Source organism: Cetorhinus maximus, unplaced genomic scaffold, assembly GCF_964194155.1.
Source record: "Cetorhinus maximus unplaced genomic scaffold, sCetMax3.hap1.1 HAP1_SCAFFOLD_1075, whole genome shotgun sequence".
Taxonomy (NCBI): Eukaryota; Metazoa; Chordata; class Chondrichthyes; order Lamniformes; family Cetorhinidae; genus Cetorhinus; species Cetorhinus maximus.
The window spans coordinates 33,822-105,910 of record NW_027597017.1 but is presented as its reverse complement, the minus strand read 5'-3'; the positions used below and the strand labels follow the sequence as shown (position 1 = coordinate 105,910).

The 72,089-nt window shown below is 44.4% G+C and overlaps 2 protein-coding genes across 2 annotated transcripts; both read left to right on the top strand.

The window, feature by feature from the left end:
- Positions 1-35,676: 35,676 nt before the first annotated feature.
- On the top strand, positions 35,677-48,816 carry LOC144675651 (uncharacterized). Its single transcript, XM_078536293.1, has 4 exons — positions 35,677-35,788; positions 43,853-44,194; positions 46,719-46,988; positions 48,812-48,816. Exons 1-4 carry the CDS (start codon positions 35,701-35,703, stop codon positions 48,814-48,816), a joined length of 705 nt encoding a protein of 234 aa, XP_078392419.1. The 5' UTR covers positions 35,677-35,700.
- Positions 48,817-49,176: 360 nt separating this feature from the next.
- Positions 49,177-63,465, top strand: LOC144675649 (uncharacterized). The gene is made up of 4 exons (XM_078536292.1): positions 49,177-49,290; positions 49,369-49,638; positions 60,579-60,688; positions 63,269-63,465. Exons 1-4 carry the CDS (start codon positions 49,260-49,262, stop codon positions 63,368-63,370), a joined length of 513 nt encoding a protein of 170 aa, XP_078392418.1. The 5' UTR covers positions 49,177-49,259; the 3' UTR covers positions 63,371-63,465.
- The last annotated feature ends 8,624 nt before the right edge of the window (positions 63,466-72,089 follow it).

Sequence of the window (72,089 nt, the reverse complement as noted above, 5' to 3'; positions counted from 1 at the left end):
GTGAGTTTTCCATCACACTCCTGGCTTGTGCCTTGCAGATGGTGGACAGGCTCTGGGGAGTTAGGAGGTGAGTTACTTGTCACAGGATTCCTAGCCCCCAACCTACTCTTGTAGCCACAGTATTTATATAACTAGTCCAGTTCAGTTTCTGGCCATTGGTAACACCCAGGATGTTGATCGTTTGGGTAAAGTCATTGAACATCAGAGGGTGAAGGTTGGATTCTCACTTGTTGGAGATGGTCATTGCCTGACACTTGTGTGGTGCGAATGTTAATTGCCATTTGTCAGCCCAAGCCTGGATATTGTCCAGAACTTGTTGAATTTGGACATGGACTGCTTCAGTATCTGAGGAGTCACGAATGGTGTTGAACAATGTGCAAACATCAGCGAACATCCCCACAGGTCACTATCCTGAGGAACTCCTGCAGTGATGCCCCGGAGCTGAGATGACTGACCTCCAACAACCACAACCACCTTCCTTTGTGCTAGGTATGAATCCAGCCCGCGGCCAGTTTCCCCTCTGATTCCCATTGACTCCAATTTTGCTAGGGCTCCTTGATGCCACGTCAAATGCGGCTTTGATGCCAAGGACAGTCACTCTCACCTCATCTCAGGAGTTCAGCTCTTTTGTCCATGTTTAAACAAAAGCTGTAATGAGGTCAGGAGCTGAGTGGCCCTGGCGGAACCCAAACTGAGCGTCAGTGAACTGGCTATTGCTAAGGAAGCCCTGGAAGAGTAAAGAAAGTGTAGCGGAGGTGGGAGAATCTTAAAAAAGTAGTTAGGGGAATGAAGATGGGGCATGAAAAAACACTGGTGGGCAAGATGAAGGAAAATCCCAAGACATTTTATAAATGTATTAAGAGAAAGAAGATAACCAGGGAAAAAATAGGGACCATTAGGGACCCAAGTGGCAATCTGTGTGTGGAGCCGGAGGACCTATATGAAGTTTTGAATTATTACTTTTCATCTGTGTTCAATATGGACAAGGACAATGTCAGTGTAGAAATCAGGAAGGGGGATTGTGATATACTTGAAGAAATTAGCATTGAAAGGGAGGAGGTAATAACGATGTTAGCGGGCTTAAAAGTGGATAAATTCTCAGGCCCAGATTAGATGTATCCCAGGCTGCCATGTGAGGCAAGGGAGAAGATTTCAGGGGCTCTGACATTAATTTTCAAATCCTCTCTGGCCACAGGAGATGTGCCAGAGGACTGGAGGACAGTGAATGTGCTACCATTATTCAAGAAGGGTAGTAGGGATAAACCAGGTAATTACAGGCCAGTGAGTCTAACATCAGTGGTAGGAAAATTATTGGAAAAAATTCTGAGGGACAGGATTAATTTCCACTTGGAGAGGCAGATATTAATCAGGGATAGTCAACATGGCTTTATCAGGGGGAGATCATGTCTAACAAATTTGATTGAATTTTTCGAGGAAGTGACCAGTTGTGTCGATGAGGGTCGTGCAGCTAATGTGGTCTACATGGACTTCAGTAAGGCTTTTGAAAAGGTCCCGCATGGGAGAATGGTCAAGAAGGTAGGAGCCCATGGGATCCAGGGCAATTTGGCAAATTGGACCCAAAATTGGCTTAGTGGCAGGAGGCAGAGGGTGATGGTCAAAGGTTTGTTTTTGTGATTAGAAGCCTGTCATGAGTGGTATACCACAGGGATCAGTGCTGGGACCCTTGCTGTTTGTAGTTTATATTAATGCTTTAGATGTGAATAGAGGAAGCATGGTCAGTAAATTCGCAGATGACGCGAAAATTGGTGGTGTGGTAAATAGTGAGGAGGAAAGCCTTAGATGACAGGATGATATAGATGGGCTGGTAAGATGGGCAGAGCAGTGGCAAATGGAATTTAATCCTGAGAAATGTGAGTTGATGCATTTTGAGAGGATTAACACGGTAAGGGAGTACACAATGAATGGTAGGATCCTGTGAAGCACAGAGGAGCAGAGGGACCTTGGTGTACATGATCCCTGAAGGCAACAGCACAAGTAGATAAGATGGTTAAGAAAGCATATGGGATACTTGCCTTTATTAGCTGAGGCATAAAATATAAGATCAGGGAAGTTAAGTTGAAGCTGTATAAAATGCTAGTTAGGCCACAGCTGGAGTACTGTGTGCAGTTCTGGTTGTCACACTATAGAAAGGGTGTGAGTGCACTGGAGAGTTCACAGAGGAGATTTACCACGCCTGGGCTAGAGAGTTTCAGCTATGAAGAGAGACTGGATAGGCTAGGGTTGTTTCCCTTGGAGCAGAGAAGGCAGAGGGGTGACCTGATGGAGCTATACAAAATTATGAGGAGCATAGATACGTTGGATAGAAATAAACTTTTCCCCTTAGTTGAGGTGCCAATAACCAGGGGGCATAGATTTAAGGTAAGGGACAGAAAGTTTAGTGGGGATTTTTTTCACCCAGAGGGTGGTTGGAATCTGGAACACACTGCCTAAGGGGGTGGTAGAAGCAGGAACCCTCACAACATTTAAGAAGTATTTAGATGATCACTTGAAATGCCAAAGAATACAGGGTTATGGGTCAAGTGCTGGAGAATGGGATCAGAATAGATAAGGTGCTTGATGGCTGGCACAGACACGATGGGCCGAAGGGCCTGTTGCTGTGCTGTATAACTATGTCTCTCTGACTCAAGTGCCACTTGATAGCACTGTTGATGGCCCCTTCCATTACTTTACTGATGAACGAGAGTAGATTGATGGGGTGGTAATTGGCCGGGTTCGATTTGTCCTGCTTTTTGTGTACGGGACGTACCTGGGCAATTTCCCACATAGCCAGGTAGATGCCAGTGTTGTAGCTGTACTGGAACAGTTTGGATAGGGGTTTGGAAAATTCTGGAGCACATGACTTCATTACTATTGCCAGAATATTACTCGTAGCTTTTGCAGTATCCAGTGCTTTCAGCCGTTTCTTGATATCACGCGGAGTGAATCGATTTGGCTGAAGACTGGCATCTGTGATGCTGGGGACCTTCGCAGGAGGCCAAGATGGATCATCCACTTAAGCTCTCCTGGCTAAAGATTGTAGCAAATACTTCAGCCTTATCTTTTGCACTGATGTGCTGGGCTCCCCCATCATTGAGGATGGGAATATTTGTGGAGCCTCCTCCTCCAGTGAGTTGTTTAATTCTCCACCACCATTCACGACTGGATGTGATAGGACTGCAGAGCTTAGACCTGATCCGGTGGTTGTGGGATCTCTTAGCTCTGTTTATCACTTGCTGCTTATGCTGATTGGCATGCAAGTAGTCCTGTATTGTAGCTTCACCAGGTTGACGCCTCATTTTTAGGTATGTCTGTTGCTACTCCTTGTATGCCCCCCTGCACTCTTCATTGAACCAGGATTGATCCGCTGACTTGCTGGTAGTGGTAGAGTGGGGGATATGCAGGGCCATGAGGTTACTGCTGGCGTCAATGGAGTTTTGAACAGCTTGCCGCATTTTTCAGTCTCACGACTGTCACGATGGGGCCATTAAATTCCTATCCCCCACTATTACAGGATAAAGGGAGTGAAGACCCAACCTATCTGTATCCTGCACCAATTTCTCTCCCACCAGCCCCTGTTCACATTGATAATCCTCCTCACAAGGAGATTGGGAGCCTTTATTTTCAGTAACATGGAATTAACCATGTTCTCACTTCTTATTTTGACTATTTATTTTGTAGTAATGATACATATTCAGATAACCCTCCTAACAGATACACTGAATGTATAATGGAATTGTTCTGTTTTCCTGAGCAATAGTGAGTGAAATGACAGCAACATGATCAGCTGAATATAAAAAGATGACTGTAATAAAACAGCAATGTTAATAATTGTAAACATTGAATGAAGGAACTGTGATTTGTCATTTATTCCTCTTTCTAACAGAAAATCCAAATCATGTTTATTTATTTGGATGAGGGAGATGATATTTCATTAAAAGAATCAGACAATCCTGGAGATGGAAACAAAAAACTACTGCGGATGCTGGAAATCCAACACAAAAACAGAATTACCTGGAAAAACTCAGCAGGTCTGGCAGCATCGGCGGAGAAGAAAAGAGTTGACGTTTCGAGTCCTCATGACCGTTCAGCAGAACTGAGTGAAGTTAGGAGAGGGCTGAAATATAAGCTGGATTAAGGTGGGGGTGGGGTAGGGGGGGAGAGAATTTGAGGGGGGGTGGTTGTAGGGACAAGCAAGCAGTGATAAGAGCAGATAATCAAAAGATGTTACAGACAAAGGAACAGAGAGGTGTTAAAGGTGGTGATATTATCTTAGAGAATGTGCTAATTAAGAATGGATGGCAGGACACTCAAAGTACAGCTCAAGTTGGGGTGGGGTGGATAGATTTAAAAATAATGGAAATAGGTGGGAAAAGAAAAATCTATATAAATTATTGGAAAAAAACAAAAGGGAGGGGGAAGAAACGGAAATGGGGGTGGGGATGGGGGAGGGAGTTTAAGATCTAAAGTTGTTGAATTCAATATTCAGCCCGGAAGGCTGTAAAGTGCCTAGTCGGAAGATGAGGTGCTGTTCCTCCAGTTTGCGTTGGGCTTCACTGGAACAATGCAGCAAACCAAGGACGGACATGTGGGCAAGAGAGCAGGGTGGAGTGTTAAAATGGCAAGCGACAGGGAGGTTTGGGTCATTCTTGCGGACAGACCGCAGGTGTTCTGCAAAGCGGTCGCCCAGTTTGCGTTTGGTCTCTCCATTGTAGAGGAGACCGCATTGGGAGCAATGAATTCAGTAGACTAAGTTAGGGGAAATGCAAGTGAAATGCTGCTTCACTTGAAAGGAGTGTTTGGGCCCTTGGACGGTGAGGAGAGAGGAAGTGAAGGGGCAGGTGTTGCATCTTCTGCATGGGCATGGGGAGGTGCCATAGGTGGGGGTTGAAGAGTAGGGGGTGATGGAGGACTGGACCAGGGTGTCCCGGAGGGAATGATCCCTACGGAATGCCGCCTGGGGGAGTGAAGGGAAGATGTGTTTGGTGGTGGCATCATGCTGGAGTTGGCGGAAATGGCGGAGGATGATCCTTTCAATGCGGAGGCTGGTGGGGTTGATAAGTGAGGACAAGGGGGACCCTATCATGTTTCTGGGAGGGAGGAGAAGGCGTGAGGGCAGATGCGCGGGAGATGGGCCGGACACGGTTGAGGGCCCTGTCAACGACCGTGGGTGGAAAACCTCGGTTAAGGAAGAAGGAGGACATGTCAGATGAACTGTTTTTGAAGGTAGCGTCATCAGAACAGATGTGACAGAGGCGAAGGAACTGAGAGAATGGGATGGAGTCCTTACAGGAAGCGGGGTGTGAGGAGCTGTAGTCGAGGTAGCTGTGGGGGTTGGTAGGCTTGTAATGGATATTGGTGGACAGCCTATCACCCGAAATTGAGACAGGTCAAGGAAGGGAAGGGAAGTGTCAGAGATGGACCATGTGAAAATGATGGAGGGGTGGAGATTGGAAGCAAAATTAATAAATTTTTCCAGGTCCCGACGAGAGCATGAAGCCGCACCGAAGTAATCATCGATGTACCGGAGAAAGAGTTGTGGGAGGGGGCCGGAGTAGGACTGGAACAAGGAATGTTCCACATACCCCATAAAGAGACAGGCATAGCTGGGGCCCATGCGGGCACCCATAGCCACACCTTTTATTTGGAGGAAGTGAGATGAGTTTAAGGAGAAATTGTTCAGTGTGAGAACAAGTTCAGCCAGACGGAGGAGAGTAGTGGTGGATGGGGATTGTTCGGGCCTCTGTTCAAGGAAGAAGCTAAGGGCCCTCAGATCATCCTGGTGGGGGATGGAGGTGTAGAGGGATTGGACGTCCATGGTGAAGAGGAAGCGGTTGGGGCCAGGGAACTGGAAATTGTTGATGTGACGTAAGGTGTCAGAGGAATCATGGATGTAGGTGGGAAGGGACTGGACAAGGGGAGAGAGAAAGGAGTCAACATAACCGAGAAATGAGTTCCGTGGGGCAGGAACAGGCTGACACAATCGGTCTGCCGGGACAGTTCTGTTTGTGGATTTTGGGGAGGAGGTAGAAGCGGGCCGTCCGAGGTTGGACGACTATCAGGTTGGAAGCCTTGGCAGGAAGATCTCCAGAGGAGATGAGGTCAGTGATAGTCCTGGAAACAATGGCTTGATGTTCAGTGGTGGGGTCATGGTCCAGGGAGAGGTAGGAGGAAGTGTCTGTGAGTTGACGCTCAGCTTCCACGAGGTAGAGGTCAGTGCGCCAGACAACAACAGCACCACCCTTGTCAGTGGGTTTGATGACAATGTTGGGATTGGACCTGAGAGAACGGAGTGCAGCAAGTTCAGAGAGAGACAGATTAGAGTGGGTGAGAGGAGCAGAGAAATTGAGACGACTAATGTCACGCCGACAGTTCTCAATGAAAAGATCAAGAGAAGGTAAGAATCCAGAGGGAGGGGTCCAGGTGGAGGGAGAATATTGGAGGTGGGTAAAAGGATCTGTTGAACGGGGAGAGGACTCCTGCCCAAAGAAGTGAGCACGGAGACGAAGACGGCGGAAGAAGAGGTCAGCATCGTGCCGAGCCCGAAATTCATTGAGATAAGGGCGCAAGGGTATGAAACTAAGTCCTTTGCTGAGCACTGAACGTTCAGCATCAGAGAGGGGAACGTCAGGGAGTATAGTGAATACGCGGCTGGGGTTGGGTTTGGAAGATGGGGTGGGGACGGAGGGGTGGAGGGTCCCAGATGGGTGTTGGTGTCAATGAGTTGTTGGAGCTTGCGTTCCTTAGCACTTGAGAGAAAGAGAAAAAGTTTCTTGTTGAGGCGTCGGATGAGACGAAGTATCCCTGTTGCCTGGAAATGGAAATCACACTCAGGGCAAGAAATCCAACAGCTGGTTTCTTTATATAAAACGAGACTGGGCCAGTGGGATGCAGAATGGAGCGAATACTTTAGAGACAGTAATTTGTATAATAAGATAAAAGAGGATTATGGTACCAATCTGAAAATTAGAAAACCCACATTTAAACTGGCAGGATTATTCATCTTGATTCAAACCCAGCCAAGCAATAAAATCCTCAAATGGTACGAAATATTTGGGATCAAAGGTGAGTGGAAACAACGTCCAGCAATAAAATGGTTCTCCGTAAAAAATGTAATTGTAATCAGGAGACTGTGAGGAGCAAGTGAAAATTATATCTCCTAGTGCAGAGTACATCGCTTATTAAAACAATCAGAGGTAAGAGGGTGTGTTGGAAACATGTTTCCATAGAATAAGTCCTTAAAAGTGGTCCAGTTTTAATCTGTTCTCAATGTGCACGCTACATTTCAATTAGATCACCCTAAACATGCACAGGAAGCCAACTGAGGATAAGAGTATTTGAGATCCCAAACCTGAGACTAAGATCGTTGTTTACCAGGCAGCAGTGATCCCCTTGTTTCTACATGCTTCAAAGTCTTGGACAACCTATAGCAGATACCTCAAAGTACGGGAGAAGCACCACCATTAACGCCTTGTCAAGATCCTCCAAATCCATTGGCAAGAAAGGTGGCCCAACAGCTGTGTCCTCTCCCAAGCCAGCAATAAAATGGTTTTCTGTAAATTTAATTGTAATAATGAGACTGAGAGGATCAAGTGAAGTTTATATCACCCAGTGTTCACTATTTCTCCTGAAATGTTCAACACGAGTAAATGCATATCGATAATTTTACCAGATTCTAGTAAACTGAGTGTTATTTTGTTATTTGTTTGTAAATAAATAGGAAGTATTTGTTGTGGGAATGTACACCTGAGGTGACACATTTTACTGCAGCACTGCAGTCATGTGCTGCGCAATAATGCATCAGTCCACCAGCCACATGGAGAGCTGAAAGAAATACACCAGAGGAAGCTCCAGTGTTTTGAGTCTAAAATGTGATGATTTTTACTTATGGGAATTAGGAGATATAACATGGTGGAAGCAGGTTTTCTGTGAGTAAAAATCCAAACGTTTTAAATGAATTTAATTCACTGAAAAATCAACGTGAATTACTGCCAGGGAGAGAAGGGGAGGATTTTCTCCCCGTCGGGCAGGCTCGGCGGGAGCGGGTGCACAGTCGATTGCTGCCCACAATCGGCTGCGTGCCGCCATTTTATGTGGGCATGCCAATTAAGGCGTTACGCATGCCTGGAAGCGCTCAGCGATACCTGTGCGGGCGGGTGAAGGAGGGAGAGTCGGGGCCTGCGCTCTTTCGTGTATGTGTTGATAAATGACCTTAATAGACCTTTGACAGTTTGGCGGGTGCGCATCCGACTCAGGCACACGCCCTCCGAATTGAGGATCAGAACGACGCGTGGTGGCTTCGGGACGCACGCCCAACGTCACCGCGCGTCATTTTACACGTTGGTGAGCGGGGCCCACCCCTGAATGCCGACCAGAAGATTCAGACCACAGGAAAACAAAATTGACGCAGCTGCAGCAATGTACATAAAGCTCCAACCCAGGGTGAATTGAAAGGCTGATGATGTTGTACCAGCATTTGAGAAGATTAAACAAAAGTGTGAATTGACATTCAGCAACGTTCTAAAAAGATAGTGAAGAGGAAAGGGTCATGATCAGCCACATCCTTTTGTGGAGAGGAGGAAAAGGGTTAAATTTATTTAAAAGCTGTGGGCTGAGTGAAGACAACAGCAGAAACCCAGACAAACTTTTTGCCAGACCTGCTGAGTTTTTCCAGGTAATTCTGTTTTTGTTTTGGATTTCCAGCATCCGCAGTAGCTTTTAGCTTTTTGTTTTTAAACTTTTTGCAAAGTTCAGTCCACATCTCTAGCCAGCCAAAGTCAAATCATCTGAACTACCGATGTGAATTTCAAGGACTGAGGCAGGAATCAGGTGAACCTGTTGATGAGGCTGTAATGAGGTCTAGAACCCAGTGTTCCTGGTGGAAACCATACCAAGCATCAGGCAGCAGGTTATAGCTGAGTAAGTGTGGCTTGATAGCACTGTTGACAACCCCCTATATTACTTTGCTGATGATCTCCAAACTCTCAGATACAGTCTGTCTTCACTGGAAACAGAGAGACTCATCTCAGCAGAACAAGAGGAAAATTGATCGGGTCCAACTAAATGACACAGTCTATCTGATAGTCAAACATGTTGCAGTAGAGGATGGGAAATTTTATGTGTGAGAAGTGAGGGAAAATGGATCCATCATTCTCACAGGAAAGGCACATTTTTCAGTGGATAAAAGTAAGCACAGTTTTCACACAGTTGATATTAAACATTTACTAATATATATTTTTATTCTTTCAAGGGATGTGGGTGTCACTGGCTAGGCCAGTATTTATTGCCCACCCCTAATTGCTCTTGAGAAGGTGGTGGTGAGCTGCCAATATCAAACGATTATTTATAATCCCATGAAAGCATAAGAATTTTCATAATATTTTTCTGGTTAATTATAAGGTAGGTTTATGGGGTTAAGTATAGTTGGGTGTGTGTGATTTAATTACATTTGGAGTCAAATAGACTAAGTTTGAAATCATCAAAAGAAGCTGGATTCAGCAGCAGAGGAACTGAGGCAGGGCTGAAGTCGGGTAATGTTACAGTGGTAGAAATTGGCAGTCTTAGTCGTTGCACAACCACATGGTCGGAGCTCACCTAGTGGTCAAATATGACACCAAACAGGGAACAATCTGCCTCAGCCTCACACAAGTTGCTCGGGAGAGGGATCGAGTTGGTAACTACGGAATGGAGTTTTAGTGGGGGAAAAAGTAGCTTTGGTTTCCTCAATGCTTAATGGGAACAACTTTATGCTCATCCAGACTGGATGTCATTTAAGCAGGATATGTACACTGGTTGTGCTGCTGCTTACACTGGTTTTAATAATATCAAAGAGAGAGTTGAGAGTTCAGTTGATCAAATCAGTTGCTGAAGAAAGATTGTGGTAAACAGAGGGCCAAAGGTTAGAAGGTTAGGATTTTGAAAGGGCCATATTGGACGTGAAAGGAATGCCTGAAGGAAACCATCCTTCGATCAGTGTCAAATTCCGCAGTGTTTTGCTTTTATAAAATTCAACATGTCCTGCAGCTGCCACCAGCAGGACTCAACATTGCTGACCAAAATTCAGAATATTGGGCCTGTGATGGCTTCATAATAAAAATCAAAAAGATTTCATTTTTAGAATTTCCTGTTGTCTTATGGGTATTATATTCACCCAAGTTTATAATGTTTAAACAATTCATATCTTTGACAAAATCATGATCAAATGACATTATGATAATCTGAACTTTGATGATCATCTAATTGTGGCAGCAAATTATTTTTAATTTTCTCTGTACCTCAGCAACAGTAAAATTCTAACACATTGTTCTCTGTCTCTCTTTTGCAGGTTTCTATGGTGAGAGTTACACTCTTCATCGATCAGGCACAGATCACAGTGAACTCTACCTGATTTGCAATAGTTATTACAATAGGAATTATCACATTTACTCCACTGCTGCTTGGAGCTGGAGGCCACATCATCCTTCAAATCAGGAGAAAGAAATAGCATCTGCATCGGAATATCAGCCCATCAATGTAAACAGGACTGACTTTGGGAATTGACTGGTCCCCACAGAGACAAATTTTAATCAGTGTGAGGATTGTCCCCGTGCTGTTTGAAGATGATGGAGTTTACACATGTTCCCTGGCTGGAAAAGCATGGGTGACGATTACACGAATCACAGTTAAAGGTAGGAGACAGAATGTTGCTGCTGTTATCAATGATCAAGCCATTGTTTAAAATGTAAATGATTTTCTTGTTTACACAGTGACAGCCGAACCATCTGATGCAGTGACTGAGGGAGACACCGTTACCCTGACCTGCTCTGTCTCTGATGCCACTGAATCAATGAGACTTGTTTGGATCAATAGTGATGGCAAAACTGTTGTAGAGAAAACATTGAAGGAAGAGAAACAGGAACAGGGTTTGTTACAGCTGTTTATTCAGAATGTCGACCGAGACAGAAGGAACTGGACATGTGTTTTGTTTCATCAAAACACACCCAAAATTTTACTTCCATATTAACTGAATGTTAACAGTATATGTCTCAGATTATAATCTTTGTAATCCCCATCCCAAGTTTTTAACTGCATATTGAAGGTTAACAGTAAGTCTTTCAGATTTGTTCTTTGTAACCTCCATCGCAAGTTCTTGTCACTGACCGGTCTGTCATAACTTTTCACTTTTCATGTATTTTTGCACTCCATGTTGTTAAGAGTCTCATAGGTGTTGCATTGAAGGATCAGCTGGTTGACCAGAGTACTTTCCTTCATCCCTTGTCTGTATTTATTCCGATAATAACAAGGTTGAGTCCATGAGGGTTCTGCCAGAACATAGAAAGTGAAGGTATATCTCCAATTTCCCCCTTGAGGTGAGAATTGGGACTTGGGCCATTTCCTGACATCGCGATCCTGCCTCCTGGGTGGCCGTGTCCTCTCACTGTACATTCCCCTGTCAGAGTCAGGGGCAGGTTGGAGTCGGGACCATGACCTCCCAAAGCAGGTGATTGCCGAAGCAGCCAAGCAGCCTCTGTTCACTGGGACATTGGCCCAGCTCTGTAAATGAGTTTGGGGCTTCCTAATCTTCACCCCACCCCTACCTCCGTAACCACCCCTCATTCCCCATGCCCCATATTGCCATCATATCCCCTCATCCTCACTATACCCCTCCATATACCCATCCATATGCCCAATGCCGACCCTCACCTCATGCACGCTCAGCCACCCACCTCACACCTTCATCCCCACATTCCAAATTACTCGCACCCTCATCCTTTCACCACATCATGCACACTCACCCACCTCCCTCATCCATTCACCCCCATGCTCCTCATCCACCCTTTACCTCCACATGCCCACCCACCCAGTATCCACTATGTGCTGAACTCTTGAGCTCTTTCATAATATTGGGAAGTCTTTGCAACGCTCCTGAAAGTGGCATGATAAACATTTAAGAAACTACTTTAAAAAATCCTCTGAAGTGGTCATAAAACTGTTAACAAAAGTAAACTCACAGGCCTGGATTTTCATCTTTCAGATGGTGATCGCTCATTGGGCCATTTCTCAATATTGCGATCCCACCACCTGCTGGGCAGTGCCCACCAAGCCCCCCGCCCCCCACATGCTATTTTCATTGTGTGGTGTTAGGGGCCACCGCCTCCCAAAGCAGGTTGGAAGTGGGAGTGGAGGTAGGCGAATGCCAATTTAGAAGGCCTGCCTCTGTTCCCTTGACATGGCCCAGTTTGGTAAATGAGTATAAGACCCCAGAATCCTCATGTCCTTCCTCTCTCACCCCCATGCCATTGATGACCCCTATGCCATCTATGACCACCACCCCATGCCACTCATGCCCCCCATATCTCCTTCATATCCCCCATGCTCCCGTATATCCCTACAACGCCCTATGCCCACTTGCCCACCTCCATGTCTGCTCACACCATACAGATCCGACTCCGGTGCTCGCCCACCGAACTGAAGATCACAATGACGCACGGTGACATCAGAACGCCTGCCCGACGGCACCGCGCATCATTTTATGCGTCGGCGAGCGGGGCTCACCCCCCACGCTGACCAGAAGATTCAGGCCATGGTCACAGACAGTAGTGAACATATGAAGTAGAGATTACAGGCAACAGTGAGCATCTAACATGGAGGCTGTACCTTTAACTCTGCAGTCTTACACATGGTGATGTCATAGCGATGTCACTATGCAGCTTCTTAAAGGTACATGTCATTGTCCGCATTGGCATGCATACAATGCCACAACATCCCCCTTTTCCTGTTCGATAAAAAAGAATAACTTAGTGAGAACATACATGACAGAGAATATAAGACATGGCAAGACTGAGTCATGGTGTAGAGTCTTTCATGCTGGCTGGCCAATTAAAGGCCTGTCAGCATGTGATGGGCCCCCACATTGGGGAAGGGATGCCAGAAGTGGCGGGAGCATGGCAGGTGCCAGGTCCAAAGGGAACCCATCAGGGGGTTTTACATCAGCTGAGGCAGCACACTGAAGGCTGCCTGGAGTTCCACAGGAGGCACAGGGAGCTGTCCAAGCTGAAGGTATGGCATCAACGTCTGCTTGACATGCCAGGTAGGAGTGCAATGCAGGCGGGCATTCTGCCCCCTAGCATCTCGGACCAGTGCCTGTGCAATCTTGTGGAGGCAGTGAGTGTCAGGCGGGACATCCTGATGCCGCGAGATGGCAAGAGGAGACCACTCCACCAAACGAAGAAGACCTGGGCAGAGGTGCAGCCCAGGTCACTGGGCATGAGGTGGTGTACCGCATCTGGATACAGTGCCAAAAAAGGTTAAATGATCTTCTGCACTCAGCAAGGGTGAGGACTGATTTGGCATGATATTGTGTGCAGAAGCCATGAAGGGTGGTTGTCCTTTGTGGCACTCAGAGGTGTAAGATTCAGGGTGACAGGAGACACATCTACCTGTGCCTGCTAAGGGTGGTAGATCAGACGAGTAGCCATTGGTGCCTATTAGGGTCAGGTATGCCAATATGACAGGCACTTCAACCTGCTTCCCTGGGGGTAGTGTGGGGGGGAGCGAGCTTGGTATAGTGTTCCAAGTAGGAGGTGGACTAATGAATGGACCTATCTATGGAATTCATTGCCACAGATGACCGTGGAGGCCAGGTCATTGAGCGTATTTAAGACCGAGATAGATAGGTTCTTGATTGGTAAGGGGATCAAAGTTTATGGAGAGAAGACGGGAGAAGGGGTTGAGAAAGTTATCAGCCATGATTGAATGGCGGAGCAGACTCGATGGGCCGAATGGCCTAATTTCTGCTCTTATGTCTTATGGTCTTATGGATCTTTGCCTGTCCAGGAGCAGAGAAGCTGTAATGCCACTGAGTGCACAGGAATGGGTGGTAAGGTGGTCAACATTCTTCATCCTGAGCAAATGTGAGATGGACTCCCTAGCGCTTGAGTGTGAGTGGGCACCAAGGTCATCAGGTCACAGAGAGGCAGGCATCTCAGAGGAAGGTAAGAGTCCAGTGGACAGATGCGGGACAGGCAGAGACTGCAACAATGTAGGATCCTCTCATCTCAAAAGATAACTTCTAAGCAAGAGTCCCCAGTGATCCAGCAATGACGATGCCACCATGATGCTGTTGTCCATAATCTCACCAGGCCGCCTAGCATGCATATTCAATATGTGATGATCGATACCACTGGCATATTGCCTTCCTCCCTCAGATGCATCATCCTCCAGGGGCACCCAGGACCCTGAGGACCTTCAACTGACACCGGAGGAGGACCCCCACACGCAGATCCACCCACATCACACCCTCGCTACCAGGCATCAGCTCAGGTAGAAGGAAGTTGGTGGGCTGTAGTTCGTCAGCTCAGATGGTTATGCGCAGTGGAGAGGTAACAGCACATACGCATGAGGAGCTGGTGGAGGGAGAGAGTGCCCAGGGCACCAGTTATCAGAGGACTGGTGGAGACCAGGATGATGCTGAGTCTGAGGCAGATGATGAGCCTCTGGAGTCATCAGTAGGTGGCAGATGCTGGATGTCCATTGGGATGTACAGGAAGATCTGATGGGCAACGCTGAGGGTCTACATGCCATGTTCTCTGTCATTGGTACTGTGTTGACCTGAGTACTTAGAGCACAGCCTCCTCCATTGACAGTGTGATGACTCTCAAAGAGAGGCAGCTCCAGGAATGGAATCAAGGGTCCCTGGGGTCGCGGTCGGACATGCACGCCCACACAGCGGCAGTGACCTCAGGAGGTCACTACCAGTTTGAGAGTTGGATGAGGCACCAAGTCTGTCTGCTAAATAATAAAGTTTTTACATAGCGTACAAACATATCCCCACATGCGACTCAGTCACATGAAGAGGGACATGTAAAAAAGGATGTTAAAAATGTTTTATTGTTTTTATTAGTTATCATTGGAAACCTCACCCCATCTATGGATGAGGCTGTATGGCCTATTCCCCTGCCCGCCAGCCAATACCCACAACTTAATTAATTACTTCAGGGCATTAATAGGCTTCTTAATTGTTGGCGGGTGCACTGCCGCCTCCCACGCGTACCCATCGATTGAAAGATCGCAAGAGTGCACGATGACATCTGGATGTTTGTCCGATGTCATTGCGCCCCAGTCCACTCCTGTGTGGGTCAGGCGTGTGCTCACCGGTGGGATGAAAAATTCTGCCCACGGTGTCCCTAGAGAGGCACAGCCTCCTGCAGCACTGAACCTCAGACATGTTGAGGTAGCTGGATCGCTGCCTGGCAGCTGGATAGTGGCGTCTCCTGTGGTCCTTTCCACCTTGCTCTCCCTGCTGGCCCTGCACCCCCTATGCCTGTGCCCCTCCTCCCACAGGTCTCTCCCTGCAACACTGCCTGCTGACACCTGGCCTCCTCTCCCTTCTACCCCTCTCTTCTTCCTCAGAGGAGGTCCCCCCAGCGGAGTACACAATCCCAATCTGCTGAAATGCAGATGGCTCTGTCCCGTGTACTGAAGGCTGCACTCGGCACAAATGCTCCAAGAGAGTTGACAAAACAAAAGAGTCCTCAAAACAAAGCCAACAAAGCAAAAACTTCAGAAGAAACCACAATAAAAGGTCTGAAATCTCAGCAATAAAGCAGCAGCAAACTCTTAGCTGGACTCCTGACAACTCACACAGGCAATGCTCTGCTCGCATTTTATCCCACACTTGGATGAGAAAAGTGAAAAAACGAGTTGCTGCCTGCCCTTGTTGCCTGTGCAATGAACACAAAATTGAATGGACAACGTAAAATTCACTTCAAATGCACTTTTAATTGTCTTATGTGGCCCATTAATTGTCGGTGGGCGTGCTTCTGTGTCCCGTGTGTGCCTGCCGACTGAAATATTGCACGAGTGTGCAATGATGTCGGGACGTGTGCCCGATGTCTTCTTGCGAGATTTAATGCTGTTCCAGTCGGGCATGCTCCCGGTACTGGCGCATAAAATTCGGGCCTCTGTGCCTGAATCATCAACAGTCTGACCTGTTTGTGGTTCAGCATGCGCGATGAGAATGTGCCAACAGTTCCTTCTGAGGATCTGTCTGTTTGACATCTCAACCACGAATGACTGTGGCTGTGTACAGTTTCGCAGTCCCTTTCCTTGTACCATCTTTGTGCGGTGATCTGGTATGCACACACTTTAACCTACGTTCAACTGTGTCTCTCCGTTGCAATAGAATATCATGAGCTTCCATCTGGATTGCGAATAGAAAGGACAGGAGAGAGGTATGGACTGCCTCAGAAACATCACAATTGATGAGTGAGGGTAGACCATCTCCTTGTGGTGTGGCACGAGGATTGAGCATGGCGATTTGAAAATCTTACTTGGTTGCATTGCACTTTATAAGTGATGCTTTGACTGCCTTGATGGTCTGTTCTGCAAACCCGCTGGACTGAGGGTAGTGCGGAAATGATGTGACGTTTTTCACACCGTGTTTTGTGCACACGACCTGGAAGGGATGTCCTGTGTTATGACCACAGCCGGTGCTAATTGCTGCACAAACCAAATCCCAGAGGGAAACTTGACTTATGGGCCATACCCTTTTTTGGTATTCTGAAAATGAGAAGACATTCTGATCTCAGCAGTAAAAAGTCCGTCACACTTTTGGGATTTTAAAGATTAAAAGTAAAAGTTTTATTAACAAGAATAAAAGAAAATTAAGCACACAATATTACAGTTGCACAATTAAGGTTAGTCTTACAAAACATTCCCCAAAAAGACTCTCCACTTGGTCAGACCCCCAAGTAAACACCTTCCAGGCAATACTCCCTAATAGATGTTTAACTATAAAAAAAGTCCAGCAATATTACCCATGGCAAATTGCTGTAGCTTTAATAGAGGCAAACCACATTCCCTTTCAACTTTCTCCCACTTTGCTGTGGAATCCAAACTTCAGAATAAAACTGCTTGTTGCAGCCAAAAGCTTTTCTGGCTTGACTAGATGGCTGGTTCAAACACCACCTCCTCCCAGCCCAGAGCTGACAGCTCCCAACTCAGCTTCAGCTGCTACCAACAGTTCAAACAGCTACATCTCCAACTGCAGCTCAACAGCTATCCTAAGCTCCCTGCAGTAACTCTAAAATACATTTTTCCCCTTTCATCTCAGGTTCCATTATGTTCACAACTCTTTGAAACTCAAATCCTTCCAAATATAAGATCTTTCATGTTTCCATCTTATCTTTGCTTTCGGGTCCATATAATATAATATCCCCCCCCTTATATTTATCTATGGAACTCCCGAAAGATGCAAACATGTTTATTTCTAACCTCTGAGTCCCCTTTGATATTCAAACAAACTCTCAACTTATCTAAAAATGCAAATACTAGATCTAATGTAACACCTCTATCCTGTTCATGTTTTATGCCCCCTTGACAACCTGTCTCATATTAATCCCTGCCCAGCTGAATTAAATCACAACACATACACACACAGTCACACAGAGCCTTTTCCACAGAATAACACAATATTCCCCAAAAATATTGCTTAAAAAATCCATATCTCACACCTCCCTCCTTGACAAAAAATGAACCATCATAATTCCAAAAAGATGGTTTCATTTTTCAACCCATTTCTTATTCCTTACCACATTTAAGTATGCAAACAAAACTATTATGCTATAGGGTACATCTGTTAAACATTAAAATATATACAAATCTTTTGTAAAAATAGAGTTCATTCCAGACCATTCTCTATGTGCCAATATCCAAGTTCGATTGAATTTTAAATTCTTGACAATGCACCTGCTGCAATCAAACTTTCCCATCCAGCCACATGTATAATTTGTACTTTGAATGATTGCAATAATAAACTCCACTGAAGCAGTCTTGCGTTCTTGGCCTGAAACTTTTCCAGAAAACTCAAAGGATAGTACATATAGTATAGTCTCTGAAGAATAGTTTGCAACATATACTTCAAAATGCTGCAAAGCTAACACCAACGTTCAAGTCTCTTTCTCTATAGTTGCATATTTCTTCTGGTGTACATTCAACTTTCATGGGAAATGTCCTACCGGCTTCTCATTTCCCGTTCACCTTCTTGTAGCAACACAGCATCAACACCCACATCACTGGTAAAATCAGGTGCTGATAGAACAGGTGTACTTGTACAACTTCCAAGCTGTCAAATGCATCCGGACACTCCAGTGTCCATTGGAATTTTCTGTTCTATATTAAGAATCCAGTCAGTGGAGCAACTGCACCGCTGAGGCTTGGCACTAATTTCCAATAAAATCCTAGAAATCTCAAAACTTCCTGTTTTGCTGTAGACACTGAGAATTCTACAATAACTTTTACTTTTGCATCTCATGGGGCCACTTGACCATGTCCAACAGTGTGGCCGAAATATGTGGCTTGCGGTTTTGCAAATTCACTTTTAGCCAAATGTACAACCAAATTGGCTTCCTGCAGTCGATCAAACAGTTCCTTTAAATGTTGTAAATGTTCCTCCCACATTTGACTGAATACTATTAAGTCATCAATATACACAGCACAATTGCTCCACCCCTCAGCCACTTTGTTAGTCCCTGAAATGTTGCTGTTGCAATATTCATACCAAACGGCATTACTTTGCTTTGATATAGACTATCCAGTGTCACAAAAGCTGATGTCTCTTATGCCCTTTCCGATAAGGGTGCTTGCCAATATCCACACACCAATTCAACCTTTGGTGATAAACGTTTACTGTCCCAATTTCTCAATACAATCCTGCAATCATGGAACGGAATATGAATCTGCTTTTGTTTCTGCATTCACTTTTCAGCAATCAATACATAGTCTTTGTGGTCCACCCAGTTTCGACACCATTACAATGGGCGAACTCCATTTACTGTGACTGGGCCCTATGATGTCATTTTGTAGCCTGAATTGAACATATTTCACACTTGAGCTAATTTTCCTGGATTTAATTTGTATGGGTATTGCCTTATTAAATCTGACTCCCCCACATCAACATCATGTCTAGCATATATATATATATATATAAATATATACAGTATATCATGGCAGCAATACTAACACTTTATCCCCAGCCACAGAATGATGAGCCTTTGCTCTCTACTCTGCCTTTACCTTCATTACTTGTTGGGGTATCTTTAAATATTTCCTAGCAAGCTCACACCTATTACTTAATCTCTCTCTGAATTTCATCACAAAATCCAGGAGAGTTCTTTCAGAGCTTTGACCCACTAATTTCTCCTGAATCTGTTTGAGAGGTCCCCTTAATTCATGACAATAAATTAACTCAAAAGGACTGAAATAAAAGCAAAATACTGCGGATGCTGGAAATCTGAAACAAATCGGACTGAACGCTGCTGACTCATTAGGGGCGTCTCTAATAGTAAACAACAAGAATGGAATCCCTCGATCCCAATTATGTGGATAGTCTTGATTATGTGCTCTAATGATAGTCTTTAAAGTCTGATGCCACCTTCCTAAGGCACCTTGTGATTCAGGGTGATAGGCTGACAACCTACATTGCTTTATTCCTGCGCTGTTCATTACTTCTTTAAAAAGCTGTGACATGAAATTCAAACCCTGATCCGACTGTCTTCCTTTTGGTAATCTATAATCTAGTAAAGAATTGGGCTAACTCCTCCACAATCACCTTTGTTGTAATTTTCTATAAAGGAATTGCTTTCAGTATTTTTAATACATTTAAAAGTCGAAGCGATCTCCCTGAAGCTGCACTTAGCCTCAGGGAGATGTGCGCTCTTTCGTGAGCATGCGCAAAAGAGCACACTCTCGCTTTTGGGGATTCCCCCGCCCACATAGGGAGCGCATAGCGCTTCCCAGTGGATGTCACGCTGGGCGGGCTTTAATTGGCCCACCCACGTAAAATGGCGGCGGGGCCCGCTTCGCTGGTGGGGATCAGCTCCGCACCCGCTGGAGATTGGGTTGGTCCCGCCCACCTGACAGGCAGAAAATCCTGTCCTGGGAGTTTGCCTGAGCAGGAAATTGTCAATTTACATCATGCAGTGTGACAATATTTTAGTATCTAAGATTTTGAAATAAAATAATAAATTAAATGTGCCATAGTTAAGTGTTATTTTTAAAATGGAACTTTCTAAAGCATGTATGGTAGCACAGTTGGATATGAATAATTTCAATAAAATGGCATTTATCAAAATAGGTGCTTTTTTGAAATAATTACCTGTTTCAGGCCTGTGGCTGTTTTGCACCTTGATAGTTAATGTCTTCCTGGGCAGCACAGCCACGATTGGGAATTTGCCACCTGGGGAATCTCAGGTGTGAATCTGTTCTTTACCAGTCTGGTCAAGACAAAACCTTTACATCCGGTTTATTCTAACGTAGATAATGAATATCTCCCTTTTCATTCAGTCAGAGCTGCTCACTTTAGTTCAAAACCATTCCACCCACAACAATCTGTGAAAATATGTGCAGATATATAAACTGTGATTAAAAAAAGAAACTCCAGTATAATTTTTCACAAAGATCCGGTGCTCTGGCTCTCATGTTTAAAGCAGAATATTTTCACTTTCCACATCTTTCCTAGAATAAATGGCTGGAGTTTTTAAATTTTAATTGCAATGGAGAGTCAGACTAAATAATAACTTTGTCCTTCACAGTGAGAGCGAGAACACTTGCAGACATTTGGATCATCGCAGTTTCCGGTTACTTGTTTGTTAAACTGGGCTTTGCTGTTGGACTAATTTGCTGCTTGAAGAGGATGGACAGAGTAAGAATTATTTAAAGCTTTCCAATAAGTCAGGAATTAGCATTGAACTGTCACTTGACATTGAGAAAAGTGATGCCTTTGAACAGATATTATGTGGTCACAAACTGAATTTTAAAATGTGGTACATTACCAGGATTTAAAGGGATCATCTATTGGTTAAGATAAACAGAACAATTGTTCCAAATTGGGTGAAATCTTAGAGCTTTGGCACTTTTCCTGATTTAAATGCCAGAAAGTTCCTTGTTCCCACTTTCCACAGGACTCAAGGAAGAAATTGGGAACAACTTAGATCACCATCCCTGTTTATCAATGAATGGACAATGCTCAAACTCGGAGTCCAATCTTTTAACATTATTCATTGACTATCACCAATGTTCCCTTTTTGCAAATGATTACTTTGAAGACTGTCAGAAAGCAACATTTTAACAGTTAAAGCCTGAGATCTAAAAATGACGATGTACTGAAAATACTACTATATTTTGTGACAATTTGAGTATATTTTCTGTGTGTGCTGTTATTCTTGTTATTGTGGGCTGGTGTCACTAGAGAGCTTCAGTAGGGTTGGGTTTCAAAATCGGTTTGTCACTTTGCAAACCTCTTCCTCTGTGGCAGGGTTGGCTTACCTATTTCCTCATGGTGAAATCTCAATCAATTCAAAATGAAAGATTCTATTTCGGAGATCCCTGACCAGTTTGTGTTCCAGGGAGGAATGTTTCAAGGCTGTATACTTCTCAGTGAAGTGAGATTTGTAGAAAAGGAACCAGTTGGGTAAAAGGCACAGAAATGTTGTAACCACTGGGAAGATTGAATTTACCTCAAGGGTGTGAGGTAATCTGTATTGTTTAAGATGTTTACATAGAATTATATGTTAGGTACAGCACAGAAACAGGCCGTTCAGCCCAGCTGGCCTATGTTGGGGTTCATGCACCACATGAGCTCTTCCCACACTTTTGACTTTTCCTTCCATTCATGTCCCTTTCATGTGATCTCTCGCTTCCCCTGACATGAATCTTCAATGTAATGCCTCAACTACACCAGCTGTTTATGAGTTCCAGCAATGAATGAATCAGGGAAATCTCTGATGGTCAGAACTGATTATAAATGAATGAGGTTGGTCAGCCACAAGGAGATCCTGATAGAAATATGGTCACATTTTGGCCATGAGCTTTGGCTTCAGTGGCGTGAATCTACTTTACATTCAGATTTTCACAGCTGGAAAAATCTTCCACAAAACATTCTATCAGCAACTGGAGCGAGTTTATAATTCCAGTCAGGTTTGTTCCTTCCAATTGCTTCCAATGAAGCCTTTGAGTGGAATTTTGCAATAGCCTGCCATTCCCAACGTTGGGTTGAATTCCAGGTCAGGAATTTGGATGTGGTTGTGGTGGGATATCGGACGCAATTTCCCTGAAGGCGGCCAATTTAGCAGCTGCCTGCAGGTACCTTGTCCAATTAGGAACAGCAGCCAGGTTCCAGTGTTCCAATCAGTGTGGGCTGTGGATAGGGAATTCAGCCATTCTGATAATGTGGGTAGTGCCAGGGCAAGAAGAGTGGCAGTGGCACCTTGGAGGCACTTTCAATGGGAGAAAAGAGTCTGTCACTGGAGCAAGGCAAGGATTAGTGGAGACATCGGGCTCCATGAAGTGGGTGTGAGTGCATGCCTGCTCTCTGGGGATAGCCCCACTTTGTGAATTACTGCTGACAAATAATCTGAAACCCTCAACTGAGTCCCAGCTCGGAGCTCCTGCTGCAATGCCAACTCTGATCTATTGACAGATCCCTAACCCAGTGAGATGCCTATGCATTCCAGGGACAATCTCTTTCCCCATGCAGATAACTGGTTCATGGCCACACTTCAATGGCACCGTACTACTCAAACCCGTTAGTCCACCTCCTGGAAAATCTCATGGAGGCAACAATGCATTGAGGACCCAATCCGATCTAGACCTTTCCAAGTTTCCTCACTGCCACGTTCCAAAGCCGCCTCCGGATGCCTGGGAAAACTCAGCACTTTACCTGTTACAGTGATCCCATTAACAATGAATCAGTTTTGTGTGGGTCAAGTTTGGTTCAGTTTCCCATTCTGTAAAACTGTCTATATTCGATTTCCACTTCGCCCATCGATTAAGCCCAGTGTTTGTTCCTGAAGGATTTATTTAAGTGCATTTTTTCCCTTTTCTTCGATATCAAACAACAGGAATCCACCCAATGCGACAGGAAATAAAGAAACTGTCCAATTACAGACCCTGAACCCTGACACTGATTTGAGATCATCGAATGAATGACACAGCACAGAAGGAGACCATTCAGCCCAGCATGCCTGTGGCCAGTGATCAGTCCAAACTCGGAAATTGAAGATTTGGTTTTCTTTTGGATATACCCTGTGGTGATATTTTTATATAGCTACATTAGTTTACATTACAAAGTATCATTTCAGTAGTTCCCAGTCTCAGTATCTCTTATTTTACTTCACAAGCACTAACTTTCCAGGCTATTTTATGAAATTGCAATGGGTGGAAATTTGTTTGGAAGTTGTTCTGAATTCCTGATCTCCATTCCTGTCTGGTGAGGCTCCACACTGTCGTCATGTTTTTATGACCATCGGGACTGATGTTGACCCTGTCATGCACCTGAGCACACAACGAGGCAGCAGAACCTCAGGGGTAGGTTGTGTCCATGCTCTCAAACAAGGGATTGTTTATAACCAACCATGGCTAAAAGCTTAACAACAAAATAATCATAATAATATCACCATGAATAAATGATGTGGAAAAGTAAATTTGCAAATTCAAGTTGGAGTAAGTAAAGTTTTGGGGAAGATTTATTTGTCTATCCTCAACAATCATTTAAAAACCCCAATAATCAACTGATTGTATTGATAGATTGTGGTGATGAGATTGGTTCAGAATGGAATGGGAAAGTATTTCCTATAGTCATTGAATGACTCCTGCCATCTGCCCAATCACAGACCTTCCCCTTTGATCTTTCCCTATCAGGGAATGTTTGACCTGTTTGTGAAGGGAGCTCCCAACATTCTGTGCAAGGACCTAAAATTGTAAACTTTGAAAGGAAATTAGCAAAATTATTAACCTGGATTTTCAATTCTTTTAGCTCATAATTTTTGAATTTTGACATTGAAAGTTTGTGACTGTTCATTTACGATATGTATATAGGTGTTTGTTTGTATCTATTGAGCATAAATTTATAGTCCAGGTATCTGCCTTGGCTCAGTGCCAACACTTTCACCACTTTTCTGAGATGGGGATTGTAGGAGAGTCTGATGGGACGTCCATTAACTGAATGGGTAAGTGTGCTTAGATTTGTGATTGTTCAATGAAGGAATGTTCTATTTGATAAGGGAAGAAGTTTAATCCTGAAAGAGAATTTCAAATAGAGACTGAAAAATCATTAGCAAGCTTTGTAAATCTATTATTAAAAAGAACACTTTAAGGACGACATATTTGGACAATTTTTGAAGTTTAATTGATCACTATATGTCATGGTCGACACATTGAACTTTAATTTCTGAAGCTAATAAATGGTAAAGGAAAGACTGTACACAATAAGAGAACAATAATAATGTTTTTAAATAAAAGCAAAAACTGCGGATGCTGGAAATCTAGAACAAAAACAAAAATACCTGGAAAAACTCTGTAGGTCTGACAGCATCTGCGGAGAGGGATACAGTTGACAAATTGAGTCCGTATGACCCTTCATCAGAACTAAAAAATGTAGAAATGAGATGAAATATAAGCTGGTAGAATGGGGTGGGACAGGTAGAGCTCGATAGGGGGCCAGTGATAGGTCGAGGCCAAGAAGAGACTGCCAAAGTGTTAATGTTTTTAAAAACCTTTAATGCATTTAACTTATGTAGTAAAAAAACTGCCAAAAGAATGATTGTACAGAACAAAGGAATAATTCCAATGATGTAAATATTTTTAATGTTGAATAAATATAATATAAATTAATACACTCACCTCTGATTGAGACATTGTGGGCTCAAGTCCCAGTCCAGATACTTGATCGCTACATCCAGGCTACTTCTGTGCAGTACTGAGTGAATGCTACATTGGCAAAAATGATGCCTTTGGAATGTGAAGATAAACTGAGGCCCCGCCCACCCTCTCAGCTTTCCTCACTTTCTATTTCGAAGAAGAACAAGGGAATTCTCCGTGATGGTCTGACCAGCATTTACACCTCAACCACTTTCTATAACAACAGATTGACTGATCGTTATTCCATTGTTGTTGGTTGGATCTTGCTTTGTGTGAAATGCCTGGTGTGTTTTGCACATCACAACAGTGACTCCATTTCACAAGTAAAGACACTTTGCTGTAAATCACTTTGGGACATCCAGAGGTCACGAATGGTACTATATAAATACAAATCTTTATAATCTGAAATTCTTCTGAGACAGGAGTTTGGTGCTCTGATTTTTAATGCGCGCTGTTATTTGTGTTGCTGTGAATTGCTGTGCTAGAGAGCTGAAGTAGGGTTGGAGCCAAGAAATGAAGAGGCTGGATTTTATGATCAGCTGTAAGGCAATGCTCTCGCTGCTGCCTGAGAAGAAAACTGCCTGGAAAGATCCGGAAATATCTGTGGCACAGACTTCCCCTTTCCTGAAGGCAGTTTCAAGCTGCAGCTGCGCCAAAGGGATTCTCGTGCATGCAGTGGCAGAGATACTCTGGAGTAGCACTGAATCATTGACAGCAACATCTGGATTTCCATCTATGGAGAGAGAAAAACAAAGTTAACGTTTCGAGTTTGTATGAACCTTCTTCAGAGCTGAAGAGAAGTGGAAATGTGATGAATTTAAACAGTTTAAGGGGGGTGGGGCAGGTGCAGCTGGACAGAAGGGCAGCAACAGGTGGGGACCAAGCAGGTATTGGCAAAGATGTCATGAACTAAAGGACAAAGGGGTTGTTAATGGTTTTTCATCACATTCCCACTTCTCTTCAGCTCTGAAGAAGGGTCATACGGACTCAAAACATTTACTTTGTTTTTCTCTCTCCACAGATGCTGTCAGAGCTGCGGAGTTTTTCCTGCATTTTTGCTTCAGATTTCCAGCATCCACAGTATTGTGCTTTTTTCTGAATTTCCATGTTATTCTGCCCTCGTGCAGACTCCAGAAATTGCTCAGTTTCAGTGAAGCACTGACGGCCAATGCTGACAGATTCGCTAATATTACCACTGCAAAACTGGGGTAATTTGCTACTCTGAGTGGAATTTAATTCTGCCCCCCTGACTTTGGAGGCAGAAACCATATATTCCGGTCGGGGGGTGGGGTTGGTGGTGTATTGTGGGAACCCTGCTACCTTACTGCCGGTGCCCCTTTAATTCTGGGGGGGGAAGTTTTGTGGACGGATGGCAATTGATGAAATTAATTCCCACGTGAGGACCTCACCCCACTGCCAATGGTATTTAATCAGCAGCGGGTAGTGGAGTTGTCACACGGGAAACTGTTCCTGTTCATCTCAGGTTTCATATTTTTACCCAGCTCCTCTAGTTTTATATTCATAATTCGACTCAAATAACTTGCTCACACCTAAATTTTCAGTCACTCCCATCAATGTAAACACTTGGATCAAGTCACCTGTCCACCTCAATCATTTCCTGTAAAATTATCTCCATCTGTCACTCATGAAACTTCGATAAAACCAGAAGTGAACATTCACTCCATTGTTCCTTCCTCTTTATATGTAATTGTTGCCGTTTTTAAACAGCTTCCAATTTCATTATTAAATGGACTATTTTAAAATAAAAGCTGCAAAAAATCTGACGACATGTCAAGATGTCTGAGCAAAAGACAGAGATGGAACAAATAGAGATAAATGTTTTTCTAGATATAAAAGCAGAAAATGCTGGAAAGTCTCAGCAGGTCCGGCAGCATCTGTGGAGAGAGAGAGACAGAGTTAATGTTCTGAACCCAATTGGACTCGATGCGATAAGCTAAAGGCCCGACCTTGATCATATGAATGTGGCTGTGCCTGAACTCTCTCAGCTGCAGAGGAATGGTCAATTTATACAAGGTGTCCCTCATGCGTGCTGCTTCCCTCACCCACCACCCCCACCCTCCGGCACCCTAAATGTGCTTGTGCACTGCCTTCAAGCGCAGGGCAGACTTTTCTCCACCCCAACCACACCACAAAGTCACCTCAGCCACAGGGCTGCATTTGCCCTTCCCCACCGCCCCTCAACACACCTCAACATTGAAGTCCAACAGGCATCCCGAACGGACACTCTGCAACATTACTGTGCACTCACCTCCGAGTTCCTGAAAGAGACACCTACAGAGATAATGGATGCACTGGCTATAATTTTCCAAAATTCCCTATATTCCAAAAAGAAGGTTGGAAGTTATGACCCCGCTATTCAAGAAAGGAGGAAGAGAAAAACAGGGGCATAGAAGCCTTGGTAAACCAGGTCAGCACTCTGCAGTCTGTAATCTTTATCAGGCCTGCAGCTTTCCGGAGACCTCCCCTTAGCCTGGGTTTGGGTTCTGACATGTCCACTGGAGGCAGCTCCTCTGAGGAGGAAGGGAGGGCTAGAATAAGGAGGAGGCCAGGTGTGCACATTCAGCCTCCAGGGGAGCCACCTCTGGGAGTACAAGCGCAGGCACAAGGGGCGCATGGCCAAGGGGTAGTCCAAAGTGGAAGGGGCTGCAGAAGACGCCACTATCCTGCTGCCAGGGTATACAGGCGGCGAAGCTGCTACCTCAACATGACTGAGGTGCAGTGCCGAAGGAGGCTCCGACTGTCAAAGGATCCAGTCAACTACACCTGTCGGATGATTGGCCCTGTGATCTCTCCTAACTGTGTGGGCAGCACCACATGCCAGTGTCTCTGAAGGTCACAGTTGCCCTCAACTTCAATGCCTCTGGCTCCTTCCAGGGCTCGGTGGGTAATCCTTGCGGTGTCTCCCAATCAGCGGTCCATACTTGTGTCAAGCAGGTTACAGACGCTCTGTTCTTATGTGTATTGACCACTTCTGCTGGGACCAGGCAAGCCAGACACAGCGAGCCAGAGGTTTCGTGGCCATTGCTGGCTTCCCCCGCGTCCAGGGTACAATAGACTATACACATGTGGCCATCAAGGCGCCAGCAGGTGAGCCCGGTGCCTTCGTCAACAGGAAGGGCTTCCACTCCATGAACGTGCAGATAGTGTGTGATCACAGGATGCTGATTCTACAAGTCTGTGCAAGGTACCCAGGCAGCTCCCACGATGCCTACATCCTCAGACACTCCCAGGTGCTGGGGCTCTTCAGTGCTCCAGCTCAGCTCGGCTGGATGGCTGCTGGGTGACAAGGTCTATCACCTCTGAAGGTGGCTCTTGACACCTCTCTGCCATCCAAGAATAGAAGCTGAGCAGCGGTACAATAGGAGCCATGCCTCCACAAGGACTGTGGTGGAGAGAGTCATCAATCTTCTCAAGATGCGCTTCCGATGCCTGGACCGCTCAGGGAGCGCACTCCAGTACCCCTCAGATCGAGTGTCGGTGATAGTGGTTGCATGCTGTGCTCTCCATAACCTTGCACTGGAAAGGGAGGACGCAGTGGACAATGAAGACTTTGATGCAGTGGATGTGGCTGCGCACGATGAGTCCAGCACTGATTCTGAGGATGAGGAAGCACAGGGGAATGCTGAGGGGCAAATTGCTGACCCGGGACTACACCAAGGAGGCAGGGACACCCGAGAGGCTTTAATCTAACGAACCTTAAGCTAGCTCCACACAAATGGATCAGAAGGACCAGCCTTGCCTGGCACTTCCATACTCAGCACCTAAGTGCTAAATCGGCCAGGTCATCAGCTGCAACTAAGGGCTTTGGACATAAACTATGGCAGACCCTGCAGCCTGGCCCTGCTCCTGTAGCAGACCCTGCAGCCTGGCCCTGCTCCTGTAGCAGACCCTGCAGCCTGGCCCTGCTCCTGTAGCAGACCCTGCAGCCTGGCCCTGCTCCTGGGGCAGACCCTGCAGCCTGCCCTGCTCCTGTAGCAGACCCTGCAGCCTGGCCCTGCTCCTGTAGCAGACCCTGCAGCCTGGCCCTGCTCCTGGGGCAGACCCTGCAGCCTGCCCTGCTCCTGGGGCAGACCCTGCAGCCTGGCCCTGCTCCTGGGGCAGACCCTGCAGCCTGCCCCTGCTCCTGTGACAGACCCTGCAGCCTGGCCCTGCTCCTGTGACAGACCCTGCAGCCTGGCCCTGCTCCTGGGGCAGACCCTGCAGCCTGGCCCTGCTCCTGGGGCAGACCCTGCAGCCTGGCCTACTCCTGGGGCAGACCCTGCAGCCTGGCCCTGCTCCTCTGCCCTTCCCTCCAGTGTGCTCTTCTCAGCTGACCACCTACGGTGTGACCTGGACGTGGCCATTGTGAGCAGCCTACAGGAGGCTGCCAGGCCTTCCTTTAAACAGGCTGCCAGGCCTTCCTTTAAACAGGCTGCCAGGCCTTCCTTTAAACAGGCTGCCAGGCCTTCCTTTAAACAGGCTGCCAGGCCTTCCTTTAAACAGGCTGCCAGGCCTTCCTTTAAACAGGCTGCCAGGCCTTCCTTTAAACAGGCTGCCAGGCCTTCCTTTAAACAGGCTGCCAGGCCTTCCTTTAAACAGGCTGCCAGGCCTTCCTTTAAACAGGCTGCCAGGCCTTCCTTTAAACAGGCTGCCAGGTCTTCCTTTAAACAGGCTGCCAGGTCGCTATTGGACCCAGCAGTCTGTGCACGCCCGCGCCGCCTACACACTCCTGCTATTCATGGGAGTCGGCAAATACGCTGGGCGGACCTTAATTGGCCCATCCGCGTAAAATGGCAGCGTGGACCCGATCACGGGCGCCTTTCAGGTCAGTGCCCAGTCCAACCACGCCCGCCCGACAGGCAGAAAATGCTGCCCTTGATTTCTTCTGTTCAATCCTGTTTTATCCTTGTCACCAGTTTATTGTAGGGTGGCCGAGTTATACTATTAGTAATAGAGTTGATCTGCAGACACTTCTTGTGCGGACATCTTAAGTTTATTTACAATATACTTAGCAATGACTACACGTGTGTTTTCAGGTCCAACTCTATCTCTACACTGACTGCTGAGGTACCTGCACTACTCTCCTATTGGTTACTACAGATCATGTGATCTTCCTTACAGGTATTATTCTTAAAGGTAAGTTACACACTAAATAAAAACATAATTACCATTTTCCACCCCCTTTAACTCTGCTATACAAATTATATTTACAAGTACATATTTTTCAAGACAACATAATATTTACACTGGGGAAGGAGCTTACAATTTCAGTCTTTCAGGTGGCTTCCTGATATGTGTGGAACATGCTCCACAACTTCAGATTCTTTGTCAGGTTATCTCCTTTTCCGGAGTTCAATATATAAAATATTATTATAATATTTTCTATCTCAGCTTGAATGTGAACAGCTCTGATCATGTCACAATCCAGAGCTGCAAAGAAAGTGGAAGTGCCCGTTCTGTGGTTTCACAAGAGAAAACGACAATGAATTAATTGTGCAGAGTAAGGACTGAGAGTCTCAGTTTGTTGTCTATCTCTGTACTGGGAGCTTTGCTGCTCAGTCTCAGTGTTTCTGCAAGTCTCTTCCCACAAGATAAGCAATCTAAATGTGATCATAATTCTTTTTAATGGATTGATTTAAATGTGGTTTGAGTAATCGAACACGTTGCTCAAAGATCTGCTACTTTCTGAACGTTTACACTTTCAAATCAGTTCTTCTGCTGCACCCTGTTCCTCATGAGGCTAAACAAGGACATCAAGTGCCTGTTCATGTGGTTTTGTCTTTTTCATAAAACTCCAAGGAGGTTTCTTACAACTGAATGAATGCCATCTGCCATTTTACACATTTTAATCTCTCCTGCTTGTTGCCTGGCCAATGTAATTTTTTTTTATCTATAACTAGTCTTGGTTTCTCTAGTTTGCCATGTGATGTTCTGGTTCTACTTGAGGTTTTCGTTGTCCTTCAAACTTCAGTTGTCTATTCAATTCTTTAACCAATCCATGATGTCCAATTGAAATGAAAATGCCTCGTAGGAAAATAAAAAATTAAAGTCAGCAAATACAATGCAACAGAACAGGTGAATCATGATGGACAAACTTGATTGGTTGTCTTTAACATGGACTCAGCAGCTACCCCTAATTTTAATTCAGCTCCTCCAGTGAATATGATACAGGAAAAAGCAGATACTCTAATTGACCTAAGGATCTGCCAACCTGTTACCTTCTAATTCAGCTTCAAAAGCACGGCAATGAAATCTTGCAGCTTCATATTGTCAAAGTTTCCCTTTCTCAGCACAGTGCTTGTGATGTGGTACAATGCTCCTGTTCTTACAAACCACCCTCAGACCTACTGTGAGTAGCACCATATCAGATACCTTATCCTTCAAGTATGCAGTATGTAAATATATAATCAGGAGGACTTGTCTCTTTAAAATGTTGGAAAATAATGTAATTTATGGGCTTGCCTCACGGTTCCTGACTCTGGTCACGTGACTAACCCGAAGCAGTAGATGATTATCTTCCTGTCACAGTTTTAGATGAACCACATTGGGGTCTTAGGCAGAATGTTGAAGGATGTGGCTGTGGTTCTAAATCTGTGAAACAAAGATAACCATTTACTTCATTGTGCTGCTCACATGATCAAAGTCAGGGCAATTAGACAACCAAATGACAATTATGCCCAACATTTACTGACCTGGAAATAAATAATTTAACTTGTATTCCAGAGTTGGTATGATGTATTTCATTTGTAGTGCCACATTTAAAAATCACTTGTTACACATTTCAGTTGAAATGTTCAAAATATGAAGTGTTCGTCTGGACTTATTTGTGGCCCTTTCCGATCAGAGTCAGAAGATTGTGAATCCGACTCCAGGGGTCTGGATATCTAATCTCAACTGATTCTTCAGTCCATTCTGATGAAAGGTCATCTTGACCTCAAACATAAACTCTCTTTCTCTCCACAGATGCTGCCTGACCTGCTGAGAATGTCCAGTATTATTTGTTTTTATATCAGGTTTCCAGCATCCTGAGTGTTTTACTTTTGTATATTTGAAATTTTATTTTTTTTGGAGGTGTCGTCATTTGAATGAGGTGTTAATCTGATGCACTGTAGCTTCATGTTTCACAGGAGGCCCAGGTTAGTGTGAGGCTAGTCCCACTCAAAGTTATTTGGCACTTCTTAATGCCAACCTTTACCTCTTAAACGGGAGGTGTATTCTGACTGCTGCAGGTGCTGGACTTGGATGGGAGAGACTTTTTCCAGCAGGATAAAACCGGAGAATTAGGGCAGCAAGAGCTGGGGAGCGGACTCCTGGGTTCTCAGGTACAGCGCTAGATGCCCTAATGCAGGAGGTGGCAAGGAAGGGAGAATTCACCTTTCCACAGGAGGTTAAGAAGCCTTCCCAATCAGCACTTAGATGGCAATTGGAGCAAATAGCTACAGAGGTCAATGCCAGGTTTCTGGCCCTGAGGATCTGGACACAGTGGCAGAAAAGGTTCAATGACCTCAGACAAGTAGTGAAGGTCAGTGAATGCATTTTTCAATGCTATTGCCTCCATCCGCATCACCATCCTCACACATTAATAAATGAGCCACACCCCTACCTATAGCTTCTAGTAATCAGGGATCATGCCTAACATTCAAATGCTCTGCATCTCCTCTAAAATACATACTCCCAGCTATTCATCCATGGAAGACAAACACATGGCAACACATTCACTGACCCTCTCCTGTTTCATTTTCAGTACATAAGGTAACACATAACAGGAGCGAGCAGCAGAGAACCAATGGGGACAGGCTCGATTGCATCCTCTAACCACCTAGTGCTCAATACTATTGGAATGACCATCATTCAGGCTGAGCCAACTAGGTTTGCTGAAACCATTGAGGATGACAGACTGTTCCTGCCTTATTTACCTTCTGAAAGACCACATTACACTCATCTCACAATCTGGTATGATGTAGAAACAGGAGATGGTGTAACCATACATTTCATGATTTCTAACCACACCCTCTTCACTCACCTCAACTCTCCCCATGTGAATTTATTCCTTCAGAGGCACGAGAATACTTGGCCAGTCATTAGTGAACGAGGATGCTGGCCGAGAAAAACCTCCGATGAGAAAGGACCACCACTTGATCTGACACACAAAGGCACCGGCTCAGATACAGGAAGAATGAAAACTTGAGTGGGTGTTATAGAGGTGAGATCTGCATGTGGTGAGTCAGGCCAGTGTCCCAGCTTCCTGGAGAGTGAAGTTACAAATGTGTGCTCCTGCAGAGGGCTCAGATATGGACTGTGATGTGGTGGCACATAGAAAAAAGCTGGTGGGCATGTCGACCAAAATGTTTGATGCATTGGCGAGCCTGCCACAGATCTATTGTCACTGTCAAGGACCATGGAGCAGGGATTTTTATGGAGCTTGGAAAGGAGAGCGGGAAATAGTGGTCAACACCATTAGAATATTTGTGAACCCAGCAATGTTGCAGCGTTTGATGATCAATGTCTCAACTTCCATTGTGGCACAATCTGAAGCCAATCATTGTCTCAGTGTTGACGTGGAAACTCAGGCTGAGCTCATGAGATCTCTGTTGGTTTCCATGTAATTCAGCTTTTTGACTTCCAGGCTCAGGCAGCTGTCATCATGGCCGAGGATGCCAGTGTTCAAAGGGATTCCCAGTTTCAGACAGCACTCCAGTAATCTGTCCTCAAACAGACGACTCGGATTGATGTGGCAGCTTGGAGATGGCGGGAACGGCTGACTGGTGTCACCACACAGGACACAGACTTCCACCAAAACAGCAAAAGAATATCAAAAACTCTCTCCCTGGATGTTCCATAGTGAACCATTTAAATAATGCTGATTGAGGGTCCCTCATTGCAGCTGAGCCCAAGTTCAGGTGCGTTGTTAAGACCGGTGGTAAGAGCGCGTGTGAGGTCCAAAATTGCAGGTCACCTATCCAATCAATGTTAAATGCTGACTGACAATGTGGTCTGCCCATTCTGCATTCTCATGATGCACACACAGGACAACTGAACGAGTGCATTTCAAAAGATGGCAATCGGCACCGACCACCTCAGGAGTCATTGGAAGCAGAAACAGCGCCATTTTATTCTTCTCCAGCTCCTGTAGTGCTGAAACCATCAAACTACAGAGCCAGACCGCATAGCTCGAGATTTGAGGAACAAACGGTGTTTCTCTGCGCACAGGCAGAAGCACCATAATTTTTCATATATAATACACACCTAGTCTGTAGGTCATAGATTTTGGAAGTCCTGTGATACAGCCTTGTTGTGCTGTGCAGCGCATCCTGTAGATTGAACACACTGCATCAATGTTATGCTAGTGGTGGAAAAAATGAATGTTTAAGGTATTGGATGGGTTTCCAATCAAGCAGATTAATTTGTCTGGGATAGTCAAGCTTCTTGTTCAGTTGCAGATGTACTTACCTTGGCAGGAAGAGAATATTCCATCACACTCCTGACTTTGGCCTTGTAGAAGGTGGGGAGTTTATTGGGGAAGCACTTGCCACAATGTACCCTGCCTTTCACCTTCTCCAACAGCCACAACATTTACATGGTTGGTACGATGGAGTTTCTGTTCAATGGTGATCCCCAGGCTATTGATGATGGGTGATTTAGCGATGATAATGCCGTTGGAAGTTTATTATTATATTGGTATTATCAATAAGCTTTACATGAGTGCATAAATATTAATTGCTGTCAATTAATACACTCATTTGCATAAAATTCAATTTTTTTTGATCAATATCATTTAAATAGTTTTGCTGGAGAGATCTTTTGTAAATGTATTTTTTGTCTATTCTTCCTATAATTGGTAATTACATTTCTCTTTTTAATTCCTAATTCAATTACTTTATTTTTAGTTTAAAAGTCTATGGGCTGGATGTTACAGGGCATCATGATCCCTACATCCCCGTCTTAAAAGTCACTGGGGGTTCTGCCCATCACACTGGCAGCAGCGTTTATTGCCTTAAGGTGAGACTTTTGTCCCTATTGTGGGAGGAAATTCTGACATAAAGAGCTGGCAGCCAGTCATATGGCCAGCAGTCTCTAGTCACAGCAGTGGCAGATGGAAGCAGCAGTCTCTAGGCACTCCCAAAAAAGAGAAGCGGGGAATTAAGATAAGTTGAGGGTATCACCAGGACCAGGCTGACAGACCCAGGTGAGGAAGTTGATGGGAATGGGGCCAGGTTGGAGAGGCCAGTAGGGAGTGGGACCATTGTGGCTGAGGAGTCTGACACTGATAAGCACAGGATGCCCACCAATGAGGTCACTCCCTTGCCCGACAGCAGTTCGAGCAGCTAAAGCAGCTGGGCTTCCCACATGGCATTGGCCTCCCCCCACCACAGGTGAAATGGCAATGTGTACGTGATGAGGCCCTTATGAATGTGTCGCTAAAGGTACTCATTGGTTGTTTTGGGCTTGATTTTCCAGACAGGCTTCTCATTAGAAACATTAAACTTTATTTACAGGCTGTAGCAGCAGTTACATGCTTCCAACAAGCTCCACAACGAGAAGAAGAACTCCCACTCTAAGGTTCCCCACACTTAGAGCTGATTCGTTACGTGTCACATGATACTATACAGCAGAATAAAATTTGAGACAGTTTAGCAATGGGTGGGTGGGCAGTGGGCAGGACACCCATTGGATTTTATGAGCCCTCCTGCCTTCAAACCTGCCGGCAGAGGAGAGTATGTTGCTGTGGGATAAATGTGGATTATATATGGTCCGTTGTATGTGAATATGTATAACTTTTATTACGCTTATCAGAGGGAGAGATGGTATCATGACTGAAGAATTTCATTGCACGTTTTATATTTCCCAATGAGAATGAGGAAATAATGTGTTAAGATGTTTTACTTCATTTCATTATATACACAGTCTGAGTGATAAACACATTGAAGAAATGTGTTTCAGTTACACTTCATGTTTTTTTGGTGCTATATAATCAATAACTGTATCTAAATGTATATTTCTCACAGGCAAAGAGACTGAATCTGTGAAATGAGTCTACGATTTTCCTGCAGCAAATTGCCAGCTGGTTCGATGTTCAGTTTCTTTGTGTTTCTACTTCCGCCTGATTTCACACAAAGTAAGTGCCTTATTTCCATCAGTCACAATTATCTTACTTTACACTATCATAGTGTTTAATGAATTTACATATCTACTATTGTGAAAGGAAATAATGTCTTTATTATTATGTTCCTGCTCCTTTTAACAGGACATGTAAGTTCACTTTTCCGATTCCAGCAATGGAACAATTTAATAACATGAAAACTTTGAACATATATCTCATTGCTCTTAACTCCGTTTCCTGAACTATCTCTGAATTTCCCTGTTCACCTCTACATATACTCTTGCATATAACAAACTTCTATCATATAGCTTGCTGTCACATTTCAAAGTATCACAATCACTCCGTGGAACTCTTTCTGGAATCCATATATTTGATATTTAAACATTCAATTGTCAACCGGTTACATATGTTACAGAATTCAGGTTTCCAATATATAATAATATTCAAATGTGAATTTATGGTTCTAAAATGAGGAACAGTTGAAAGTACTTTATTGTTTGAGCCTATAGAACCTATTGTAGCTACGCAAAATGATGGAAATACTCAGGTCCGTCAGAACTGACGATAAGTCATTGACCTGAAAAGTTAAAACGAGTGAGATTTTAATTCAATTAAAGCTCATTCGTTAAAACAGATTTAAAATTGGGCCCATTGCCTCTCTTTCTCTCTCCACAGATGCTTCCGGAGTTGCTGAGTGTTTCCAGCAGATTGTATTTTTATCTCAGATTTCCAGCATCCCCAACCATATTTGTTTTTTTTTTACACGATAATGTTCAACTCAAATTTAATTTGAAAAAGTTTAATAGTTTTACACAGTTTGGTTTTTCAACCAGAGCTATTGTGATTCTAGTATTTGTGATGTGAAAATGTAACCAAAATATTGGTTATAGTGAGGATTTTACTATTTCACTTTTACCCTTTAAAATAAAGGCTGATGATGATTTGAAGGTGGAAATATATTCCAGTGAATGACGAACTATTGACTGAAAGATGGGACTAATGTCACAAGGGGCCATTTGGAAATATTCAAATGCATTAAGTACATTTTTCACCATCACAGCCATGGATGTCACCTGCACTGATAAGGCACAGCACCTGAAATACACTGCCAGTCAGATTCCTAGAGCTGGTTTATCCCCGTCACATTTCAGACACAGTGAAGAGTGGACGCAGGAAACACCTGAACTCATCCCAACTTGGGAAACCCCATTACAAGATAAACAGGATGGAGACCCACATAACTGTATCCTTCCCCAGTTTCTCTCCCATGAGCTCCTGTCCATCCTGATAATGTCCCCTGTAGACCAGGAGTCACAAGGAGTTCTGGAACCTTTATATTCTGTATAAGGATTTAAACACGTCCCCTCTTTTTATTTTGATTGTTTTTTTTTTCGTGTTGTATATTCAGCTAAATCTCATAATCAATAGACTGAATATAATAGGATTGTTCTGTTTTTCTCTGTAATAGTGATTGAAATGAAGACAATATTATTCGCTGATTATAAAAATATGACTCTTAAGTTAACACTATAATTATTACATCTGCCGCCATATGTACACACTCGACCTCTCCCTTCAGCAGCACACACTCACCCGATCTCAAAGCTCTCCTTGTCCCCAGTTCCACTTCATTCTTTGTCTCATCCAACGCCTGAACAAGAAATATTTTCTCTTCCTTTCAGGGGTTGAGGAATGCAAGTTCCAACAACTTCCTTTATTCTGCTACTAACACCTGCTTTACTCTTTAATACTATTATTACCATGGTCTTTTCTTGTGTTCTGTGACATATTTGTCATTTAATCTCTCCAGACCTCTAACCTATCCCTGACCTTTTATTTTGCTCCACCTGCAACCCCCCCACATTTTCAACAGCATAAACCTCATCACATTTCTATCTAATCCCAGTTCTGAAGAAGAGTCATATTAGACCCAAAGTGCACTAAGTGTGGTTCCAGATGGGAAAAAGGACGCTTTCCCTGCCAGCCACAATAATAGATTTTCAAACCGTATCGTAACATTCCCAACATTTCCAGACTCATTAATAGTTCAATCCCGGCAAACACGTTGTGTTGGTGGTGGGGCAGCCTCTGAATCGCCTGCCCCGCCATCACCTGAGGCCTTCAGTAATCTGGGCAACATATTTAAAGACCTCCTCTGCAAAGAGCTAATTATCAAGGTATCGCTGCAGGAACTGAAGTCAGAAAGTCACCATCTGGGTGTGTCGGCACACCAGCGCCTGAACGCCCTCCCTAAGCGGGAGACTCAGAACCTCAACAGCGGCCCAGTGCAGCCTTTTGCCCCAGAAGAGTCCAACGAGCATTCTTTGGATTTTAGTGACAATGTCTGGGGGAGGGTTCAAAGTGACTAGCCGGTACCACAACATGGCGGCAATCAGCTGGTTTATGACCAGAACTCGAACATGGTAAGACAGCACTCGGAGCAGTCCTGTCCAGCGCCGCAGGCGAGTGGTGACTTTGGCCTCCAGCTCCTGCCTGTTCACCGGCCAGGATTCCTCAGCAGGGCAGAGGTGGACCCCCAGGTAGATGAGGCTTGTCCTGCTCCAGGTGAAAGGCCTGAGCTCCTCAGGTGCGGGATCCATCTGCCGCTGACCAATCAAAAGTCCAGAACACTTGTCCCAGTTGATCCTGGCAGAGGACACAGCAGAGTAGACCTCCTGGCACTCGTCCATCCTCCACAGGTCAGCTGGGTCAGTGAACATGAGGAGCACGTCATCCGTGTAAGCTGAGATGACCACCCCGATGCCCGGCCTGCGCAGAACCAATCCCGACAACCTCCTCCACAAGAGGTGCAGGAAAGGCTCCACACAGATAGAACACAATTGGCCACACAAGGAGCTGCCCTGACGCACTCCTCTCCCAAAGTGAAGGGGCGCCGTCAGGGACCCGTTAACCTTAACCGGACAGCCTGTGGCAGCGTACAGAAGTCAAGTCTGAGCGACATGATGCAGCCCGAACCCAAATACTTGCAGAGTCCTGAATAAATATTCGTGATCCACCCTGTCGAACGCCTTCTCCTGGTCAAGAGAAAGGAAGGCACTCAACACACCAGTCCTGTGGGAAAAGTGGATAATATCCCAGACCAGACGGATGTTATTGAAGATGGTGCATCCTGGGACTGTGTAGAACTGGTCAGGGTGGATCATGTGGTTCAGCACGGTGACAAGGTGAAAAGACATTGCCCTGGTAAAGATTTTGTCATCCGTGCTGAGGAGGGAGACTGGGCACCAGTTCTTCAGGTGGCGGAGATCCTGCCTCTTAGGCAGCAGGATAATCACAGTCCTGCGCCACAAGAGGGGCATCGGTTACAATACTCTCCCCCAGGACCCTCACAAAGCTAGCATTGCCCAGGCACCGTTCAGGAATGATGGTAACTATCTGTAGATGCAGCTGGCTCTGGGCACTGTTAGCAAACACAGGCGGGGCAAGGGAAGATAGAGTAGGGTACAGGTCTCCTTCCCCTCAAAGTTCAGTCTCTCACAGCCCTCCCTGCACGAATGTTGCATTCCTACCCCTGCAGACAGCCAGAGAGACAAAATACAGTTCATTTCTCCCACAGGCTCCCACCTCTTGCAGCAAAAGTCCTCCCCCTCGAGCTGTTGTTGAGTGCTCTCCCCTTCAGCTCTCCCCAAACTCCCACTCCCAGGCTCTTCAGACCTTGCTAGGCATCACAAGGCCCTACCCTGCAGTAGCAGGTTCTACTAGACTAGCAGCAGCAGACTTTTTGGCAGCAGTCCTCTTGATCCAGTTGAGGACTAGAAGGAAGTACCACAGCAGCAGGAACAGCCACATGAATACTTCAGCAGCAGGAACAGGAACAAAAAATTGCACAGCAGCAGGAATAAACACTGGAATACTGCAGCAGGAACAGCCTCAGGAAAACAGCAGCAGGAACAGCCTCAGGAAAACAGCAGCAGGAACAGCCACAGGAAAACAGCAGCAGGAACAGCCACAGGAAAACAGCAGCAGGAACAGCCACAGGAAAACAGCAGCAGGAACAGCCACAGGAAAACAGCAGCAGGAACAGCCTCAGGAAAACAGCAGCAGGAACAGTCACAGGAAAACAGCAGCAGGAACAGCCACAGGAAAACAGCAGCAGGAACAGCCACAGGAAAACAGCAGCAGGATCAGCCACAGGAAAACAGATGCAGGAACAGCCACAGGAAAACAGCAGCAGGAACAGTCACTGGAAAACAGCAGCAGGAACAGCCACAGGAAAACAGCAGCAGGAACAGCCACAGGAAAACAGCAGCAGGAACAGCCACAGGAAAAGAGCAGCAGGAACAGTCACAGGAAAACAGCAGCAGGAACAGCCACAGGAAAACAGCAGCAGGAACAGCCACAGAAAAACAGCAGCAGGAACAGCCACAGGAAAACATCAGCAGGAACAGCCACAGAAAAACAGCAGCAGGAACAGCCACAGGAAAACAGCAGCAGGAACAGCCACAGGAAAACAGCAGCAGGAACAGCCACAGGAAAACAGCAGCAGGAACAGCCACAGGCAGCACCAAGCTCAACCACAGCAACAGCCACAGCTCAGCAGTAACGAGCTGCATCTGAGACCAACCAGGAAGCACAGGCTGGGCCCTGGTGTGAATCACTTGTACATAATGTTCACTGTTGTAAATAAACTCCCAAGGATGTCTCCTTGCCTATGGCTCCTTGTTCTGATGAGCAGTGTCCGTGTCACTCTGATGTGAAATCTTGGTTCCTGCACAAGATAAAGGCAGGTGTCTCAGTCCAAGGCCTCTTCCCTGTGCTTATGCAACCTTCCCAGCACACTGATGGTGCCTTCACTGTCACTGGGCACAATAGTCATGCCTGGACCTCAATAGGCTTATCTTTGCTGCCAGAGTGTCCTGGGCCGGTGGCACAGAGTACCATCATTTTCTCTGTGTGCTCTCAGCACCTTTGAGGTGTGGCTGGCCCACCATCTCATCAGCATCTGTGTCCGGTGACAGTGTGGTCCTGGAGGCATCTGCTCATGAAGGATGCCATAGGAACAGGAGAAGTTAAAGTTTCCCCAGAACATCCCCATGATATGATCCTGTTCACAGAGCGCAAGAGGGTTGCCACAAGCCAGACAGGAGCCAGACATTCACATAAGTTATGTGAGGATCTACGGAGTGTCTTCACCGCGTGTCATCATCATCCTTCTGGAATGTAGGGACTATGGGCATCCGCTGCATCTGCATGACAGGAGCCTTATCACAGAGGGTATGTGCACTGTCATCAGCCAGACAGGAGTCAAATGTTCACAGATGCAAGGTGAGGATCTATGGAGCCCCTTCACGGCAAGTCGACAACATTCTCCATGAATCTAGCAGCTATGAGGGCCTCCCGAACGTGCCTGCCTCACCTGGACAACACGATAGCCTCATCACTGTCATCCTCCCCTTCGAGCACCTCATCAAACTCATCCCTGTTGACGTCCTCTTCAATGGAGAGACAATCAACTCCTCCATCTTCTCCTCAGGCAGCTCCTCCCCAGGTTGCAGCGCCAGGTTGTGAAGGGCGCAGCAGTGATGACGATGCGTGAAATCCTCTGGGGAGTATATATTGCAGAGTCCAGGCACCACAACCTCAATTTCAACATCCTGATGGTCTGCTCCACCAAGGTGCAAGTTGCAGCATGAGCCTCATTATACCGTCGCTCTGCTGTATTCTGAGGCCGCCTCACAGGCGTCATCAGCCACGTCCTCTCTGGGTAGCCCTTGTCCCCCAGGATCCAACCCTGCAGCCTGTGGACGCTGGAAGATGTCAGGGGTCTGAGACCTGCTGAGAATATAGGTGTTGTGGACACTCCCTGGCAATTGCCTGCAGACCTGTAGGATGCGTTTGTGGTGGTTGCACACCAGCTGAACATTCAGAAACTGGAAGTCCTTGCAGTTGACAAAGATGTCCGCTTGTTGTCATGGAGACCTGAGTACCACGTCAGTACAGTCAATGGCACCCTGCACCTGTGGGAAACCTGAGACCTGCACAAATCCCAGTGCTCTTTCATCCTGGCTTTCCTGATCTGGGGCTCATTGCACAAAGCTGTGTGCCTTCATGAATATAGCATCCATGGCGTGTTGCATCTTATGTATTATGAGAGTTTCTGACTCAAACACCCTTACAGACACTGAGTTCCAGGCTCCCACCACCCTCTGGGGGAAAATGTTTCTCTTCAAATCCCCTCTTATCCTTCTACCTCTTACGTTAAATCCCTGCCCCCAATCCATGCCTCCGGGATGCCATTGTATGTGGAGGCTTGTGAGATCCCACAGAGATCACCTGTGGACCCCAGAAAGGAGCCACTGACTTAAAAATTGAGTGCTTTGGTCACTTTCTAGGCCACTGGCAGTGGATACCTTCTATGTCTCCATGGCAACAAATCCTGCCGTCACTGGCAGATGTGACTTATCAGTTCCCTGGTCATGCGCAGTCTTCGGCGACACTGTTTCTCACTCATCTACAGGAATGACAAGTGTCGTCTGTAGACCCTGGGTTTAGTTGGGCGCCAATCACAAGGCTCACTGTGGCTCATCAGCGCCATGCACAGGAGTCCCAGCTGCCTCTTCCTGAGGGTGCTGCTACCCCCCCCCCCCGCCCACCCATGTGCCTCCATTGCTTTCCTCTCCTTCATTTCTGCTCTCTGTGCACCACGAGGTATACAGATAGTTCACCAGACTCCATGCTCCTGCCAGATGAAAGAGAGAGACGCGTGGGTTAGCATGGGTGTACATAGAACCTCTCTTGGTTAAGTCTAAAAGCCCCTTAATGCATGTTGGAGACTGCTGGCCACCACTGGGATGACCAGAGTTCAGTGCACTGCATGGCTGCCCAAAACCCCACCTACATCCACCCTACTCCACAGGACCAACTGACGGCAGCTTTGCCCACTGGACTGCATGGTGTGCTCTCAGCTCGGGTGCAGGCATTCTCCTAACCTGCACTGCAAGGCTGCACTGTTAGCTTGAACCATGGGGGAGACTAGTCCAAAACTGAATGAAGACATTGCAAGGGGCTGTGAGCACCTCCACTAGTGACTGCTCCATGACCAGCTTTTGCAAGGAGATTGTATGACTTTCCCATTCGTCCAGTTGTTCTGTAGTCCACTAAACCGCTCAACTGTTTGCAGTTTGTTCCCGAGTGGTGAAAATTTCAGGGGCATTTGGTGGCACTTTCATGCCTCTGCATTGCTTCACTGGGAAGAGAAGCTAGAGGCCCGACTCCAAGCATGTCAATGTGGCTGCATCTGAACTGTCTCAGCTGTGGAGGAACGGTCACTTCATACAATGTTTCCCTAACGTGTGGCCATCTCCCTCCGCCTCTGCCCCGCTCCCTGCATGTACTTCTGCACCACCATCAGGCTGTGCTGCCTTCCCACCCCCACCAACGGCAGAGCAGCACTTGCTCCAGAACTGCGCAGTCAGCCAGTCGGGAAATAGCGAAATGCCTGTGCCCTCGCCTGAATGTGTGGCGCCTGTTCCTTAAGTTCAAACAGGCGACCCTGGCGAGCGCTGTGTAACGTTAGTGCACACTCGCCCCCGAGTTCCTCTGGAAATTCAGCTCACCAGGTGCACCGTCTTTTCCATATTGCTGTGAAACACGTGGGCGTATAATCTCGCCGATATTCCCAGATGATCCAGCATGGGGGGATGATTCCAGTGGGCAGGGCTTATAATAATATGCAGATGTATGAAAATGACATTCCTGATGTGTGGCAGCAGGAAACGTGGTCACCTATTGACGGATGGAGGGGACGTTCGCAAAGCTGGTTTCACAACAGAGTGGAACCGAATTTTGGCCTTCTCACCATATTGTTCACTCACGCCCACCATGACGCACGACACCAACGGGGACGGCAAATTACAGCCAAAATATTAAGTATTTTTCTCTCTTCACAGATGCTGCCAGACCTCCTGAATAATCCCAGTATTTTCTGTTTTAATTTCAAATTTTCAGCATCTGCAGTATTCTGCTTTTATTATGAATTATTACAGACATTGGATTAAGAACTTGGATTAAGAATTTGAGATTTACCATTAAAATAATTACATTTCTTCTTTCTAACAGGTAACACAAATCATATTTATTTTTTGGATAAGAGAGGTGATATCTCACTAAAAGGACCAGACTATACTGGAGATGGTCCTGTTGTCTGGAAATGGAAACCACACTCAGGGCAAGAAATCCAACAGCTGGTTACTTTTCGGAGAGACAGATCGGGCTGGTGGAGCGCAAAATGGAGCAGACAATTTAAAACCAGCGAGTTGTTCCAGAGGATAATAAAAGATCGGAATACCATTGATCTGAGAATTCACTATCCCAGAATTCAATTTGCTGGATTGTTCACCTTGACTCAGACACAGCCAAAAAATGAAATCCTGAAACGTTATGAAATATTTGGGATCAAAGGTGAGTGGAACATAATACAGAAAAAAACAATGATTCTCCGTAAATAATTTCAGGTGTAATGATGAGAGATTGCCGGGATCACATTGTTCAGGATTTTGGATTTTGGGTCGGGACGCCGATGTTTGGGTCAAATGGGGTTTACAATCCTGCCCCTGTATGGGCACAGTCACCCAGCAGTGATTTTCCTTGAATTGGTCAATTAGAGGGCAGGCTGGCCTGCTATTTGAGGATGGTGGCCGGACTCTCGAAGCTGAGGACCAATGGGAGGATCAGATAAAACAGCAGCCTGCAGCTCCAGTAAGAGAGAGGGGTTGCATCCATCTTGAGGTGTCCCTTCTCCAAACTTCTTAATCTTTTAAATTAAAATTTTGTCCCAGCAATCGGATCATAATTGTGGAAGTGGAACCCTCTACAGTGTGGCCTATGGCTGTAGCTGTGGCTGTGCAAGTGGGGAGGACCTGAAAGCCAGTCATGAGTATTTGTCCCCCTGCTCAGCCACCGGGTGGTAGCCGGCAGGTAGCTGGCCTAGTTCCCCCAGGCCTCAGGAGGCCCACAGACCGACTGGAAAATTTCAGTCTGAGTTTGCTGATTGCCCTTGATAGGCCTTTAACTCCTCCCACTTTGGGTAGCCTTCCTGACTCCCAAGCTGCCTCCAGGAAAATGGCCCAGGGATGGGATAGTTCCAGGAAACAGGGCTGGGGGTGGGGTTGTGGCATGAAAATTAGCCCAGGAGCTTTATATTAACCAGTGCGATGCACATCCCTCATTATAATTATCAGGGGAAAGATTCTGTTCATTGTTTCTATTGAAATGGTCAACCTGAGTTAAAGAATATTGACAATTTAACCAGAAACAACAAACTGAGGAATCTACCCGATAGACACTATTATGGTCTATACACTGACAGTCTCTCTGTAAGATGTACTGAATTCTGTTACCAAATAGCTCCCTTGTGCTAATAACTCTCATCATTGTGAGATAGAGGGAAAATCAGAGAATCAAAGGGCAGAATTTTCCCTGTCCCCAGGAGGTGGGAATGGAAGTGGTGTGCCCAGAATTTCACAGGGATCTGTGGCAGATTATCTCCCCGACCACGTCCTGCCATGGGGGAATTTTACTGATGGTGTGACCAGAATCGGGCAGGCTGCCCATCACAAGGAGGTGGGAACCCAATTGGAATATGTAAATTCCTATCAAACTCCATTTTTCCAGGCCATCAGCATTTTGCCATCAGCGGATCGACTCCCCGTCGTGTGGAGAGGCCACCAGCTAAATGAAGACGGCTTCTCAGTGACAGCCTAGGGGGGAGGGATTTTAACATTAAAAAGGGGGCCACGGCCCACTGGGGAATTCATGCACATTGATCTTTGAAGTTGCTGGAACATATTGAGAGGAGTTCACAAAGCATATCCAACACTGGGTTTCATTTATGAAGTTACTGGCCAGAATTAACCTGGAGGTAACCCGGAAGATGTGCTTGGCACCCCCCTACCCACTCCCCCGTGCCCCCCGACCACCTCCAGCTGTCCCCAGGCAAGGACTATACAGGAATTGCCCAGGAAGGTCAATCTTCTATTGGATAACAACCCTCCACCTGGAACCATCCGAAACTCCGATTTATATCGGAGAATTTGATTGGTTCCAAATATTTAAGCAGAATTAAAGCCAGGATTAAAGCCAAGTCTAAAACAAGGATAGATCGTAAAAATGTTCTGGCAGTTCCTCCAAATGTTTGGCACCATGTGCAGATTCCAAAGTCCCTCATAATTCTGGTTTCCTCAAGTAGAGTTTAACTCCTTTCCCTCACGCGGGGTTTAATCATCACGTAGCCTCTGACAACAGACTTACTCCATCCGAGTTCCATGGATACAGTTATCACCAAAAAGGCACATTTCAGCTCATGACAGTCCTGATGGCGTAAATTCCCCAGAGTCAAAGTTCCAGTGAATCCCTTTTACAGTCACTGGGTTTAATCCCCCACGTGAGCCTAATTTAGTTACAATCCCGGTGGGGAACCAAAACAACCAAATTTATCAAATCCCTTCCAAAGAAGAAACTTCCAACAAGATTTCACTTTTTATAACTTTAACACAAATTAGAATCAACTTAAATTAAACATGAATCTGTACCATAATAATCACTCTATGACTCCAGGAATGGTAATTGTGCTGGTGGATGGCGACCGAGAATTGTCATCCCCACTGTGTTGTTCTACTGGTAAGATGCACTTGTGTTTAATCTGGCCAGACCCTTTAATGCAGGAAGGTACAAGTGCTGATACTCTTTCGAGTTATCAACAGTCACAGATTGCAACTCTTTTGAGTACAATCACAGTTCTTGGTTTCCAGGAGTGGGACATTAACCCACAACCCTCTGATTCAAAGGCAAGGGTGCTATGAACTGAGCCACAGCTGACACCTCCACATGTGCTGATGATGAGCACATCCCAAGATCAGTTAGAACCTAATCATTGGATTGTAAATGCCACTAATTACATTAAATCTTATTGATCTGTCTTTCACAGCTGAAGCAAGTCCACAGCAGCCTGTGGTGGGCAGTGACATCACTCTCAGTTGTACCATCTCCAGACTCTCAGATACAGTCAGTCTTCACTGGAAACAGAGAGACTCATCTCAGCAGAACCGGAGGAAAACTGATGGGATCCGACTAAATAATACAGCCTATCTGATAGTCAAACATGTTACAGTAGAGGATGGGAAGTTGTATGATTGTGAAGTGAAGGAAAATGGATCCATTGTTATCAAAGGAAATGCAGATTTTCCTGTTTTCCAATGTAAGTGCAATTTCCTCACAGTGAATATTCAGAGTTACTAACATAAAACTGGGACAGAGAAGTGTAGTCATGCATGTGAATCATGAACACTTCATACCAACAGTCACAATGTGGGGTTCTGATAAACATATCAACATTGAACAAAAAGCTGAGCTCTCTCCTCTCAATACCACTTCTAGTCAAGTGCTGCTGCTACTTAGTGATTCCAGTTGGTGCAGACTGTAGGTTTCAAATAAGCATTGAGTTGGGAACAGGACTAAGGGAAGAGGGAAGGACAGGGAATCAATGACAATGAACGGGAGAGGGAAGGATGGAAGTGATAGGAACGTACATTAGTAATGGTGGACAGAGGGAATGGCAGTGACTGGGAGTGGAGCTCTGGGAGTGGACGAGGGGAAAAGATGCAAGTGACAGTGAACAGAAGATCAGAGCTTGTATTTACACAATGTATAGAAACAATCCAGGTAACTGAATGGGGAAGCAGTGACCAGCTATAGACAGAAAAGTGGAGTTTAAGGAGCTAGGACATAACTGATATTTGCTTTTCTTGTCTCTCACCTTACTGAGACTGGAATTGTCAAATTAAGTGAGGCAGTTCAACAGCGGAAGGTAGAAACTCTGAATTGCAGCATGTGTTTTATAAATGGTGACGCACTGTTTAATCAAACCAGCAAATGCTTTCAGTCGCAGAGCGACTTGAAGAGAGAAAAGATATTCTTCACTAAAGAGGGAGGAAGTGGGTCTCAGAATGAGTGAGAATGTTCAGAAAGGCGAGTGAAAGCTTAGAGAAAGAGAGAGGCTTTCAATCCGTGCGAACACAATGGAGGAGGGGGAGAGGGTCAAGAAGGGAAAACTGGAAGTTAGACTGAAGGGAACAGAAGATTTTGATACCAATTGTGGAATAGAGGTAGGGGACAATGAGAGAACGACAGAGAATGTGAAGGAGATCATCCTGCAGGAAATTGCTGAGTTAAATTGGGATGAGGCTGTGGAGTGATTTGTTGATGATGTTGAAGATTTCAGATTTAATGCATTGAGGGACAGGGAGACAGTGTCTGTTAGTGAGGATGGTCAAGGAGGATTAAGTGTGGGATAGAAAATGGACAGATAACATGTTCAAAGTTGTCTTTGTGAGATGTTATAGGTGCTGTTAATTTATTATTCCCCATTCATGATTGCTCCCTGGACAATAAGTAAAGGATTCCCAACCTTCCAATTTTGCCAGCTGGCAAGTGTATTGCTCGAGCAAATAAATTGACTTTGGGTTAGTCTGGATGATGAAATTTGAAAGATGTGATAATAGAGAAATAAAAAAAATCATGCAGGAATTGCACAGGTATAAATCCTGTACAAGATATTAAGTGTAACAGGAGACAGATGTTCACTGTGAAGAAACCATCACGTTGACAGCAACTCAAGCAGCAGCAACTGGATTGTGTTAAAGTGGGCCAGGGGCATGGAGCAGGTATCTGCCCATTTCATATTAGTGAGATGAGAACTAGAGGCAGAATTTTTTCATGATATTCTGCATCATGCTATTTCTGAATAATTATTACATACAAATGTGGACTGCACTTGCCTGAAGGGAATCATATTCGGGACATTGCAAAAGTCTATACAAACTGTAGCCCCATCAGCAGAACTCGATGTTGTTGGCAGAACCTCATAATATTTGGGCATGTGATGTCATAGTGTCATTCGTAGCCAAAAAAACATAGTATAACTCAAAAAGATTTTATTTTATTTTCAAGACAATCTATTGATTTTTCATTTTGAATTCAGCCAATTTACAATGTTTAAACAACTCTTATCTTTGACAATAGTGTGATGAAACAAATTTAAGATGATCAAAGCACAAAATATTTTCGCAAAGTTAAGATTATTCATTAATTTTACTGTTTTCTGTACCTCCACAATCTACAATTCTAACACATTGTTCTCTGTCGCTCTATTACAGATTTATATGGGAAGAGTTACACTCTTTATCGATCAGGCACAGATCACAGTGAACTCTACCTGATTTGTTATGGTGATTATAAGAGTAATTTTACCTCTGCCGCATGGAATTGGACATCACATCATCTTCCAATTTTGGAGGAAATAGTAACTTCTGTATCAAATTCCCAGGTCATCAATGTAACCACTGTCCACTTTGAGAATCGACTGGTCCCCACAGCGGCAAATTTTAATGGTGCGAACTTCAGTGTGAGGATTGTCCCTGTTCTGTTTGAAGATGCTGGAGTTTACAAATGTTCTCTGGGACCACATAAAATGGTGACCATTCAACTAATCACAGTTAAAGGTAGGAGACGGAATGTTGTTGCTGTTTTCAATGATCAAGTCAGTGTTTAAAATGTAAATGATTTTCTTGTTTACACAGTGACAGCTGAACCATCTGATGCAGTGACTGAGGGAGACACCGTTACCCTGACCTGCTCTGTCTCTGATGTCACTGAATCAATGAGACTTGTTTGGATCAATAGTGATGGCAAAACTGTTGTAGAGAAAACATTGAAGGAAGAGAAACAGGAACAGGGTTTGTTACAACTGATTATTCAGAATGCCGACCGAGACAGAAGGAACTGGACATGTGTTTTGTTTCATCAAAACATTCCAAAGGTTTTAATTCCATATTACCTGAAGATTAACAGTAAGTGTTTTAGATTTTACTCTTTCCTCCATCGAAAGTTTATACTGCTTTTTTATTATGGTGAGCGCTTACTTTTCATATCTTCTTACACGGGGGAGGCAATGCGTAGTGGGACCATCGCTGAGCTAGTAATCCAGAGACCCACAGGGTAATGCTCTGGGGTCCCAGGTTCCAATATTGCCATGGCAGATGGAGGAATTTGAATTCAATACAAATCTGGAATTTAAAGTCTAATAATGACCATGAAACCATTGTTGATTGTTGTAAAAAACCCATCTGGTTCACTAATGCCGTTCAGGGAGGGAAATCTGTCGTCTTTGCCTGGTCTGGCCTATGTGTGGCTCTGGGCCCACAGCAAAGTGGGTGACTCTTAAATGCCCTTTGAAATGGCCTAGAAAGCCACTGAGTTATATCAAACCACTACAAAGCCTCAAAAACGGAATGAATTCCTGACTGAGCAGCTGGCGCTGCCACTGGCACCGGAATTGACAACACAAACTCAGCCCTGTCAACACTGCAACGTCCTCCTTACTAACATCTGGGGGCTAGTGCCAAAGTTGGGAGAGCTGTCTCACAGACTAGTCAGGCAACAGCCTGACATAGTCATCCTCAGGGAATCATATCTTACAGATAATGTCTGAGACTCCACCATCACCACCCCTGGGTATCTCCTGTCTCACCGGCAGGACAGGCCCAGCGGAGGTGGCCACACTGTGGTGTACAGTCGAGAGCGGGTTGACCTAGGAGTCCTCAACATCAACTCAGGGCCCCATGAAGACTCATGGCATGAGGGTAAACATGGGCAGGGAAACCTCCTGCTGATTACCACATACTGCCCTCCCTCATCTGATGAATCAGTGCTCCTTCATGTTGAAAACCACTTGGAGGAAGCATTGAGGGTGGCAAGGGCACAGAATGTACTCTGGGTGGGGGACTTTAATGTCCATCATCAAGAGTGGGTCAGTAGCACCACTACTGACCAAGCTGGCCAAGTCCGAAAGGACATAGCTGCTAGACTGGGTCTGCGGCAGGTGGTCAGGGAACCAACAAGAGGGAAAAACATACTTGGCCTCATTGTCACTAACCTGCCTGGCACAGATTCATCTGTCCATGACAGTATCGGTAGGAGTGCCCACTGCACAGTCGTGGAGACAAAGTCCCTCCATCGTGTGTGTGGCACTACCACCGTGCTAAATGGGATAGATTTCGATCAGATCTAGCAGCTCAAGACTGGGCATCCATGAGGTGCTGTGGGCCATCTGCAGTAGCAGAATTGTATTAAACATAATCTGTAACATTATGGCCCAGCATATCCCCCACTCTACCATTAACTTCAGGTCAGGGGTTCAACCCTGGTTCAATGAAGAGTGCAGGAGAGCATGCCAGGAGCAGAACCAGGAAACATAAAAATGATGTGTCAACTTGGTGAAGCTATAACACAGGACTACTTGCATGCCCAACAGCATAAGCAGCAAGTGGTAGAAAGAGTTAAATGGTCCCACAACCAACGGATCAGGTCCCAGCTCTGCAATGCTGCCACATCCAGTCGTGAGTGGTGGTGGACAATTAAACAACTTGCTGGAGGAGGAGGCTACAAAAATATCCTCATCCTAAATGACGGAGGAGCCCAGCACATCAGTGCAAAAGACAAGCATTTGCTGCAATGTTCAGCCAGAAGTGCCAAGTGAATGATCCACCTTGGCCTCCTCTGGAGGTCCCCAGCATCACAGGTGCCAATCTCCAGCCTTTGCAATTCATTCCACGAGATATCTTGAAATGGCTGAAGGCACTGGATAGTGCAAAGTCTATCTGTACTTGTGACTGTACTTCTGGAAATAGATCTGAAGACTTATGCTCCAGAATGTGCCGTGCCCTTAGCTAAGCCGTTCCAGTACAGCTACAACACTGGCATCTACCCAGCAATGTGGAAAAATGCCTGGTTATGTCCTGCCCACAAAATGCAGGACAAATCCAACATGGCCAATTACAGCCCCATCAGACTATTCTTGATCATCAGTAAAGTAATGGAAGGTGTCATAAACAGTGCTATCAGGCAGCCCTTACTTAGCAATAAGCTTCTCACTGACGCCCAGTTTGGGTTCCGCCCGGGCCACTCAGCTTCTGACCTCATTACAGCCTTAGTTTAAACATGGACAAAAGGGCTGAATTCCCTAGGTGAGGTGAGAATGACTGGTCTTGCCATCAATGCAGAATTTGCCCGGGTGTGGCATCAAGGAGCCCTGGCAAAACTGGAGTCTATAGGAATCAGGGCGAAAACTCTCCACTGGTTGGAGTTATACCTAGCACAATTGAAGATGGTTGTGATTGTTGGAGGTCAGTCATCTCAGCTCCAGCATATCACTGCAGGATCATGTCACAGGTGCGACCATCTTCAGCTCCTTCATCAATGACTTTCCTTCCACCAAAAGGTTAGAAGTGGGGATGTTTGCTGATGATTGCACAATGTTTAGTCCCATTCACGACTCCTCAGATACAGAAACAGTATATGTTGAAATGCAGCAAGACCTGGTCAATATCCAGGCTTGGGCTGACAAGTGGCAAGTAACATTCGCGCTGCACAAGTGCCAGGCAATAACCATCTCTAACAAGAGAGAAGCTAACTATCACCCCTTGACATTCAATGGTATTATCATCACTGAATCCCCCACTATCAGTATTCTGGGGGTTATCATTGACCAGAAACTGAACTGGAATAGTCATATAAATACAGTGGCTATTAGAGTAGGTGAGGCTAGGAATCCTGTGGCGAATAACTCACCTCCTAACTCCCCAAAGCCTGTCCCCCATCTTCAAGGCACCAGTCAGGAGTGTGATGAAATACTCCCCACTCGCCTGGATGAGTGAAACTCCAACAGCAGTGCAGAAGCTGGACACCATCCAGGACAAAGAATCCCTCTTGATTCGCATCCCATCCACAAACATTCACTCCCGCCACCACTAACGCACAATGGCAGCAGTGTGTACCATCTACAAGATGCACTCCACGAAATCACCAAGGTTACTTAGACCTTCCAAAACCTTGACCGCTCCCATCTAGAAGGACAAGGGTAGCAGCAACCCCACCACCTGGAAGTTTCTCTCCAAGCTACGCAGCATTCTGACTTGGAAATATATCGCCATTCCTTCACTGTCGCTGGTTCAAAATCCTGGAACTCCCTCCCTAATAGCACTGTGCGTGTACCTGCACCACATGGAATGCAGTGGTTCAAGAAGGCAGCTCACCACCGCCCTCTGAAGGGCAAATAGGGCTGGGCAATAAATGCTGGCCCAGCTAGTGACACTGACACCCCATGAATGAATAAAAAACAAGGCACTAACTGGCCAATTATTGACCAATTAAGGGCTGTTTCCCATCAGGCCATTCCTGTCCATTGCAGCATTTGGCGTTGGAGAGCTGCTGGCTAATCAGATTGGTCGGCAGCTCTGTTATGATATGGCAAATGACGTGTGCCAGGTGGATCAAATCCACGAGGGGAATGTGATCACACGGTCACAACTGTTTCACAATTTGTATTTCATCTTGTGATGCATGCCCTGAATTCAGAATTAATAAGACTATCCCGACCTCATACGTTTTTAGAAAACTAAATTAAACATTTATTAACAAAAGAAAAGATTTCAAGCACATACATAAGTCTACAAATTGCTATTATAATAACTCCTAAAACCTATAATTAATCTGACTCCCAGTTACACCTCCATTAAGGCAACAGTAAAAACATATAGATTTCAATAGACCCAGGCAATGCCCACAATACCCTGCACAGTGAGTTACAAAATGAGTTCTCTCAGCTTCAGTTCCTGTCGACAGCAACTCGATGCACAGAGTCTGGAGGCTTTTCACACTTGTGTTAGATCATAGAATGCCCTCCCCTCTTACACATAAACTCATCTCATGTATTCATGTTTCTCCCTTTATAATGCAAATTCCATTGTCTTTGTCTTTGGAAGTTTACCTTTCTCAGAATATAAATATTTTTATAGTGCCAATTTTATCAGTAAACTTTAGGAAAAATAAACACACTGTTTGGCTTAGCTTCTTCTGGCTAGGTGTAACACCTGACCATCTCTTTGAAATTCAAATTAACCTAATTTATCTAAAAACGCAAATGTTCCTTACATCTCACATTCTAAAATTTCAGCCATGTTTACGTATTTAGCATTTCAAACCTAGCTTCTTGTTGAATGCTCAAAGATGATGGAGGGCTTGGCGCAGTTTTCACGTTGCTGATTCCATTTAGGCAGACAACTCTTTGAAATTCAGCGCTGGTAAATGCAGTACCATTATCTGAGACCATTACTTCTGGCAATCCATGGAGAGAAAAGCTTTGGCGTAACTTTTCTATAGAAGCACCTGATGTTGACGTTAATCTCATAAATATCTAACCACTTGGAAGGAACATCAATAACCAGTAGAAAAATGGTTCCAATGTGCAATCTCACCCAGGGCCTACCAGGCCACTCCCATGAGTGTAATGGGGCTGCCACTGGCAACTTCTGTAGCTGTTGGCACTGCACAGTGTTTAACAACCTTCTCAATACCGCTGTCCATTCCCGGCCACCTAAGATAACTTTGCGCGATCATCTTCATTCTTGAGATTCCCGGATGGGCACTGCGTAACTCTACTAAGAGCAGTTCCCTTCCTTGTGAAGGAACTACTACTTGTGCACCCCATATTAGGATACTATCTTGATTGCTCGCCTCGTGTCTCAGGTCGAAAAATGGCTTCAATTTATCAGGGGCTCGTTTCTGGGACCATCCACTTGACACTTGGTCTCTCAATTGAAATAGGACTGGAACACAATCCATCCAGTTTCTTATCTGCCTGGTACAGACTGGTGAGGAATGCAGAATATTCATCGCGAATATGATCTCTTGGGGAATTGGGAAATGTTCATTGCTCTATTGCAAAGGAAGGTGACTAAGGGTATCGGCATTGGCAATATGCACCCCTGGTCTATGCACATAATTGTATTCATATGCTGATAAAATTAGGGCCCATCATTGAATTTGTGCAGAAGCTATGGGAGGGATAGCCTTTTCCTCGTTAAACAGACCCAAGGGTGGTTTGTGGTCCGATAATATCGTGAAGTGTCGCCCATTGGTGGAATTATTTTTATACCAAAAATAATCAACAGGCCTTCCTTTTCGATTTGAGAATTTCCTTCCTCGGGCATGCTAAGTGTCCTGGATACATAGTCTATTGGCCTCTCTGCACTATCGTCCATGTGAGATAGTACCACTCCCACTCCATAGGGAGCGCATCGCAGGTTAGCACCAATTCCTTAGTTGTGTCGTCGTGTACTGACAAATTTGAAGAATGCAAAAGCTGTTTGACTTTCATGAAGGCTTCTTCCTGGGGTGACTTCCAAATGGTTTTTCTTTAGCAGAGAGTGTAGAAGACCATTGGTAGGAATCGACCATAAAGATTTAACATTCCTACAAATGATTTAAGTTCAGAGGCGTTCTTAGGCATAGGTGCCTCCCTGATAGCTTTATCCTTCTCTTCAACAGGGTGTACCCCTTGGGCGTCTATCCGATAGTCCAAATAAATGACTTAATTTGCCTGAAAAGTACAATTTTTCTTCCTTAGGTGCACTCCTGCTTCGAAAAATTGTTTCATGACTCCCGCCAGATTAGCCAAGTGTTCCATTTCCGTGAATCCAGTTATTAGTTCATTGTCCATATAGACCACGACTTGAGGTAATCCTTGTAGCAAGCTCTCCATTGTCCTCTGGAAAATGGCACAGGCCGAAGGAAAACTGAAGGGCAGGCATGTGTAGATATAACCCTTTGTGGGTGCTTATTGTTACAAATTTTCTGGAGGCATCATCTAGTTCCGGTTGCTGATATGCCTGATACACATCAAGCTTTGTATATGTTGTCCCTCCTGCTAGTTTGTCATTGAGGTCTTCAACCTTGGGCATCGGGTACCCGGCCAGTTTGGCTGCTTTGTTGACCGTTAGTTTATAGACCCCACAGATCCAGATGATCTGGTCTGGTTTTAGGACAGGGATGATAGGTGCTCTCCTCTCTGAGAACAGAACCGTTTTTACGATACCCATCCTCTCTAGCTGGTTCAACTCAGCGTCAACCTTCTCTCTCAGAGCGTATGGCACTGGTCTTGCTTTCATGAAGCCAGGGGTTGCTTCTGAGTCCACGTAAATCTTGGCCTGTAGGTTTTCAATTTTCCCCTGTTGATCCCGAAAGTCAGTGTCATTTTTGTTGCAGCTCTGGCAGTCCTCCTACTCGCAACTGGAAGATTTCAGACAAGTTTCACTTTATTTCTTTCAACCAATCACGACCTTGAAGGCTTGCTCCTTCGCTTTTCAGCAACATGACTGATAATTGTGCTGTTTGGTGTAAATAATAAACAGGTACACTGGTAATACTCTTTACTTGGATTTCTTTGCCCGTATACATTTTCAACTTAATGGTTGAGCACCTTTATTGAAACATCTGAAGGTGTGCTCTCCTGCTACAATGGTAGAAGCAGGATTTGCATTTTTAAGGGTTTCCCATTCACCTGTAAAGTGACAGTGATCGGCTCTGTCTTCCCTACTTTCATGCTGAATGAGGAATAAATGTCAGAATTGGTTGATTCTGATTCTTCTGCATTATGTACTTCATTTGACGCTGTTCGTTGCCTGGAAGCCTGTTTCAATTTTGCTTTGCAATGTTTCAAGATCTGCCCTCCTTCATGACAAAAATAGCAGTCCACCTTTTTACATCGGCAATTGTCAGGAATATGATTGTTTCCATGTTGATACCAATTAGTTTTCGAATTTGCTGCTGAGCGGTTTCCTCTCATTTAGCATCGGAGTCCTGGCTTTTCACACCACTTTTGACTGACCGTTCCCACCCAACTAGGAAAATGGCACCATTTTGTGCACCTTGAATTGCTTGTGAAACCCTTACAGTGCTTTCCACCACAAATGCTTTCTTAAAATCAAGATCCACTTCAGCCAGCAATCTTCGCTGAATAATATCATCTTGCACACCACAGAACAAACAATCCCTGAGCATATCACTTAGGGTTTCATGAAAATCACAATATTCCGTTAGTTTTTATTTTTCCCTGTAAGTAGCAATGGTCAGCCCTGGGGCTCTACTCCGTGAATTGAACCTGAACCTCTGTATTGTGACTGAGGGCTTGGGTCAAAAATATCCCTTAACGAGGTTCACTAATTCACTGACGGTCTTTGAATCAGGGGCACTGGGTACTGTCAAGCTTTGAATTAAACTGTGGTCTTGCTCCCACAAATACTGAGGAGAATCGCTCTCCTCGTTTCTTCCCCTGTGATTTCAGTGGCTTGTAAATGGTAACCAAGACATTCTATGTATTGAGACCAGTCATTTGTGGTTGGCTCAAAAGGATTGATTCTGCCAAACTGTGGCATCTCAGATGAGTGTATCTTCCTTTCCTTTTAATTATCTTAGATACTCACAATCGCTGGGCGAGGGACAGCACTGGATCTGATTGATCCTTGTCACCAGTTTATATAGAAACATAGAAACTAGGAGCAGGAGTAGGCCATTCGGCCCTTCGAGCCTGCTCTGCCATTCATTATGACCATGGCTGATCATCCAACTCAATAGCCTGCTCCCGCTTTCTCCCCAAACCCTTTGATCCCTTTCGCCCCAAGAGCTTTCTCTAACTCCTTCTTGAAAAAATACAATGTTTTGGTCTCAACTACTTTCTGTGGTAACGAATTCCACAGGCTCACCGCTCTCTGGGTGAAGAAATTTCTCCTCATCTCAATCCTAAATGGTCTACCCCATATCCTCAGACTGTGACCCCTGGTTCTGGACTCCCCCACCATCGGGAATACCCTTCCTGCATCCCTGTCTAGTCCCGTTAGAATTTTATAGGTTTCTATGAGATTCCCCCTCATTCTTTGAACTCATGCAAATATAGTCCTAATCGACTCAATCTCTTCTCATATGTCAGTCCTGCCATCCCAGGAATCAGTCGGGTAAACCTTCGCTGCACTCCATCTAAAGCAAATACATCCTTCCTCAGATAAGGAGGCCAAAATTGCACACAATACTCCAGGTGTGGTCTCACCAAGACCCTGTACAATTGCAGCAAGACACCCCTGTTCCTGTACTTGAATCCTCTGGGTATGAAGGCCAACGTGCCATTTGCCTTCTTTACCGCCTGCTGCAGCTGCATACTTACCTTCAGCGACTGGTGTACAAAGACACCCAGGTCTCATTGTACATTCCCCTCTCTCAATCTTTAGCCATTCAGATAATAATCTGCCTTCCTGTTTTTGCTACCAAAATGGATAACCTCACATTTATCCACATTATACTGCATCTGCCATGCATTTGCCCACTCACACAGCTTGTCCCAATCACACTGAGGCATCTCATCTAAATCATAAATCTATATTGTGAGTAACTGGGGTCCCAGCACCGATCCCTGCGGTACCCCACTAGTCACTGCCTGCCATTCAGAAAAAGACCCGTTTATTCCGACTCTTTGTTTCCCGTCTGCCAACCAGTTTTCTATCCATCTCTATACACTACCCCCAATCCCATGCGCTCTAATTTTACACGTCAATCTCTTATGTGGTACTTTGTCGAAAGCCTTCTGAGAGTCCAAATAAACCACATCTACTGGCTCCCCCATATCAACTCTACTAGTTACATCCTTGAAAAATTCCAGTAGATTTGCCAAGCATGATTTCCCTTTCATAAATCCATGCTGACTCTGTCCGATTCTGCCACTGTTTTCCACGTGCTCAGCTATTAAATCTTTAATAACGAATTTTCCCCACTACCGATGTCAGGCTGACTGGTCTATAATTCCCTGTTTTCTCTCTGCCTCCCTTTTTAAATAGTGGGGTTACATTAGCTAACCTCCAATCTGTAAGAACTGCTCCAGAGTCTATAGAATCTTGGAAGATGACCACCAATACATCCTCTATTTCTAGGGGCACTTCCTTAATTACTCTGGGATGCAGATTATCAGGCCCCGGGGATTTATCAGCCTTCAATCCCATCAATTTCCCCAACACCATTTCCCTGCTAATACTGATTTCTTTCAGTTCCTCCATCTCACTAAACCCTGTGTTGCACAACATTTCTGGTTTGTTATTAGTGTCCTTCTTTGTGAAGACAGAACCAAAGTATGTATTTAGTTGGTCAGCCATTTCTTTGTTCCCTATTATAAATTCTCCTTTTTCTGAATGTAAGGGACCTACATTTGTCTTCACCAATCTTTTTCTCTTCACATACAAATAGAAACTTTTACAGTCAGTTTTTATGTTCCCTGCAAGCATACTCTCGTACCCTATTTTCCCCTTCTTAATCAATCCCTTGGTCCTTCTTTGCTGAATTCTAAACTGCTTCCAATCCTCAGGTCTGTTCTTTCTGGCCAATTTGTATGCCTCTTCCTTGCATCTAATACTATCTGTAATTTATCTTGTAAACCATGGTTTGGCCATCTTTCCTGTTTTACTTTTGCACCAGACAGGAATAAACAATTGTTGCAGATCACCAATGCGCTCTTTGAATGTTTGCCATTGCCTATCCACCGTCATCCCTTTAAGTAACGTTTCCCAATCCATCATAGCCAACTCGTGCCTCATACCATCGTAGTTTCCTTTATTAAGATTCAGGACCCAAGTCTCAGAATCAACTACGTCACTCTCCAACTTGATGAAGAATTCTATCATATTATGGTCGCTCATCCCCAAGGGGCCTTGCACAACTGGATTGCCAATTATTCCTTTCTCATTATACAATACCCAGTCGAGGATGGCCTGTTCTCTTGTTGGTTCCTCAATGTATTGGTCCGGAAAAAACATCCCTTTTACACTCCAGGAATTCCTCCTCTACGGTATTATTACTAATTTGATTTGCCCAATCTATATGCATATTAAAGTCAACCATAATTACAGGTGTTCCTTTATTACATGCATCTCTGATTTCCTGTTTAATGCCATTCCCAAAATCACCACTACAGTGTGGAGGTCTATATACAACGCCCACTAACATTTTTTTCCCCTTAGTGTTTCTCAGTTCTATCCATACAGATTCCACATCGTCGGAGCTAATATCTTTCCTCACTATTGCGTTAATTTCCTCTTTAACGAGCAATGCAACTCCACCCCCTTTTCCTTTTTTTCTGTCCTTCCTAAATACTGAATACCCCTGGATGTTCAGTTACCATCCCTGGTCACCCTGCAGCCATGTCTCTGTAATGCCGACTATATCACACCTGTTTACATCTATTTGTGCAGTTAATTCATCCACTTTATTGCGAATGCTACTCGTGTTAAGGCACAAAGATTTAAGGTTTGTCTTTTTAACATTACTTGTCCCGTTCCGACTATTTTTCACTGAGGCCCTGTTTGATTTTTGACCTTGATTTCTCTGAATATCGCTTTTCTTATTCCGCTTTCTGTCTTTTGTTCTTGTCTTTGATTCCCCTTCCTCTGACTCTTTGCATAGGTTCCCATCCCCCTGCCATTTTAATTTAAACCCTTCCCAACCACTCTAGCAAATGTTCCCCCTGGGACATCAGTCCCAGTCCTGCCCAGGTGTAAGCCGTCCAATTTGTCCTGGTCCCACCTCCCCCAGAACTGGTCCCAATGCCCCAGGAACCTGAAAACCTCCCCTTCACACCACCTCTTCAGCTAGTTTGTTATAGAGTTGATTTTCCAGGCTAATTTTCTTGGTGGAAACAATGAACTTTGTTGATTTATTTACAAGACAGCATCTTATGTGTGCATCTAAGTCTATAACAAAAGAAGAACTCTCCCTTAGAGGTTCCCCGCACTGATTGGTTTATACAGATTATGTGATCTTTCAACACAGATTTATTTTTAAAGCTACAGACCTACGTTTATCAAAACTATAATTACTACAAGAGTGAAAGTATAAATAATATCTTTGTCCTTCACAGTGAGAGCGAGAATACTTCCAGACATTTGGATCATCACAGTTTCCAGTTACTTGTTTGTTAAACTGGGCTTTGCTGTTGGACTAATTTGCTGTTTGAAGAGGATGGACAGAGTAAGAATTTTTTGGGGCTTTCCAGTAAATCAGGAATTAGTGTCAAACTGTCGCTTGGTGCTATGAAAACTGATGTCTTTGAATGGATATTATGTGGTCACAAATGGAATTTTAAAATGCCATTTAAATGTGGTACATTGCACAGAATTTAAAGGAATCATCAATTGGTAGATTTAAGCAGGGCAATTGCTCCAAATTGAGTGAAATCTTAGCGTTTGAGTATTTTTTTCCAGATTTAAATGTCAGAAAGTACCCCATTCCCACTTTCCATCATAATCAAGGAAGAAACCAGGAAAATCTTAGATCACCATACCTGTTTATCAATGAATGGACAATGCTCAAACCCAGAGTTGAGTCTTTTCACATTTTTCATTGACTATCACCAATATTCCTCTTGGAAATTATTATTTTGAAAACTGTCAGAAAGCAATATTTGGACAGTTAAAGCACGAGCTGTTAAATGATGATGAACAGAAAACACGACTATATTTAGTGACAATTTGAGTATATTTTTTGTGTGTGCTGTTATTCTTGTTGCTCTGGTCTGGTGACACTAGAGAGCTTCAGTAGGGTTGGGTTTTGAAATGATTTTTTTCACTCTGCAAACCACTTCCTCTGTGGTAGGTTTGATTTACCTGATTTACTCATGTTGAAATCTCAGTCAATTCAAAATTAAAGGTTCTCTTTTAGAGAGCCCTGTTCAGTTTGTGTTGGAGGAAAGGATGTTTCAAAGCTGTATACTTTTGGGTAAATTGACAACTGTAGGATAAGAGCCAGTCAGGTCAAAGATACAGAAATATGGAAAGATTGTGGAAAAATTGAAGTTACAGCAAGGATCTGAGGTAACGTGTATTGTTTATATGTTTACATAGAATGATATGACAGGTACAGCACAGAAACAGGTCATTCAGCCCAGCTGGCCTATGTTGGGGTTCATGCACCATATGAGCTCTTCCCACTTCACTTTATCCCATTCTTCTGACTTTTCCTTCAATTCATGTCTCCCTCATGTGAACTCTCGCTTCTCCTGAAATGAATCTTCAATGTAATGCTATCCTCAGCTACACCAGCTGTTCACCAGTTCCACAAGGAAAGAATCAGGGAAATCTCTGATTGTCAAAACTGATTATAAATGAATGAAAAAAACAGAAAATGAATGAACATTGCTCACATTAGGAGCCCATTATTCTAGTGTTAAAATGTTCAATTAATTTTTGATCCCAACAATTCGTCTTGGAAATTAGTAATTGCAATTGCCAGAAATTAATCTATTTGAAGAGTTGTTGGCTACAACATGACAAATAAAAATGCCGACAGGTTGAACAGTGATACAGAATTTTTTGAGAATGAATGATTACGTTAAACTTCACAGCAAATCACAGGTCAGGGAGGTAAAGAAAGAGACTGGATCAGCAGCTCTGGGTGGAGAACATTGTTCAGTCAGAGGCAGAGTCGTAAGTTTAAGGTTCAATGTGGTAACTTTACTGGTGAGGTTGGTCAGCCACAAGGAGATCCTGATAGAAATATGATCACATTGTGACCATGAGCTTTGGCTTCAGTGGCGTGAATCTACTTTACATTCAGATTTTCACAGCCGTAAAAACCTTCCACAAAACATTCTATCAGTAACTGGAGCGAGTTTATAATTCCAGGTTTGTTCCTTCCAATTGCTTCCATTGAAGCCTTTGGGTGGAATTTTGCAATAGCCTGCCATTCCCAACATTGGGGTGAATTCCAGGTCAGGAATTCGGATGTGGTTGTGATGGGACATCGGACGCGATTTCCCTGGAGGCGGCCAATTTAGAAGCTGCCTGCAGGTACCTTGTCCAATTAGGAACAGCTGCCAGGTTCCAGTGTTCCAATCAGTGTGGGCTGTGGATAGGGAATTCAGCCATTCTGATAATGTGGGCAGAGCCAGGGCAAGAAGAGGAGTGGCAGTGATGCCTTGGAGGCACTTTCAATGGGAGAAATGAGTCTGTTATTGCAGCAAGGTAAGGATTGGTGGAGACATCGGTCTCCATGAAGTGTATGTGAGGGCATGCCTGCTATCTGGGGATAGCCCCACTTTGTGAATTACTGCAGACAAATAAACTGAAACCCTCGACTGAATCACAGCTTAGACTCCTGCTGCAAGGCCAACTCTGATCCATTGTCAGACCCCTGACCCAGTGAGAGGCCCATCCATTCCAGGGACAATCTCTTTCCCCGTGCAGGTAACTGGTTCATGGCCACACTTCATTGGCACCATACTGCTGCCTGGCAGGTTACCATCAAACCCATTAGCCCACCTCCTGGAAAAGCTCATGGAGGCAGGAATATATTGAGGAGCCAAGCCGATCTAGAACTTTCCAAATTTCCTCCCCACCATGTTCCAAAGCCGCCTCCATGGCTCTAGGAAAATTCAGCCCTTTGCCTGTTGCTGTGATCCCATTAACAATGAGTCAGTTTTGTGTGGGTCAAGTTCTGTTCAGTTGCCCATTCTGTAAAAATGTCTTTATTCGATTTCTACTTCATCCATCACTTAAGCCCAGTATTTGTTCCTGAAGGATTTATTTAAATACATTTTTTGCCTTTCGTTAGATATCGAACAATAGGAATCCACCCAAGGCGACAGGAAATAAAGAAACTGTCCAATTACAGACCCTGAACTCTGACGCTGATTTGAGATCATCGAATAAATGACATAGCACAGAAGGAGACCATTCAGCCCATCATGTCTGTGGCCAGTGATCAATCCAAGCTCGGAAACTGAAGATTTGGTTTTATGGATATGTCCTGTGGCCATCTTTTTATATAGCTAGATTTGATTAAATTGCAAAGCGACATTTCAGCAGTGCCCAGTCTCAGTATCTCTTATTTTACTTCACAAGCACTAACGTTCCAGGCTATTCTATGAAATTGCAAATGGTGGAAATTTGTTTGGATTTTGTTCTGAATTCCTGATCTCCATTCCTGTCTGGTGAAGCTCCACACTGTTGTCATGATTTTATGACCGGAGGAATTGATGTTGACCCAGTCATGCAGCTGAGTGTAATCCTTGAAGAAATGCAACATGGATTTGTGACTGTGCATCCCCAGTGCATGATCACAAGGGATTGTTTATAAACAACCATGGTAAAAAGCTTAACAACAAAATGATCATAATAATATCGCCATGAATAAATGATGTGGAAAAGTAAATTTGCAAATTCAAGTTGGAGTGACTACAATTTTGGGGAAGATTTATATGTTTATCCTCAACAATCATTTAAAAACCTCAATAATCAACTGATTGTATTGATAGATTGTGATGATGAGATTGGTTCAGAATGGAATGGGAAAGTATTTCCTCTCGTCATTGAATGACTCCTGCCATCTGCCCAATCACAGACCTTCCCCTTTGATCTTTCCCTATCAGGGAATGTTTGATCTGTTTGTAAAGAGAGCACCGAACATTCTGTGCAAGGACCTAATATTGTAAACTTTGAAAGGAAATTAGCAAAATTATTATCCTGGATTTTCAATTCTTTTAGCTCATAATTTTTGAATTTTGACATTGAAAGTTTGCGACTGTTGATTTACAATACATAAAGATGTTTGTGTGGATCTATTGAGTGTGAGTGTTAATTTATTGTCCAGGTATCTGCCTTGGCTCATTGGCAACACTTCCACCACTATTCTAAGATGGGGATTGTAGGAGAGTCTGATGGAACGCCCATTATCTTAATGGGTAAGTGTGATTAGATTTGTGATCAATGGAGGAATGTTCCATTTGACAAGGGAAGAAGTTTAATCCTAAAAGAAAATTTCAAATAGAGACTGAAAAACCATTAGCAAGCTTTGTAAATCTATTATTAAAAAGGACACCTTAAGGATGACATATTTGGACAATTATTGAAGTTTAATTGATGAGTATATCTCATGGTTGACAAATTGAACTTTAATTTCTGAAGCTAATAAATGGTAAAGGAATAACTGTACACAATAAGAGAACAATAATAATGTTTTTAAAAATCTTTAATGATGAATTTAAATTCTGTAGTAAAGAACTGCCAAAGGAATGATTGTGCAGAACAAAGGAATGATTCCAATGGTGTAGATATGTTTAATGTTGAATAAATATGATATAAAATTAACGAACTCACCTCTGATTGAGACATTGTGGGCTCAAATCCCAGTCCAGATACTTGATCACCACATCCAGGCTACTTCAATGCAGTACTGAGTGAATGCTACATTGGCAAAGATGCTGCCTTTGGAATGTGAAGATAAACTAAACCCATCCTCTCAGCTTTCCTCGCTTTCTATTTCGAAGAACAAGAAGGGAATTCTCCATGATGGTCTGGCTCGCATTTACCCCTGAACCACCTTCTATAAAAACTGATTGATCGTTATTCCACTGCTGTTGGTTGGATCTTGTTTTGAGTGAAATGCCCGGTGCATTTTGCACATCACAACAGTGACTACATTTCGCAAGTAAAGAAATTTTGCTTGAAACCACTTTGGGACATCCAGAGGTCAAGAATGGCACTATATAATTCCGAACCTTTATATTCAGAAATTCTTTTAAGACAGGAGCTTGGTTGTCTGATTTTTAATGTGCGCTGTTATTTGTGTTGCTGTGAATTGCTGTGCTAGTGAGCTGAAGTCATATTGGGGCCAAGAACTGAATAAGCTGGATTTTATGATCAGCTGTAAGGCAATGCCCTCGCTGCTGCCTGAGAAGAAAACTGCCTGGAAAGATCCGGAAATATCTGCGGCGCAGTCTTCCCCTTTCCTGAAGGCAGTTTCATACTGTAGTTGCGCCAAAGGGATTCCCATGCATGCAATAGCAGAGATACCCTTGAGGAGCACTGGATCACTGATAGCAACAGCTGGATTTCCATCTATGGAGAGTTAATGCTTCGAGTCTGTATGACCCTTCTTCAGAGCTGAAGTGAAGTGGAAATGTGATGAATTTAAACAGTTTAAGGGGGGTGGGGCAGGTGTAGCTGGATAGAAGGGCAGCAACAGGTGGGGACCAAGGAGGGATTGACAAAGATGTCATGAACTAAAGGACAAAGGGATTGTTAATGGTCTTTCATCGCATTTCCACTTCTCTTCAGCTCTGAAGAAAGGTCATATCGACCAGAAACATTAACTCTGTTTTCCTCTCTCCACAAATGGTGTCAGGCCTGCTAAGTTTTTCCATCATTTTCTGTTTTTGCTTCAGATTTCCAGCATCCACTGTATTTAGCTTTTATCTGAATTTCCATGTTATTCTGCACTCGTGCAGACTCCTGAAATTGCTCAGTTTCAGTGAAGCACCTACGGCCAATGCTGACAGATTCGCTAATATTACCACTGCAAAACTGGGGTAATTTGTTACTCTGAGTGGAATTTAATGCTGCCGCCATGACTTTGGGAACCCTGGTGTGTTTTGCACATCACCACAGTGGGAACCCTGCTGCCTTACTTCCAGTGCCCCTTTAAATCTGGGGTGGGAAGGTTCATGGGCGGATGGCAATTGATGCAGTTAATTTCCACTTAAGGATCTCACCCCTCTGCCAATGGTATTTAATCAGCAGTGGGTGGTGGAGTTGTCACATGGGGAGCCTGTTCCTGTTCATCTCAGGTTTCATATTTTTACCCAGCTCCTCTAGTTTTATATTCATAATTCAACTGAAAAAACCTGCACACATCTAAATTTTCAGTCACTCCCATCAATTTCAACACTTTGGATCAAGTCACATGTCCACCTCAATCATTTCCTGTAAAATTATCTCCATCTATCACTCACAAAACATCGATACAACCAGAAGTGAACATTCACTACATTGCTCCTTCCTGTTTTTATGCCATTTCTGTCATTTTTAAACAGCTTCCACTTTCATTATTAAATGGACTATTAACCCCGATGGGGAGAAAATTCAGCTCTAGGGGTTGTCATTCTTGATTTATATAAAACAGTTTACGGAGTTCTGACCCATGGAACAAACAACGCTATATAAAGATTTCTGGAATATAAAAGTGAAAAAAAATATTTAAACATCAGCAAGAGATTGCACATAAGCCTATCAAGATCTAAATCTTTATTCAAAGATCATGCTGACTTTTCGCAAAAATCTCATACGTACGAATACCAGTGAGTGGTGAGTTCAGCAGTGATTCGACATAGCTGTTTAACTAACAACTGATCAAGTTACTTCCTTGACCACAGCAGTGAGTAGCTTTACATTACACCTATTATACTTTTTCCTTGGACTGGGCTTGCATGTTAAACTGACAGGACCTTAGGTCGTATAAAAGTTCTGTTTAATACAAAATGTACAATAGAATGTTGAGTTTTTTGTCTAAAACCATGGAGTTAATGCCCACCCTCACACGCAATTCCCAGGCAAAATGAATTGTTTCACAGATTCTCTCATCTACCAGAAGAAGTCATATTGGACTCAATATGTGAACTTTGTTTCTCTCTCCACAGATGCTGTCAGGCCTGCTGAGTTTTACCTGCATTTCCTGTTTTTATTTCAGATTTCCAGCATCTGCAGGACTTGGTTCCGACTTGTCCAGCCTTTGACCTGTCGAGCACTTACTGCCAAGCAATCTAAGAAATTTCGCAGTAAATTAAGTTCCTGTGGAACTGGGACTTGCTCATCACTTTCTTGTGAAGGCAAAAGAATAAGGACATCAGCATTTGTGATTTGATTGCCAGGCCTATGTACAAAAGTGTATTAGTGCGCTGCCAGAATTAAGGCCCTTCCTGCTGAGGCTTTGGGCGGTATAGCCTTTTCCACACTAAACAAACCTAACAGTGGTTTGAAATGACTGTAAGATGCCAGCCATGTACATAGTCTTGAAATTTCTTGACACCAAAGGTGATGGACAGCCCTTTTTTTCTATCTGTGAGTGTCCTGTTTCCGCTGTGGTGAGGGTGCTTGATACATAACCTATTGGCCGTTCCTTGCTGCCATCCATCCAATGAGGTAGCACTGCGCCCACTCCGTAGGGAGATGCGTCACATGTCAGCACCAGTACAGGAAAATCAAACATTGCCAACTCATTCTGCAGTTTGTTCAGAGAGGTGCTGAATTCTTCCTGTTCCTCTTCATAATTTTCCAGAGGTACAAACTTTGACCTGAGGGAATCTTGTAGTGTGTGAAGGTCCTTTAACAGCTTTTCTTTTTCCCTTCACAGGTTGCTCACCTTGTTTCAAACTCTGTGATCATGAGGGTCTCTACAAGATTCTTCTGCTGTTCTTCCAGGTTTTGGTTTAAGACAGCCTGCATTTCTTCAGGTTGTTGAGTCCTTACACACTCCTTCCACAAGACAGGAATGCTTTCAGCTTCCATTTGATACCTCAGTGGCCAATTACAGTCAATTTCCCTTATCCAATTTCACCATAGAGGGCTTGGTCCTCTGCCTCTCAACATCAACACTGGTAGCTTTGCCGACTGGCTTCCATAATTGACAATTATTCTGCTTATGCCTTTCACTTGAATGTCTTCACCTGTGTTAGTTTTTAGCTTGGTGGCTGCTGGTTCCAAACTTAACTGATGCTCACCATTATACAATTTTCTGAAAGTATGTTCCCCGATTACTGCAGTGGAAGTTCCCGTGTCCACTTCCATTTTAACAGATTTGCCATTTACATTCACTGTGACAAATATTGTCTCCCTCTTTCCAACTTTCAGATTAAACAATGAGGAATTGTCAGAATTTGTTCTTTCAGGCTCTTCCACATTGTAGATTTCATTGGGCCTCTTCTTTTGTTTCCAAGCAGCTTGAATCTTTCCTTGCACTGCCTCATGAGATGTCCATTTCTCTGACATTAGTAGCATTTGAATTTTTGAAACTGCCAATTTGCTAAAAGACTTATTGTTTCCACCTCCTATTAAAATTAGTCTTCGATTTCGCTACTAAGTTATTTTTCTTTATTCTTTGGCGAGCGGGATCTGTTTCCGGCTTCTTGGCAGAGTCTCGCTTTGTCGCGCCACTTTCAGCTGAGGTTTCCCACACGATGTGGAGGACGTCGCCATTTTACACACCCTTTGTTGCTTTATTGCTGAATCTCTCAAAGCGCTTTCCATGGCCAGTGCTATCTCTAGCGCCTTCTTGAAATCCAGATTCACTTCGGACAATAATCTTTTCTGAATAGTGTCCCTTTTCACACCTCACACTAAATGGTTTCTGAGCATGTCGTTCAGAGTCGTACTGAACTCACAATGTTCTGTTAGTTACTTCAAATTTACCAGGTAGCATGTACTTTTCTCACCTGGGGCTGTATTTTGCGAATTAAACCTGAACCTATACATCGTGACTGCGGGCATGGGTTGAAAATGACTCCTCAAGAGGTCCAACAATTCATCGAAATTCTTCGAATCTGGGGCACTGGTTGCTGTCAAACTTTTAATCAAACCATAGGTTTTTCTCCCACACGTACTCAAGAGGATCACTTGCTTCTTCTCTTCCCCCATAATCTCATTCGCTTGAAAAAAGAAAGTGAGATGTTCTACGTATTGAGACCAATCGTCTGATGCTGGTCCAAAAGGATCAATTCTCCCAAATTGTGTCATTTTGAGAGAGGATAACTTCTTCAATTCTAACGGAGCTTGCTACTTACAATCACTGGCTGAGGTGCAGTGTCCATTTCTTTCTAACTCGGGACTTTGCGATATTTCGCTGGGCGGGCGCGCGATGAAGTTCGACGCGCGCCCGCCATTAATTAACGGGCTAGTTAAGGACCTTAATTCATCAATCGACGGTGATTTTCAGGTGCCCATGCGATCTTTGGGTTGGTGCACGGGTGCAACGGGCAGGCAGGTAAGAGACTTTTTAATTAACCTCATCCATTACCAGACAAGAAGGCTCAGTGGGGCTGTGAAACTGGTATGTGAAGTATTTATTGGAGAAAGGTTTTTAAACTTGCCTGTGTGATCTGCAGCAGTTCAGAACGAATTCCTGCAGCTTTCTGTGTACTTTGAACCTTCAGGTCAGCACTCTGCAGTCAGTAATCTTTATTGGGCCTGCAGCTTTCCAGAGGCCTCCCCTCAGCCTGGGTATGGATTCTGACATGTCCACTGGAGGCAGCTCCTCTGAGGAGGAAGGGAGGGCTAGAATAAGGAGGAGGCCAGGAGTGCACATTCAGCCTCCAGTGGAGCCACCTTTGGGAGTACAGGCACAGGCACAAGGGGCGCAGGGCCAAGAGGGAGTCCAAGGTGGAAGGGGCCGCAGAAGGTGCCACTATCCCGCTGCCAGGGTATACAGGCAGTGAAGCAGCTACTTCAATATGACTGAGATGCAGTGCCAAAGGAGGCTCCGACTGTCAAGGGAGACAGTCAATTATATCTGTCAGATGATTGGCCCTGTCTTCTCTGCCAACACATTCTTCAGTTTGTTCAGAGAGGTGCTAAATTCTTTCTGTTTCTCTTCATACTTTTCCAGAGGTACAACCTTTGACCTGAGGGAATATTGTAGTGTGTGAAGTTCTTTTAACAGTTTTTCATTTTCCCTTCAAAGGTTGCTCACCTCATTTTGAACTCTGTCATCAAACAGGGTCTCTTTGAGTTTCTTCAGTTGTTCTTCCAGGTTTTGGTTTTAGACAGCCTGCATTTCTTCAGGTTGTTGAGTCCTGACACACTCCTTCGTCAAATCAGGAACACTTCCAGCTTCCTTTTGGAATCTCAGTGGCCAATCACGGTTGATTTCCCTTCGCCAATTTCGCCGTAGATGGCTTGGTCCTCTGCCTCTCAACACCAACACTGGTCGCATTGCCGATTGGCTTCCGTAATTGACAGTTACACTGCTTATGCCTTTTACTTGCCTGTCTTGACCTGTGCAAGTTCTTAGTTTGGTGGCTGCTCACTCCAAACTTAACTGATGTTCACCATTATTCAAATATCTGAAAGTATGTTCCCCGATTTTTCATGTCCACTTCCATTTTAACAGATTTGCCATTTACTTTCACTGTGACAAATATTGGCTCTCTCTTTCCAACTTTCAGATTAAACAATGAGGAATTATCAGAATTTGTTCTTTCAGGCACTTCCACATTGTAGATTTCATTGGGCCTCTTCTTTTGTTTCCAAGCAGCTTGAATCTTTCCTTGCACTGCCTCATGATATGTCCATTTCTCTGACATTAGTAGCATTTGAATTTTTTAAACTGCCAATTGCTAAAAGACTTATTGTTTCCATCTCTATTAAAATTATTCTTCAATTTCACTGTTCAGTTATTTTTCTTTATTCTTCAGCTAGCGGGGACTGTTTCCGGCTTCTTAGCAGAGCCTTGCCTTTTTGCGCCACATTCGGCTGAGGTTTCCCATCCAATGTGGAAGACGATGCCATTTTGCCTACCCTTTGTTGCTTGTGAATCTCTTAAAGTGCTTTCCATGGCCAGTGCTTTCTCTAGCACTTTCTTGAAATCTAGATTCACCTCCGCCAAAAATCTTCTCTGAATAGCAGCTTCTTTCACACCGCACACTAAAAGGTCTCTGAGCATATCATTCAGAGTCGTAGTGAACTCACAACATTCTGTTAGCAGCTTCAGATTTCCCAGATAACATGCAATTGTCTCACCTGGGGCTGTATTTCGCAAATTCAACCTAAACCTGTACATTGTGACTGCGAGTTTGGGTTGAAAATGCCACTTCACAAGGTTCACCAATTCATCAAAATTCTCCGAATCTGGGGCAGTGGATGCCTTCAAACTGTGAATAAAACCATAGGTTTTGTTCCCACAAATACTCAAGAGGATCACTCACTTCTTCTCTTCCCCTGTAATCTCGTTCACTTGATAAAAGAATGTAAGGCGTTCTATGTATTGAGACCAATCATCTCTGGCTAATTCAAAAGGATCAATTCTCCCAAATTGTGCCATTTTGAGGGAGGATAACTTCTTCAATTCTAACGGAGATTGCTAATTACAATCACTGGGTGAGGTACAGTGCCAATTTCTTTCTAACTTGATTTCTTCTGTTTAATCCTTTTTTATCCTTGTCACCAGTCTGTTGTCGGGTGTCCGAGTTTTATCATTGGTAATAGAGTTGATCTTCAGACGCTTCTTGTGTGGACATATTAAGTTTATTTACAATATACTCCGTAGCAACTACACGTGTGCTTGCAGCTCCAACTCTATCTCTACACTGACTGCTGAGGTACCTGCACTACTCTCCTATTGGTTACTACAGATCATGTGATCTTCCTTACAAGTATTATTCTTAAAGGTACATTACACAATAAATTAAAGCATAATTACTATATTCCTCCCCTTCAACTCAGCTGTACATATAATATTTTTCAAGACAAAATAATATTTACACTGGGTAAGGAACTTACAATTTCAGTCTTTCAGGTGGCTTCCTGGTACGTGTGGAACGTCGCAGCTCCACAACTTCAGATTCTTTGTCAGGTTATCTCCTTTCTGGAGTTGTATATATAAAATA

Coding starts and splice junctions, on each gene's coding strand:
- LOC144675651 (XM_078536293.1), top strand. CDS start 35,701: ATGAGTCTACGATTTTCCTGCAGCAAATTGCCAGCTGGTTCGATGTTC. Junction 35,789..43,852: donor TCCGCCTGATTTCACACAAA/GTAAGTGCCTTA, acceptor TCTTTCTAACAG/GTAACACAAATCATATTTAT. Junction 44,195..46,718: donor TGAAATATTTGGGATCAAAG/GTGAGTGGAACA, acceptor TGTCTTTCACAG/CTGAAGCAAGTCCACAGCAG.
- LOC144675649 (XM_078536292.1), top strand. CDS start 49,260: ATGGTGACCATTCAACTAATCACAGTTAAAG. Junction 49,639..60,578: donor ATATTACCTGAAGATTAACA/GTAAGTGTTTTA, acceptor TGTCCTTCACAG/TGAGAGCGAGAATACTTCCA. Junction 60,689..63,268: donor GTTTGAAGAGGATGGACAGA/GTAAGAATTTTT, acceptor GCCTTTCGTTAG/ATATCGAACAATAGGAATCC.